The 72,089-nt window shown below is 33.9% G+C and overlaps 3 protein-coding genes across 7 annotated transcripts in view; 2 read left to right on the top strand and 1 right to left on the bottom strand.

Annotated features, from left to right (window-relative positions):
• The window catches only part of LOC106671023 (G-protein coupled receptor moody), a 55,187-nt gene extending 27,221 nt beyond the window's left edge, over positions 1-27,966 (top strand). The window contains exons 2-9 of one of the 3 annotated variants that reach the window (XM_014401771.2): positions 4,926-5,008; positions 21,813-21,953; positions 22,027-22,197; positions 22,374-22,501; positions 22,564-22,717; positions 22,772-22,953; positions 23,011-23,172; positions 25,102-27,966. In XM_014401771.2, the coding sequence (XP_014257257.1) occupies positions 4,932-5,008; positions 21,813-21,953; positions 22,027-22,197; positions 22,374-22,501; positions 22,564-22,717; positions 22,772-22,953; positions 23,011-23,172; positions 25,102-25,205 (1,119 nt within the window). In that variant the 5' untranslated portion in view covers positions 4,926-4,931 and the 3' untranslated portion in view covers positions 25,206-27,966. Of the gene's footprint in view, positions 1-4,925; positions 5,009-12,966; positions 13,077-21,812; positions 21,954-22,026; positions 22,198-22,373; positions 22,502-22,563; positions 22,718-22,771; positions 22,954-23,010; positions 23,202-25,101 lie in introns of those variants that run through there. The other 2 variants (XM_014401774.2, XM_014401772.2) reach the window with 2 other exon arrangements.
• LOC106671024 (pre-mRNA-splicing factor 38B-like) lies at positions 27,330-28,400 on the top strand. Of its 2 annotated transcripts, none has more exons than XM_014401775.2 (2): positions 27,330-28,247; positions 28,345-28,400. In XM_014401775.2, exon 1 carries the CDS (start codon positions 27,453-27,455, stop codon positions 28,212-28,214), a length of 762 nt encoding a protein of 253 aa, XP_014257261.1. In that variant the 5' UTR covers positions 27,330-27,452; the 3' UTR covers positions 28,215-28,247; positions 28,345-28,400. The 2 variants fall into 2 exon arrangements, with proteins under 2 accessions (XP_014257261.1, XP_014257262.1); XM_014401776.2 differs by having other exon boundaries at positions 27,330-28,242; positions 28,340-28,387.
• A 4,757-nt stretch (positions 28,401-33,157) lies between these two features.
• LOC106671030 (interference hedgehog-like) lies at positions 33,158-60,753 on the bottom strand. Of its 2 annotated transcripts, none has more exons than XM_014401781.2 (13): positions 60,563-60,753; positions 41,736-41,953; positions 40,719-40,917; positions 40,438-40,650; positions 40,156-40,374; positions 39,766-40,095; positions 39,582-39,695; positions 35,969-36,194; positions 35,728-35,893; positions 35,428-35,647; positions 34,114-34,305; positions 33,826-34,010; positions 33,158-33,683 (listed from the first exon to the last, which is right to left on the bottom strand). In XM_014401781.2, the coding sequence occupies exons 1-13, from the start codon at positions 60,627-60,629 to the stop codon at positions 33,525-33,527; spliced, it is 2,508 nt and encodes an 835-aa protein (XP_014257267.1). In that variant the 5' UTR covers positions 60,630-60,753; the 3' UTR covers positions 33,158-33,524. The 2 variants fall into 2 exon arrangements, with proteins under 2 accessions (XP_014257267.1, XP_014257268.1); XM_014401782.2 differs by having other exon boundaries at positions 39,582-39,683.
• Positions 60,754-72,089: the final 11,336 nt, after the last annotated feature.

The raw sequence follows: 72,089 nt of genomic DNA, 5'->3' as shown, positions 1-72,089 counted from the left end.
GTTAAAGTTATAATTGTAAATGATCTGTCATATTAATTAATTTCAATTCTATAATAATGAATAATTCGGAAGAAGTATTTCCTAACCGTCTTCGAAAAAAAGACTTGTGACAAGAAAAAAAAATTTTCTCTCTTACTTACATATGTACTTTTCATCAAAATGAAGGCAGTTGTTCAAATTTAAGTTAAATTTTGAAAAAAAAAGAGAGAGAGATATTGCATCTTTTCACTGATAGCCGTTTCCCAGATAAAAACCTACGAAATCTTGGAAGAATTTTACAAACTCACTAAGCTGTGACAAGAATTTTTAGAGAGAGAACTCTTTTAACAAGCTTTCTAATCGTATGCTTGGTAGGATCCGTACATAATATTTTCGAGGGGTACTGTACACGAAATCCAAAAAAAAACATCTTGCGAGAAAATCAGTTTTAAGCGATGGATAAAATTTAATTTCAATTTTTCTATTATATTACGTTTTAGTCATCAATACAAATTGGGCCTAGCGAAATTGACATTGGGACACTTACTTTTGGCAAACGCAGGATGTCATTATAGAAAGCGTGTAGGAATGTCACCCGAAATGGTAATTGTGTTTGAATAGCGACTATTTGGGCCCCATGTTTGTGTACGATACAGGACTTTTTGCTTCGTGTGTATCTCGTTTGTGTGCAGGGAAAAGAAATGTATTTATAAGAGTGTATGTGTGAGAAAGCCGTTGCTGTAATATTGAGTTTTCTACCATACTACATGAGCTACATCTGTCTATCTGTCTATTTATCTACCTATCTCTCTCTCTCTCACTCTCTCTCTCACTCTCTCTCTATCTCTCTCTCTATCTCTCTCTCACTCTATCTCTATCTCAATCTCTCTCTCACTCTCTCTCTCTATCTCTCTCTCATTCTCTCTCTATCTTTCTCTCACTCTCTATCTCTATCTCTCTCTCTCTCTCTCTCACTCTCTCTCACTCTCACTCTCTCTCTCTCACACACTCTCTCTCTCTATCTCTATCTCTATCTCTATCTCTCTCTCTCTCTCTCTCTCTCACTCTCTTTCTATCTCTATCTCTATCTCTCTCACACTCTCTCTCTATCTCTCTCTCACTCTCTCTCTATCTCTCTCACACTCTCTCTCTCTATCTCCCTCACTCTCTCTCTATCTCTCTCTCACTCTCTCTCTCTCTATCTCTCTCTCTCTCTCTCTCTCTCTCTCTCTCTTTCTCCCACTCTCTCTCTCTCTCTTTTTTATTATAAGACCTGATATTTCAAGAAATTTCACTTATGTTTCGTTTTATCTTGTCATCACTTTTAAATTAGACTGAAAATAAGAAAAGGTGTAGTCTGTCCTCAATCGGCTCCAAATTACACAGGCGTGTCTTTCGATTTAGAGTTGAGTTGTTTTGATGACTGATGATTCGGTACTTTACCTGGGCCCGTTAACATTTATTTAGGAGATTGATTAATCACAATACTAACTCGTTATTTTTATATATTAAATTATTAATTTTATTTATATTATTTAATTTATTTATATTTATTCAAACCAGTTAAAGCTCATGATCCTACGCATGCTTTAGTTTTGATTCATAGAGACTTCAGATTAGCCTTAATTGTTTAATTGCTCCTCTCTTACTTCCTAAATGAACCTAACCATTTCAACTTGGCTAATTTTATCTTTATATTATTTACGTGAAAACTAGAAATTCGGAACTCAAAAGTATATAAAAATTTCTCTTTTTCTAATTGAGCAATTACATCTTCTTTAATACACATGTCAGCGATTGTTTGAGTAAATAATTACAAAGTTTTGGATTTTTCGGTTTCTTTGATAATTCTATACCATCTGTTTTTGTTTTGTTTTTAGTTGCTAATATAATTTGTCGCAATCTGGGATGATCAAAGGGCTGACAAATGATCTGAATCTTAACTGTGCGGACAAAATGTGATGTTTTGGAGAAACCAAAATTCAAACAATACGCTCCATTTTTTTTCAATTTCACACCTTATAATTTGCTCAATTTGTCTCTGATAATTTTCAAAGTGTAGAAAAGTTAGTTAAAAGATAAAAGTGGTTAGCATATGATCCCTCGGTTCGCCCGGTCGTGGATTCGATTCCCAATGTTGCCCCGGGCCCTTTTTTTCACGCTGCCTGTACCCACCAAAAAATACATATACGCATAGGCATAATATATATATATANAAACATTTTGTTAAATAAATAATGTGATGACAATGCTAGGATGCAGGTGTTGCTCCTAGAATTGTCATCAGCACTCTCTCCCACTCTAGAGATTTTATAAGGATTTTCATTTAACAAACGTGTTAGTCTTAAGTTACATTTCCCGAAAGTATATCGACGAGATTTGATTTTGATTCATAAAGAAATTTGGTCAATCGGACCACGAAATCTAATGAATATAGAAGATAAAATTTAATATAAAAAAGTCAGTGCCACGAGCGGGATTCGAACGCTCTACCACTTGAGCCAACGTGACTTCAAGCCACTTGAAAAATAGCAAAAAGGAGGTAAAACTCAAAAAGGATGGGATGAGATGAGAAGTTAGTGTCCGAGTGGATCGAAGCGTCGTATTTAGCCGAAGGTCATGGGTTCGAATCCCGCTTGTGGCACTGACTTTTTTATCTCAACCAAAACTTTAACTAATTGAAAAGAATTTATGTCAACGTTGTTAGGTCGGGCTAAGATAGGAATGTGACAGCGGATGTAGGGTTATGGTTAAAATTAGGGTTTGCTGAGGTTGATTAAAAAATTCTGGGACATGTTACTTTCAGGTTGAGAAAAAGGTGTCTGAGTGGATCGAAGTGAGAATAGTTCGAGTGGTAGAGCAGCGCCCTATTTAGCCGAAGGTCGTGGGTTCGAATCCCGCTCGTGATACGTTACATAAAGATATCTTCTATATGTTCATTTTGAAAGAATATTAATTATAATTGTGTAATAAGATACAGATCGACATAAATTTGTTAATGTTCGACTTGAGCCAAAAATGTTGTGCTCACCATTATTATTTCAAAGAAAGGACGACAAAGTGGTCAATATATTTTCAATTCATCTTCATACAAACTTTTTTTTTAGTTCAATAGGATCGCTTGAAGTCACGTTTATTATTGATTTATACGGCTGTTCGACGACAATCGAGGTGTTGAACCTATCACAGCCTGCCATTTTCAATTACAATACCGTCCGTAATAATTTACTCGCAGGTCTATAGCCTGAGTCAGATGAGGGAAACTAATTGACCCCAATTCGGCCCGGCCGACCTCATAATTGGCCGAGGGCTTTGTCTTTGATATTTAAATGTTAAACGGTGGGCAACAGATGCTGGCAAGTGGTTCTGTCTAATTGTATATAACAGGGTGGCTCCGGTAATTGCAATACCCTGTATAATGGCTGCGTAGCTGCTGCACGGCCGAAGACCGGAGGAAGGTTATTTGTAAGAGGAAGTAGGGCCATTGTACTGGTCCACACCTACCCGGTTTGGAAACTATTTTCCCACTTCCGCACCTTTATTGTCCCTTTGACGGATTTCTAAATTGTTTATTAGGATTTATTACTTCGTTAACTGGACCATAAAAAAGCCCGTATGACCGTTTAATTTAATAAATTAGTTTTATTAGATTATTGACCACCAGTGCCTTCCAATTATCTCTGTCCCTATTAACAAACCTGTTGCAGTCTGAAACTGTCCAATCATTTTCGTCTGAACAAAAATTAACAAAATCAAAAGATTTTACTAAATATACGTGCATACATTATTATGAGAAAGAGAATGTATCTGAGTAATAAAGAACGGCTATATTTTAATAACTTTAAAATTGTTGTGTTTTATCTTATGTTTTTATTTTTTGAGAAAGAAAAGAGACAGAGAGAGGGGAGTGAGTGAAAGAGTGAGGAGACAGAAAGAGAGATGGAAAACGAGAGAAAAAGGCGGAGAGGGAATGAGAGATAGTGAAACCAACAAACAGACAAAAAGGCAGAAAGACAGAGCGGACGAAAGAGAGAGAGAGAGAGAGAGAGACCGACAAACAGAGAAACAGAGCGAGAGGGAGGGAGGCTGAGAGATAGAGAGAGGGGGAGAAAGAGCTCGAGAAAGACAAAGAGTGACAGAGAGACAAAGAAGGACAGAGAGAGAAACAGAGAGATAGAGATAGATAGATAGATAGAGAAAGAGAGAGAGAGAGAGAGAGAGAGAGAGAGAGGGTCAGAGAGAGAAAGAGCGAGAGAAAGTCAAAGAGAGACAGAGAGACAAAGAAGGAGAGAGAGAGAAACACAGAGAAAGAGAGAGAGATACAGACAGGCAGTCAGACAGAAAGAGGGAGAGAGGAAGAAGGAGAGAGAGAGAAAGAGAGTAATAACCTATTCTTACAATAAATTTATTTGAACAAGAAATAAATAGTATATTTGTACTTCAACTTTAGTATATAATGATTAATTGGTGTATTTCCTTTTTGTTGTATTATATGCTGTGTAAGTAAATTAATCTGGACCAGGTAACATCAACTTGCTCACCGACATCATTAAGATTCGAGGAAACGGTCATATCGGAAACAAAGGCTACGCCTAATCAATATGCATCGTGAATCATCCGCGAAACCCTTTTCTGATGGACCGTCGGTGTAAAATTGCATGTGGCATGTCCTGGGTTAACAAACTAACCAGACAAAAATAAAAACGGAAGTCCTAATTCAAATCGATGAAAGTTTAAAAATCTCGCGTTGCATAATAGGTCGCCGAGTTAATTGGGGTCGCTGGAGGGGTAGATATTTGGCAGATAAGGTCTTGAGATAATGGCCGCCCTGGTGGCAAAATCGTACCAAATTGCAACTGGCATTAAGGTGATGCGGTCGTCCGTCTAGCATCGCTGTTTTCCTGCTAATTCATAAAATTTTGACGGTTTGTTTTTATGTGTTGCAGCTAGCCATGGAAGAACATTTCGAACTCGACGACGATCATGTATCGTCGCAGCCATTGCCTGGTGAAAATGGGACTTACCCTTAGTAAGTAAACTTTTAATATTTTTTATTGAGTAATTCCATTTATTTTAACTATTCTAATTACAAAAAATAATAAATAATATAGTTTTTGAAGTATGATTTTAACTACTAAATGTTGCTTGTAATATGTACAAAATTAACTTTTCTTTAACTTAATGCTGTCACAATCAAAAACCAAAATTGTAATAACAACTTTTCTTGTTGCGTCAACTTTTAGGCGACAAGGTAGTTTATCCGCTGTAGAGATCGATCGGTGATCTTATTCCCATTGTGACATAAATCTGGTTAACAAAGTTCACTAGCCGTTCAACCGCTGGGGACAATGGGTCCAAAAGGCCGCCAAGGCGAGAACAAAAAATTGGGAATCCGTAGAATTTTCCGCTTTGTGAAAAACAACTTCGACGTACGTTGGCCCTTTACAAATGGAAATTAATCAGCCGTTCGTATATAGGGCTTCCATGATGAACTCGCGGAGTTTAAAGGCTGCCCCGCTACTCGATGTCTAAAAATACAAAAAGAAACTGTTAAAAAAAAAAAATAATTGTAACTACACAAGTGAAAATTGAAAATTTAGATCTATCAAAAAATCAATTTTGCTAAAAAAAAAAAAAAAAATACGAATCCTTTACCCCTGATGAAAATAACTTCAACAAAAATCTTGATAAATAATTTGAATCCTAAATAACTTGTTCAATATAATAGCTACACTGCCCATAAAAAAACCGACCACCTGGTTTTTACACGAAAAAATGGCCAAATTTGGAAACGCATATTTATTTCCTCAGCCTTTAATATACAGCCCTGCGCTAGGTCTCATTTTAAGGAAATTTTACGCTGAACAAGATGGAGTTTTTAAATGTTTTCCTAGCTTCATTCGTTTATCAGTAAATTCAAAAATGTGGGAGCATGTTAATTTTGTCCATTTTACGAAAACTTCAAATTGAGCTGTGGAGCCAGGAAATCGACCTGGAGCGGCGCCCTGTAGCAATCAATAGGAAATTTTAATAAGCTGTCAACTGGTCATCTTCCACTTTGCCCGATTTCTCAGAGGGAGAGAGAGAGAAGAGAGAAAATAAAAAAGTGTGTATGTAAGCGTGTAGAGAGAGAAAGAGAGAGAGAGAGAGAGAGAGAGAGAGAGAGAGAGAGAGAGAGATGATGATGATGATGATGATGATGAACGCTTTATATATCAATCACACAAGATTTGGTCTCAAGTACCATTCTTACATCTAATGTGAAATACAATGGTTTCTAAATTTAACCTACTTCTAATTTATTAAATATTAATTACATCGAATAACTTTATTTTTGTGGTCAATATGTTCCGTCTATTCGTTTTACATTGAACTTTTACTTAAAATTGCTTATTGAAATAAATATCCTAATTTACATAATAACTAAGCAGATAAAAAGCAGATTACTAATAAAATAAAATAATTAAAGTGAACAAAAATAATTTTCAATAAATGCGGTACAAAATAATAATAAATTTTAAATCACCAATATAAATGTACAAATAAAACTTTACTCACTAAATAGTAATATAACTAACCAAAAACGTAAAACTAAAACAAGACAAAACAAGAAAAGAAGTCAAATTTGAGACAACAGTCATAACAAGATAAGAGATGATTTTTAAGACGATTCTGGAAATCTTTGGTATTTTTACATCGTTTTATGTGTGTAGGGATTCTCAAAAATATTATTGCACCTTTTACTGAGAATGACCTATTAAAAGTTTTGGTTTTGTGCTAACTACACGCAGACGGTAGTTTGCAAACCTAGTATCTCTATCATGAATCTGAGACATGTAATTAATTTCACATATAGATATTGAATATGATAATTAAAAGAGAGAGAGATAAATAGATATATAGACGCATATACAGAGAGAGGGAGAGAGACGGATTGAAAGAGAAAAAGAGAGAGAATGTGAGAGCGACAAATAGATAGATAGATGCATATACAGAGAGAGAGAGAGAGAGAGAGAGAGAGAGAGAGAGAGATAGAGAGAGAGAGAGACGGATTGAAAGAGAAAAAGAGAGAGAGTGTGAGAGCGACAAATAGATAGATAGATGCATATACAGAGAGAGAGAGAGAGAGAGAGAGAGAGAGAGAGAGATGATTATTATAGTCGCGATTATTACGGAAAGGAGAGATTAATTACATTATTGAATAAATTTATTGATTTCAGGATTGCTATTAAGATTTTTTGATTTATACTGTTAAAAGCATTACTAAAGTCAACTAAGGTAATGATGGTCATTTTACGTTATCTATGTTTTCCCTTATTTCATCCGACGTCATAATTAAAGCAGTTTCCGTGCTATGTGCTCATCTATAACCAGATTGATATGGATAAATTATATTTTTAGATTCACGATATTGATTAAGTTGTAAAAACACTATTTTATCTAGAATTTTTCCTAACGTACAGGTGATATTTATGAGTCTGTAAGAGGCACAGTCTTTGGGCGGTGATTTTTTCACTAATGGAATAACAAATGACCTTTTCCAAAGGACCATCAAGGGTTGTTCTATGTTAACAATAAAAAATCTGTGCTTTAAATAAATAAATGCACAGCGAGATTAGGCGGATCAGGATGAACTGGGAAAAATTTTTCAACAAATGGTAAAACAAAAAACCCACTGTCGGCGTATAAAGGAAATTGTTTTTCCTGATTCTAAAATGTACATACTTATTTTAATTAAACACGAGTTAGTTGCTATAGAATAACAATAATAAATTAATTTGTGCCAGTACATTGAGGACTAGTAAATCATTATTTGCTTATGATAATTGAATGTTGATCATGTGACTCCAAAAGTTAATTTTTTGGTAATATACTTATTATTGCATAATCCCAGGTTTATGTTGTTACATTTTTTGCCCAATCTCAATAACAAACATATAAAACACAAAACATATAAAACAATCATTACACTCCACAAATCAAACAATTCTAAATAGTCTAAATCTTCAACAAATTATCTCTCCTTTCCGTAATAATGATGACTATAATAATCATCTCTCTCTCTCTCTCTCTCTCTCTCTCTCTCTCTCTCTCTCTCTCTCTCTCTCTCTCTNCTATCTACCTATCTATCTATCTATCTCTCTATCTATCTATCTCTATCTACCTATCTATCTATCTATCTTGTTTCTCCTTCTCACACACGCTTATTTTTTCTTTTTTTGTCTCTCCATCTCGTCTTTTATTATGATCCATTATTTCTTTCTCTCTCTTTTTCTCCTTTCTTCTTATCTGTATCTTATCTCATACACACGCGATACCTGTATGGTTTCTATTGTTGAATACGATATGATTGATATCCCGACTATAATAATCCTGGTTAACCAGGCCCAAACGACAAACAATTATCTTTTTTTTTCCCATTGTCGGTACTTTTCACCTCAAAGAACCCTACTTCCTTCAAAATCGAACATATATAAACAAAAAACATTAATATCTAAACACTAACATCTCAACCCAATACACAGTACTAAGACTTCTACACAGAAAACACTTGAGTGAGTACAAATACTTTGATTAAACCTAAAATTTCTATACTGTGAACATCATTGTATAAATTCATAGTCATATCTTATATGTATTTGTACAATTTAAACAATATTTATTGTATATGTTATTCCCAGGCTGAGAAGATGATATCGATAAAGACTGAAACGTTGGCACGATAACAAAAATTTACATTTTGTGCACGAATAATCATTACTTAACGGTCCGCTAAATATTACGCATTATTAATAACTTATTTTCTAACTAGTTTTTTCAGAGGTATTATCAAACCTTTTTCTTTTTTTCATACGCCATGTTCGACCTTAATTAAATCGGACGGAAAATATTGTTAATAAAACTAAATCCTCGGACCGAACGCGAGAAGCCATAGATACACATTGAAACCAGGGGGAAGGCGCTTGTTCTCCAACTTGGAAAAGAACTGAGAGTGGAAAACGTGACCAAACTTTATATAAAGGCTCTCTAAAGAATGATTCGGAAATCTTCGAATAAAGCTCCAGGGTTATTATTCCAGTCAGTTCGAAAATTAGGTAGATGGACAATCGTTTACTGCAATCGTACCGCCTTCCACCATTCAGCTGTTGAATTTCAACGGCTCTGCGTAAATCAAAAGACGTGAACTTTATTATAAAACGACTGAAAACACATTGTTACGAAAATAAACGTAGACTTTAGTAAAATAGTGTAATTTGTGTTAAAAGATCCTCCGATTTCCTTGATTAACTCTATAAATAACTGGCCTGATTAGAAAATCTTTTAATTTATCTTATAATGATAATTCTCTCTCACTCTCACTCTCTCTCTCTCTCTCTCTTTCTCTCTCTTTCTCTCTCTTTCTCTCTCTTTCTCTCTCTTTCTCTCTTTCTTTCTTTCTCTTTCTCTCTCTCTTTCTCTCTCTCTCTTTCTCTCTCTCTCTTTCTCTCTCTCTCTCTCTCTCTCTCTCTCTCTCTCAATCCCTTTCCCTCCTCACTCTCACACTCTCTCTCTCTGTATATGCATCTATATATTTATCTCTCTTCCTTANCTCTCTCTCTCTCTCTCTCTCTCTCTCTCTCTCTCTCTCTCTCTCTCTCTCTCTCTCTCTCTATTTTCTCTGTCTTTGTCTCTCCATGTCGTCTTTTTTATCTTCCCTTATTTCTTTCTCTCTTTTTTCCTTTCTTCCTAGCTGTAATCCATCTCACACACGCGATATCTGTATGGTTTCTATTGTTCAATACGATATGATTAGTATTGTATTTTTTTAAACGACTTTTATATATATATAAAAAGCAAATAATTAAGCCTGTTGGTTTCAAGATTAGGCCAAAAATGTGGTATTAATTAACCGGCGGTGTAAATTTATAACTAGTCCCTCGTATTCCTAGAAACACATGTTACGCGCCTTGCTCTTCTACTTTTTCACTGGCTGGCAGGAAACAAAAAAAAAACTTGTAAACTCTTGTATAAAGCTAAACTTTCAAAAGCAGTAAAGTAATATCTCCTGTCCAATAGCGGCCGTCGTAAAAATCCCCCCTAATTCTGTAATTTCATGCGTGATGATACAGTTTTGTCCGATGTTTACGTCCCCGGTTGCCTCCACTTAACCATATCGCTTCCGTGTAGGTTGTAAAACATGTGCTTGGAAAGTGAATCTCTTTATGGGCTGGGCCTCCGGTAATTCTTATGCCAATCGACTCAGAAGGGTCAATTCTAAAAAAAAATAGTTAAAATACGTCGCGTATGTCAAAGTTGATGAGCTAATGTTTGCATCAATCGACTCGAGACTCAACCTCATGAGTAGAAACGAGCCAATTGACCAAGAGGAGTTGATTCTATAGAAAAAGAGAAGAAAGACGTAGCTTTAATTTTAAGGTTTACGAGCTAAAGCCCTCAAAGGGAACACTAAAAGTGGAAAAAAATGCTTCCAATCAAAGAAAACCGGGATCTACAGTTTAAACAAAGCATTAAATAATAATTACAATTAACAAAAGAACATGGGCTGAACACACTGACAAAACTTGATCTAACTATTTACAAAAATAAAAATAAATAATTGCTAAATTTAATGACATTTATGTCAATTTATTAGGTTTCGTGATCCGCTTGACCCAATAAATTTTTTTCAATTAATTAAGGTTTTGGTTGAGATAAAAACGTCAATGCCACAAGCGGGATTCGAACCCACGACCTTCGGCTAAATACGCCGCTGCTCTACCACTTGAGCCATCGTGACTTCGAGCCACTTGAAAAATGGCAAAAAGGAGGGAAAACTCAAAAAGGTGGGGTTGAGATGAGAAGTTAGTGTCCGAGTGGATCGAAGTCCATCCGTAACCACCCCTCCTCCAAACGAAAACTGCATCTCGAGGTCGGTTGAAGAAGTGTGATAGACACCCTAAAACATAAAAAAGCTCCCGGGTACGACACAATCAACAACGGAATTGTCCTCAAAAGTGCACAAATAAACCCGTTCCTAACTGAGGTTTTCAATGGATGCCTGAAACTTGGATATTTCCCAAACCTCTGGAAATGAGCACGGGTAAAGATGTTGCTTAAACCTGGAAACAAACCTAAACACGCCAATCCGCTGTTTGACAGTCCTAAGAAAGGTATTGCAAGAACTCATCCTCGCACGGCTTTACCCAATTGTAGACACCAAAATCTTCGACAGGCAATATGGAGCAAGCAGAGGACTATCGACCGAGGATGCAGTGTGTAAAGTCTTCGAATTCGCAAAGGAAAAATATGTCCTAGCAATTTTTTTCGACATTCAAGGAGCTTTCGACTCGATAGAATGGTCTTTTCTCTTAAACGAACTAAAGAAAAAAGGTTCCCCACGAAATCTCTTTAGCCAATTACTTCGAAAACAGAAAGGCGGAAATGGCGACAAAACACACCGCTACAGACAAAACAGTTCTCAAAGGATGCCCTCAGTGCTCAGTAATAGGGCCACTATTTTGGAATGTGGTTTTTAACAGCCTCCTGGAAATTTTAGAAGAACTGGATATATAGTTCATAGCTTTCATCGATGATCTGGTAACCATTATCGAGGCCAACACCAAAAAGGAGCTGGAAGAAAAGTCCGCGATTGTAGTTGGAAAAATAATAGAGTCGTGCAAAAAGGCGAAATTAAAAATAGCGCCAGACAAATGCCACACACTAATGTTAAAGGGCAAACTCGCAAATGGACCAACTGTGAGGATGAAGGGAAAAACAATAAAGCCGAGTGAAAAAGTTAAGAACCTAGGAATAATGTTAGGAGAAAAACTAAATCCTACTCATCATACTATTAAAATCAGAGAAGCTACACGATGCACAATCGCCAAATTGGGTAGAATTTGCAAAATCAACCTGGGGATTGAGACCAAAAGCCCTAGCAACAGTTTACAAGACCGTCTATTGGCCAATTGCTATATTGCAGCTCTGGCGCCAAAGCTCAAAAGCAAAAACAAAAACAAAAACATCCTCGAGCAAAGCCAAAGGATTGCCCTCCTGAGAACAACCAAAGCGTACCGGACGACCAGGTTATAACGTATGCCCAGCCGATCGACATTTTCCTCTGAGGTCGGATTGCTGTCAGACAGATAAAAGAGGGTCACGATCCGGACCTGGAAGGCATAGAGCACCACGAGCGCGTATGGTTAAAGAAGGCACCACCAAAGCAACGTATGGTTTTTATAAAAAAGTGGATGGACTAAATATGGCTGAACAGTTGAGAAAGCAGCACTAAAGGGCGATTGACTTTCGAGTACTTCCTGAAATCGGGGAAAGGGCAAATGCTAAGTGGGTTAAGCTTCTGGGTAACTCAAGTGTTAACAGGGCACGGGCTTAGTTAAGATGGGAAGTTACTGCCTGAGTGGATCCAAGTCACGATAGCTCAAGTGGTAGAGTAGCGCGTATCAAGCCGAAGGTCGTGGGTTCGAATCCCGCGCGTGACATTGACTTTTTTATCTCAACTAAAAACCTTAATTAATAGTGAATAACATTATTCGCTGTTGTTCAAAATTTCTATTTACCTTCGTATTTTGGTTTGAGTACTGAAAAATTTACAAAACGAATTAGAAGTTTTTTAATGTCTTCTTTAGTAGAATATTTTTTGTGTAGAAAAATATTCCTAAACGCTTCTTATTTTAATTTTTTACTATATTTGTTGGGTTTTTAAGTTTAATTTACCATAAATTATCTCCAATCCAGAACAAAGTTCTGCAATATTTAAGAAGTGATAACGATTGTAAAGTACATCTCCGTGAAACGTTGCTGACTGAATTCATTATTTCGCACATCCTAGCAAAAAAAGAAAAAGAAAAAACCTGATTCATGTCGTGATATAACATCATATCGACGAGTTTATAATTATTCTTCGGTGGGGATCTATAAAATTTTCTGGGCAATAGAGGTCAAAGATACAGGGGAATGGTGGGGTTGGTGATGTCAGTTCCTTGATCCTTTAGTTTGTTCTTAATTGACTTGTGCACTCATAGTGTTCTGCACCCGTTATGTGGGGGATTCTCATTTTCGTAAACAACATTTGATACTATGTTCCCACGTTTAGACGGGTGAGTTGTTTTTAATTTTAGAAAAAATTACCATTTATTATTGTCTATATGATTATCCAGATTATATTACGAATATAACAGATAAACTATAATTTTTTGCTAAGAGATTAAAAAGAAAAATACTGTTAAAGTCGTGCAATAATTTTTGAAGAAAAATTGTATTTAAACCATTTCTTACATAACAAAACAAAAATACTCAGATGTATCCATGTATCAAATGAAAGCAGATACTGGTCTCCTGAGTTTTCACTTTCGACCAGATTTACGTCGACTATTTTATCCGGAAAATATCGCTTTATTCCCCAGCAAGAAATGAACCGGAGATAACAGAAACAACGGTAAAGAAAACAGATTTATCTCATAATATCGGACGGCGAGATCAACAGAATTGTCGCCCAGTGACCACTTACAACGTAAGCAGACTAAACAATAGGTACAGTTTTGATGATTAATCATCACCGACAAACAACGTAGCGTATGCGCAAGGTGTAAATTTACAGAGAATTAACAAAAATATTTATAAGAAAATATTCACCCATGATACTCATGGTACTTATTTCTCTGGCAGGCAAATTTCAAAGTAATATTTTTTTATAAACGCAAAAAATGTTTGAAAAATTCTCAAAAACTTGTCTTCTCAGTAGTTTATTTGTGGTCTTTCACGAAAGAAATTTCAAAATATAACAAATTAAAAATAATAAAATATAAATAAAAAAATAAGCTTGTAAGGACGTACAATACTAACAGTATTTTTGAACATGACATTAAAACGAACTCCTTTGCTTTTTTACAAATGCAAATAACAAAATGTAAGATTTAATTTTCTTCTTCAATTATTCCTCGAGTTCGATTTCAATATGAAATTTGTCTAAATTAAGAAAATTGGTGCCGGTGAAAGTACAAACAGGTTCTTGTCTCATTTTTATGAAATTGTTCTAACCTAGAATGAACACCTTTGTGACGTGTGATTTTTATATTCGTGATAATACGAATGTTAAAATAAACTTGTCAGGCTAGAGAAGAAAACACTGGAGGCACAAATTAAGATTTATTTATTAAAATATAAAATTGTTGGATTGTTAAGAAATTATTTTAGTATTAATAATCTCAATTCATTTCTCGATTTATTTGCAAGGTTCAAATTATATCTTATACATCAAATGATCTTAGCTGATAATCATGGCATGTTCATACTAATTTGTTTCTTCACCGTATTGTAAGTAAAATTTCTTCGTCATCCGTGATTGGTGTACTATTTTTGTAAGTCGAATTCCTTTCAAAACATAAAAATCGTCAGATCGTAGAAAACCGTCAGACAGGTAAAACAAAAATGAATTTAATGGCCAGGATGATCCGAGTCGATCAACGGGTTCATCTTCTTTTAGGCATTACCGTACCATTTGACAGTTAAAAACAAAACAAACAAAAAATTACTGTTATCAGAGTAATATAAATATAGACAAACAGAATACACACTTCAACTGCTTCGTGGGAATACATCAAAGAAAGAATACACAGATAAACTATCATACATATCAAATCTATTCTCTTTAAATCTTTAAATCGATAGGTTGAGTTTAAATTTGGTGTTTGTGTGTGTGTGTGTGTGAGTGAGTGTGTGTGCCTAAGAGAGAGATAGAGAGAGAGAGAGAGAAAAGAGAGAAGGGAGATTGAAAGAGAGAAGAGAGTGAGAGAGAGAGAAAGAGAGAACTTACTTCACTTTTGAAGTAACAGAAAATGGAGGACGGATGAAAGAAAGATTGGAAGGCAAAGAAAAAATACTAAAAGTGTTATGTGAGAGAGTGAGATAGTAAAGTGTGACAAAAAACAAAAAATAGGAGTGTTTGTGTGAGAGAGAAACAGGGAGAGGGAGGGACAAAAAAGAGTGTGTTAAAGAGAAAGCGAGAGAGAGAGGGAGTGCGTGGGTGGGTGTGTGTGAAAAGGGACAAAATGGAGGGCAGGTGAAAGAGAGATAGTGTGAGAGAAAAACGATAAATAAAGAGATATGGGAAGACAAAGAAAAAATAATAAGAGTGTTATGTGAGAGAGTGGGAGAGTAAAGAGAGACTAAGATAAAAAAATGAGTGTCTGTGTGTGTGAGAGAGAGAAAATCAGGGGTAGGGAGAAACAAAAAAAGAGTGGGTTAGAGAGAGAGAGAGTGTGAGAGAGAGAGAGAGAAATGGAATGCTGGAAAAAGAAAAGAAAGAAGAGTGTATGTGGTGTTTTATCTAGTTTTTTATATCTTTATGCGTTTAATCTCGATTTTATAGTTTTCCGGCAATTTTATAAGTCCTTATTGCTATTTTGTAATTTTCCATTTACGACAAATATGAACATCTAGTTTCACAATATGATGTTTTTATTGAATTTTGATAACTAATTTTATTATTTTTGAAGCGGAATGTATTTACCCGAGGGAATTTTAAACTTTTTCAAAAATTATGGCAAAAATTAATTTGTTTTATAAAATTAACTGTTTGACGCAATTTTATCTTTAAAACTGGTTTAAAACAATTTATAACAGCATGAAAAGCATAAAAATCAAGCTGACGCGAGTGTTACTCACTTTGAACAAGGGAGTTTTGGTTTTGTAATTGTTGACTGAATGAATTCTTCGTTTCTGACTAGCATCAGCTTAAATTTATCTTTTTCCGTAATTATTTACTTATTCGGGCTTGACAGGTTGATGACGTATGCGCATTGTTCAAAATTGATTTGGAACTATGTCACATTTAAATTAAAACCCGCAGTCTCTCTGTTATTCGCAGGAATAAATATTATTCAGAATTATCTTTAACAATTAACAACAATTAAGAGTTAAGATAACAGTACGGAACTGATACAAAATATTAAGTGATTGTAGAAAAACTAATAGTTAAATTGTGACTCATTCCGCAGAGGGTGAACAAGCTGACTTCCCTATAATCTTTCGATAATTTAAAGTCCAATTATAACAATAAGGTCAATAAATAATCAAAAGATATTTAAAGTAGGGTTAGAAATGAACATCAAATGTATATATATATATATATATATATATATATATATATATATACATATATATATATTTTTTTTTTTTTTCAGAAAGAATATTTATACTATATTTGAAGATAGGAGTGTTTGTGAGAGAGAGAAACAGGACGGAGAGACAAAAAGTGTGAGTTAGAGAAGGAAGAGAGGGAGAGAGATAGAGAGAGAGAGAGAGAAAGAGAGAGAGAGAGGGAGTTCGTGGGTGGGTGTGTGTGTGAAAAGGGAGAAAATGGAGGCAGGATGATAGAGAGATAAAGTGAGAGAAAAACGAGAGAAAAACGAGAGAATAAATAAAGAGAGATGGGAAGACAAAGCAAAAGTAGTAAGAGTGTTGAATTATGCATAAGATATATAATATATCTGCATATTTAATTAATTATTGGACCAAATCCAATTACAAAAATGCTGTAAAGGAACAGTTTTGAGATTCACTTTATTTGCTATTTATCAAAAAATGCACCATTTTATCCTTCAACTTTTGTAATAATTATCTGATGTAAATACGTAAGATAATAGTTATTTACGTTTTAAGAATGGAAATAACATCAGTGACAATAAGTCAAGTATTTGATTGTAAGATAAGTAAGTAGCTTTGTTGATGGCCAATTTATTGAAAATATCAGGTACTTTAAACTAATTTAATTTTTAAAAAGCGAACCATTTTTTTATTCTTCTTTCACTGAATTACTATATAATTCCGGCCTAACAGAAGTCTCTGGTTTTTGAGTGATGAACTCTTCTATTACTTTTCTGCAGTCTTCAGTGGAGTAAAATTATTTTTTCAATTAATTGAGTTTTTTTAGATCCAGGAATAAGGGAAAATCTGCAAGGGTAGTATCAAAGGTTACGTTGGATGTGGTAACACATTGCAGTCTCTAACAATTTCCGTTGCGCCTGCAGTGACATGTGGGAGTGAGGCTGTCATGGTGGACCAGCCAGCCAATACCGGTTATTTTTAGTCGATTTCTATGATCGCTCCAACTTTATGCAGTATACTAGACTACTCATAATAAAACACATCCTTCAAATTATCAAATTCATAAAATCACCTACTTGAGGTGAAATCCTGTTTGGAGTTCTAAGCAGTGGGTCGCTGCATTTTCCCGTAGGGTTATACTTTGTACATGGTTGTAAAGGAACCGCTTTTCATCCCCAGTTATCAATCCTTTCAAAAATGGGTTGTTACTTGGCGTTTTAAGAAGGATTTGCAGATGCGATCCAAAAAATTCTTCTCAATCAACAGAAGGACCTACATATATACCGACAAACATATCCTGCAGCTCTCAGATGCTTTTAATTGTTTGCTCAGATATTTTAATTATTTCTGAAATGTCTCATGCCGTTGAGTGTGAGTTATTTGAGCCAAAAGCTAGAATTTTGACATCTGGATTAAAATACAACCAGGGAGATTTACATCTTCCGAATCCCAATTTCTGAAACCAAAAAAAAAAACCACTTACATACAGTGCTTTCTCTTAAAGATTCATTACCATACATCACAGATTTTCCGGGTATAAGTTTCACATTGAGACAATAAAAACCATCAAATGTCAAAAATTCACTATTTTCTCCTCTACTTTAAATGATCAAAATACCTTGTAAAAATACAAGATTTTGAACGAAGCTGACAGATAATACACACCTGAAATAATCCTTTTTCAAGGTGTGTCAACAGTAATGATTAAATAAACATTGCTTTAAAACACAAAAGGGTTAAAACCGAATTATTATTCAAAGCCGCGTCGGACAGGAACACAGAGGATAACTAACTCGTGAGTGCAGCGGAATTGGGATCAAACCGCTTGACTATACTTTTTTTAAATATTATTTTCGATTTAAATTTGAGAGCTATACCAAATTATACATCAAGAAAAGGCGGACCCAAAAAAATTGTAGTTTCTGGTTTTAAATCGGAGCATATATATTGGGATTTTTAAGGAGAATTTCGTGCCAAAAATATGCCGCTCCGTAAGGTGCATGTTCGCTCTTCCAGCAATAAGCAGAGCTTCACTGCTGAGGTCATTGCAATCAATAAAATCCTTAACTTAATGTTATATAAACTAATCATATTCTTCGGCTGTACTGTTACTTGTTATCCTACCAGCCGAGTCATAGCCCACTAATGTGGAACTACGGCGACAATGGGTGGTACAGTGTGGACAAGAAGGGTGGCGTTTGAAAAGGCGAACCTCGCGTCCTCGTTCACTTCCCTTTTCTCAATCCAGGTTCCTTCTCTCTTCCTTGTGACCTCTCCCAACACTTCGTTACAAGTTGGGTGTCCAGGCACAAAATAATGGTGTAGCCTAGAGGGCGTGGCAACCCCTCTAAAGCACAAGCTGGACTCGTGTCGGCATCCGGGTCGGTAGGGGACGGCGGATGCTTTATCAGAGGCACACGAGGGTTGGGTACCAGATCCTGTCTGCATAGACGGGGGAGGGTGCATAACCATCTGAACTACGGGGTAGCAGAAATGTTTCAAAGTCCAGCCCCTGCTACAATGGGGATGGATTCGTAGTGACTAGGTGAGGCTCCTGGCGAGAACTTGGAGAAGAGGCTGTCTTCTATCTGTGACCTTCGCCCGAACACTTGCGTATGACCTTCATTATAAACTCGGCCTCACGGGATACGAAGGATCGGACCATCGAAGAGCGTTGAGGACGCTCAGACTAAGCTGACGGAGAAGTGACGGCTGGAAATGGATAGTGGTCGGTGGTGCCTACTCGAATGTATGTAATGTACACGAATGGCATCCTTTACTGAAGGCAGTCTCCTCTGGTGGGTGGTTAGCAATTCCACTTTAAACAAAACCGCGGCCGAAGCGGATCCGGAAGTTCTCACGCTGGAAGAGCCCCAATACTCTGGGAGTGGCCTTCTCTATCTAGGGAGTGCGTGGGAGATCAGTCTGATGCATTTCAGCCACTTACGCGCGACATACGGTTCGATGCTGAATGCGAACCCGACCACTCAGAATGGGCAAGCGGGGAGTGAGGTTTGTCTTGGCCCCTCGGGGCTGGGGCGGCTTCTACACCAACGCTAGCGGCTGTAACACACCCGGTCGCGAGGGGAGATGCGTCATCTCTCATCTTGAGAATCAAAACGTCCGGTATGGCCATTATGAGCTAGGTACGGACGTTAAAAAGATTATAATGTCCTTTTTAGGACGACCGAGTATATACGGGAACCTTATGTACTGTTACTTGTACAAAACCATTTTCTCTTAACCCCAGGAAATCATTCTATCCCTAGGGGACCTACGAGCAAAGAATGTCTCGTTCCTACCCATACTGGGACATAGTAACATTTGGGATAATAATGCCTAGTGGCATTTGGATTCATAGAGATCTTGAAGAAGAGATCTTATGGTAGAAGATCTTACGACAAAAATCTGGGAAAATAGGAAAACGAAGTAAAATATCCTCTCCTCTCAAACATCCCGTGAAGACGAAACGTTATTCTCACCTAAGAATAGGACATTGTAGGCAGGGAACCTCTTCCGATGTGCGAAAGCTGTAAAGAATCAGTTAAGTGTATCTGGATTGTTTTCCACTTGCGAGAATGACTCATGTGGTATATCTGGTAGTCTTGGTGAAATCTTGCCTGATATTAGAACAGAACCTTTTTAATATCCTATAGCTAACTTATTTCTTATTTAAAATCTAGAAAACTTAGGTTTCGTAGGTAGAATTCATGTGAGGTGGGTGCTGCGCGCCTGGTGATGTCAAGGATCATTAATTTATTATTCGCCAATAAAAAAAATTTTACTCCTTGCAGTTGATACGTTATACCTTTTTAATTATAAATAAATGTACTTATTTCATTAAAATTGTGACAGATTATGAAGCTTTTTTGTTAAAATGTAATTTCTTTCGTTAGAGACTCGGACCGGATGGATTTATTACGCCAACAAATTACACTAAGTGACTGTTGGGGCAACTAATTTAGATTTCTTTCTCTCTACACGTGTACCGCGTTGTCTGTTTATTTTTTATTTTTCTTCTTGCCTGCGTTTACAAATTGGCTGATAAAAATTAAACTTTTTGGCGGTTTACAAAGTCATCTGAGATTGATGCTGACTCGGTGCGTCGACGATAATGATATATTGATGATACGGGCCTATTTTATTGGCCGTAAAAACAAAAGGTCTTCCGGCCGCGTGAACCGGCGGTTTTATTTTCAAAAGAAACATTCGATAGTAGTCTATTCAACCCGAGTCTTTCGGAAAAAAGTCCTCCCGTTCAAAAAGAAAATAGATGTCACAGTCCTCCGTACAAAAGCATTGCTCTGAAAATTAACCTATTCTCAAGACAGCTTAACTATTTTTGACTTGAATCATTGTTCCTCGCTTAAACTTACATATATTTATTTTTAAGATATTGTGAAGTTCAAAGAAGAAATACCAGATTGCACATTACTTCTGCATATTCTCTTACGTTTTATTGTATTCATTTATTTCTACTATCAAGTTAAACAAATAGTAAGTATAAAAATCATATTTAAAGGAAAAAATTAACAATTCCAGTCAGTCCACTTCTTCAGAGAGAGGTGCACCAACGAATAATCATATATCAGGCCAATACAAGCTGGAGTACCTCAAGGGAGCATTCTTGGTCTTTTGATTTTCCCACACATACCAATACCATGATTACCACTTATGAAGATGAAACTGTAATTCTGTTTTCTAACCCGAACCCCAAGCAACTCCATTATCCGTCAACACATCGAGTTTATCAAAGAATAGTTCAAAAAGTTGGATACATGACTGAATGAGGAAAAATGTACACGGTTTAAACAATGATAAAACAGTTTTGCCCTCCACTGAGCAACCGATTTCCAGTCAATTCAGATATGTTGGACTATTTCTAGACAACAGACTGATGTAGAATCCCCACATGAGACTTAAGAAACAACAACTTAACAAAATACTTGGACAACTAAGAAGAATTTTCAGACCAATATCTGTTTTGAGTGTCCAAACTCAGGTCTAGAAGCCAATTTGGAGATACTTAGTGGAACTGCACAGTTCCACTAAACCATTACTTCCATTCAAAAGTCCTCGGATAAATTTTCAAACATAACAATGAGCTCAACATTTGTTTTGTCAATAAAACTGATCTGACCCGTTTCCAAAAGTACATACATACAATACATCCTACTTCTACTGCCCTAGCCTTATCTATGCTTTTCCTAGATCATGATGAGACCTAATTGCTTTCTTAATCTCTCACATTGTGTCAACATTGGCTGGTTTCACCTAACTTCTCTGGTCTCTGTTCTCTGGGTGCCATTCTTGCCATAGTGTCATGGCTGTGACCAGGAAAAAACAAATATTTGTATCATCAATTTATCTATATTTATATTTACAGCCTACAAATACATTATTTATTTTTAAAAAATAAAAAATCAATTATAACTTTGATTAAAAAGAACACACTTGCCCTTAATTAGTCAATTTCATAATTTGATTGCTCTACCTAAAAATTATGATTGAGTCTAATTAAGTTATCATCCATCTGAGAAAATTTTAATTTGTTCTTGGGGTTAGTCCAATTGCAATTATTAACAGTTACTCTGAAAAGATTACATTAATTAGATAAATGGGGTATTTTAATTAAAAGATTGTCATTTGTAATGAAAAGAACAATAATTAAATGTGTCTCAATTTGTAATTGTTATTAATAATTAAATTTGTTGTATTTTTATTATCAGCTACTCTCAGCCACTGCTCAATTTTGCAGCAGTAACCACAATCTCGATTATGATTGTTGGCCTTCTGGGCAACCTCCTTACAATAGTTGCACTTCTGAGATGCCCCCGAGTCAGGAACGTAGCTGCAGCATTTATCATAAGGTTATTTTTGATTTTTAATTTACATTTTATTAAAATTTTGTGTGATTTGTGCTAATTGACTTTATGTTTGTAGTTTATGCGTGGCGGATTTCTTATTCTGCGCTGTTGTACTTCCCTTTGCAGCGTCAAGGTTCATAACTGATAGTTGGGTTCATGGAGATTTCCTGTGCAGCCTGGTACCACTGGTGCGATATGGAAATGTCGGTGTTTCACTTCTGTGCATAGCGATGATCACAATAAATAGGTGTGTAAGCTGGTCATTGCTTAATATAATGTAAAAATGGATAAATACAAACCGCATCATTTTTTCAACTTTTTCGTCTATATTATTCATACATTTCATAAGTTTTATATGGGAGATATTTATTAAATTACAACAGATAAAATGTGTTTTGCATACATTTTGGATTTTATTTACAGATATATAATGATTGCACATTACGGTTGGTACCCAAAGATTTACAAGCCTATGTGGATAGCTTGTATGATCATTTTCTGTTGGGCATTAAGCTTCGGTATGCAGGTGCCAACCTTGCTCGGCATCTGGGGTGAATATAAATATTTAGTTAAATAATTCATTTAATTAAAAACTAATTTTAAACAATTTTAGGTAAATACTCATACGATCACAACATAAGGACATGCTCAATTACAAAAGACATTTGGGGACGATCATCAAAAACTGCTCTTTTCCTTATAGGATTTGTCATTCCTTGTCTTATAATCGTCTGCTGTTACGCCAGAATCTTTTGGGTCGTGCACAGGTATTAATATTTTACATAAAATAAAAAGACAGTCTCTAATAATAAACATTGCAGTTCTGAGAGCAGGATGAGGAAACATGCTGCAGAAAGCAATGGAAAAGAACACAAAGAATCAAAAACAAAAAGAAACGAATGGAGAATAACAAAAATGGTTTTGGCGATATTTTTATCATTCCTTATGTGCTATCTTCCCATCACTATAATAAAAGTTTATGACCATAGTGTCCAATATCCAGGTAATTGTTTGAAAGATCAATCCAATAAATCAAAATAATCTAACTATTTTTTTCCAGCACTGCATGTCGTGTCTTATCTCCTTCTCTACCTTTCGGCCTGCATAAATCCGATTATATATGTCATTATGAACCACCAGTATAGACAAGCGTACAAGACAATCCTGTTGTGCAAGCGGCCGAGGCTTCTATCTGTCACTCCAGGTGGCTCGAGCTATGGAGGTCAGTTACAGAACAACGCTGTATGACATGTGAGTCGCATGATCGCAATGCATTGTCCATCATTAGAATTCGAGGCAAGGCTAAGGATTTATCATAGTGAATTACTTTGTACATTGCTTCCTACTAAACATAACTATAACGAACATGCAACAATCTGGTCAGTTTAATTTTTGATGAATAATTAAAGCTTTTCCATTTTCACTTTTATTGGCAGATAAATTAATTATAATATATGTACATATATGTACATATATGGAAAATCATCATAATTTTCCAAAATTATTTTAAACAATTCAAGCGCAATTGTCAAACAAAACAATGATTCATCAAAAATTAACCAGATCTGTAAACATTTGAAATTATTTAAAACTTCGTCATAACATTGAACCATTTTGGGCAAAATTAATATAACTAGTTATTAAAAATTATTATTTAATTAATTATTTAATAATTTATTCTTAAAAAATAAATAATTTAATCATTAAGTAGGTGCTAGGAAGCATTAACACCCACCAAACAACCATACAAGCACATATAATTTCTGAAGGTATAATTTTTTAAATTTAATAAATTGATTTTTGATTAAGAAGTATTAATTAATCAAAAACCAATATTTGAATTATCATTTTGCTCATGCATGTATTGTTTCATTTGTAATGAATGAATATGTAGATGAAAGAAATTTGCACACGATTTCCTTTATGTGACATTTTAAATTGGATAGGTCTTCTCCCTCAAGTAAGGACAATTTAACAATGACATGAACAAGTAAACACATCAAGGCAATAAAGATTTCTTTGCCTTTTTGTTCGATGTATAAAGCGAGATAGCACATTTGCATGGTCAAAAAATAAAAGAATAAATTAAGGATTGTAATGATTTTCAAAGTATTTTCATGCAAAGGTGGATGCGAACAATTACAGCATACATCCTAACAAATTTGGAAGCAAATAGGAAATTTGTAAAACCCATTGAAAATTTGATTTTTGTCTTTGCACATGATACCTAGATTTTGAAAAAAAAATTAAGATAATCAACTCATTCAGATTTTCATTCTCAAACAACTAATTGTTCTGTGAAAATCTCCTATCTAAACCACTAAATTATCAGTACTTGTGAAAGTAGTAGTAGTAGTTTGTTATAATTCATTATGTTTATTTTCATTAATTTTTTTGTCTCATTTGAGAGAGAATGAGAGGAGGGGAGATAGAAAAAAGTGAGAGTGAGAGAGATTGAGAGAGAAAAAGTGTGAGAGAAAGAAGAGGGTGAAAGAGAGATCGAGAGAGAAAAGAGCGGTGGGTGTAAGAGAAAAGAGTAAGAGAGCAAGAAAAAGAAGAAAAAGAGCAATAGAGAAAAGTGGGTGAGAGCAAAAAAGAGGGTGAAAGAAAAAAAAGCAGTGGGAGTGAGAGAAAGAGAGAGAGAGTGAGAGCACATTTGTGTTCTGGTATTTTTCTATCAATTCAAATTCCCCAATGTTATTTTCAACAAATTTATTGGCAGTTCAATTTTCCTGTTTTTTCAATTAACCTGTACACTGGTTTTTACTTTATTTTTTTAATTCACTTGTGTGTATCTTGTTCTCTCAATTTATTGCTTATCAGACAAAATTATTAAATACAAGATGGATCGAAGATTTGATTAAAAAATTATCACCCTGGGTTTAACAAAATAATAATAACAATAATAATATACTTAAAAACAGGGGTTTAGAGTCAAATTATGCAAGTTTAACTAAGATAGATGTAAAAAAATTCAATCATGGCATGAACACATACTTAATATTGCACATTATTAAGTATAAATTATCAAATTGTATGGTATTTATAAGCATAATTCATTTTAATTTACTTGATATGCACATTAGCAATAGTTTTAATTTGGAAAGTTGTTTATATTTAAAAAAAAATAAAATCTTCAATCAAATTTTAGGAAAGTCAAAAGAAGATAGTAAAACCATGGTATCGCAAGTTTCCATAGCGCTAACGCCCGTTCGCTGCCAGGAACTTCCTGACATTTCCGACAGGCAACTTTGATCTCAGGTTTTCAATTGGACTACCGACTTGCGCAGGATATTCATACAAACCATCAACAATTTTTTTATAATCATTTTATTCATAATGCTTTTCGCTCTTTTTGCATGTTGTTAAATTTTAAAAAATTGTTTTAGTCACTTTATTTCTTATTTTTGTTATTGTTGTGAAATTTGAGTACCAATGTCATGATGCCAAAGTAAAGGAAAATGCAATTTTCCTCTAGTCTTTAATGGATGTGTACAAGAAACTCAATTGTTCATATATGTAATAAACAGAAAGCACAAAATTTGTATTCTTGTAAAGTATTATTCATTAGAGATATTATTTTTGTAAATAGTCTAAGTTTATCCATTTGTTTTTAATAAAAATTTAATTGAATGTATTTAAAGAAAAATAAGTGTACTTTTAGATGTATAAATTATTTGTGATATTTAAGATAGTAATAAAACACATGTCCACAAATAATGGAAAACATTTTATTTATTTATCTCCAATGTCTACTAATCAACATGCATTAAGACTTTTGCTGGTCCTATTGCAAAAAAATATGAAACTAGTAAATTATTTATAAAATTAAATATATGTAAATTACATTAAATTTTCAGTTACAAGATAAATATTTAATCTAAGTTTTTGCTTTGATTTCCACCCATCACAGAATTGGTACAATGCTGAGTACACCACTCCAGATGGTGTAGTACATGTCACAAAAACCAGCCTTGACTGACACTCTTGCTGCTGAGGGTTTAATAACCAGAATGAAAACCAGGAAACTCATAATTTATTTTATATTTTTCTCTTGGACCTTTGGAAGAAGTAACCCAGAAAACAATTTTGTCACTCGTACTGAAATCATAAATCTCTACATAGATAAATTGGCCAAGGAAGGCTCGGTGAGGACACCTATTGGCCTCGAACCTTTTTGTGGCATTCCAAATGCCAAATATGTGGATCCATCGGACAGTGTATTAAAAAAAAAAAGTCTTCCGTTTAATGAGAAGTTAGCCCAGGATAGAAAGGACCATTGCAGAAACTAATGGCAGAGTTACTAAAAAACTAGAACATGTTGTGTTTCCACTGTGTGAAAATCACCAGCACAACTGTTTAGTGAAACTGGTCTTGTGTTGTGTGTACCTAGTCAGGACTATGAATCTTTGGGTGCAAGGATGTTTTGGGGTGAGGCAACCTGCTGTCAGTTTTTTCTGCACATCAAAGTTTTTTGTGTTGTTTGTTTCTCTCCATTTAAATTGCACTTGTCTCAAGTATTAGAATGAACTGACTCCTAGCCCTGAGGAAATTTCGGTCAAAAAATGCCATTCATATGCATTCCCGGTCATTGTAACATTCGTGGCAACTTCTTGCTGATGCGGCACCCAAATCGGTGGTCACAGAAGGGATCTGGATAAATCGAGTCTCTGGGGAAGACTTTTTCACCCATATCAAGAGAAACCCATTTTGGAAAAAAGTGGCACAACGAATGGTGTGTAATGACCTTTAACAAACTGAGAGAAATTAAGGAAGATGTAAAATGGTCTACACCTCACTCAATCCTCCCATAAGGAAGAAACTGTCCTAGCTTGCTTAAGAATAGATCATTGAAGAATCACGGTTTACTCATGGCGTGAGAACCTCCACCGATCTGCCAAGGTAGTCAGAAACCACTAACAGTCAAACATACTGTTACTTTCTGTTCTTCATTTGATCCGGAAAGGAGCGTATGTGCTATTTCTGGTAGTTTGGGACAGAATTTGTCAGTACAGAGTAGAAAAAACATTTCAATTTCATGAGGAAGGCTGGTCTGCTTTCTAAAATTTAGAAGACAAGGCATGAATGGGGATGGTGGCTGAGGCTGTCAGCGCCTGCGAGCCTGACGGGGCCTCCTTGTTTGTGACATTGTGGCATTTCTGTTTAAAAAAATTATAAATTTAATTTGTAAGATAAATCATTGTAGGTCAGACAGTAATATTACAATAAAATTGCTCAGCATAAGCCTTATATTGTTTGTCTCCATTGTTCCATGCAATTAGACAGTTTTATAATATTCATAATTGTACAATTTGGCATAAATTTAAACAAAGTGACTGATGTTCTAATTAAATAAATGGCATATTAAAAGAAAAATACAAACAAATGAATATGAAACACATGATTCATTCATTCTAATTCATTTTTAGTTATTCACAAAAAAAATCACACAAATTTTTAGTTTGAAAGTTATGAGAACAAAATTAGTGAATATAATTGAACATGGAATCTTTACAAAAACAGTCAGGTGTGATATCCCGGAACAAAATGATGGAAATGATCAGAGCAGGTTTGAAAGATCTGGGAAATGAAGAACAAAAAGTAAGTCCTGCTGATTTGCTTAAATACATTAAGCATAACCACAATTTACCTCTGGCTAGAACTTTGCCTAGATTTGTAGAAGCGTTAGAATTAGCTAAAAAAAGAGGCTTAGTATGGCAGGCAAGTAACAACAAATATATTTTAAGCCCTGAGCCTACCAGCATGTGCAATTCATGTGGTGGTAAGAAAAAGATGAAGAAATCCTCCTGTAGGCCGATGAGAAGCAAACAAACAAAAAAAAGTATTAAAAGAAGGCAGAGTAGAGAGAGAAGAAAGGAATCTCTTTCTCATAGAAGGAAGGCTTTACAGAGCAGAACAAGGTGTAAGTCAAAAAGGGAAAGTCACCGCCACAAATCCCATAAATCCAGCAGGAGAAGTAGGTCGACTGAAAAAAAGAGGATGCATTCAGCAAAAAGATCAAGATCTCAAAGGCACACTAGGTCTCAAAGGGCATCAAAACAAAGACACCAAAGAGGTTCTCGTAGTTCAAGAAGGGAGTGTAGACGCCCAAGATCTTCCAAGAAGTTAAGTAGAAGCAGCAAATCGAAAAGTGCCAAACATCAAACACGTTCCAAGTCAAGGAGGGATCTGTCAAAGGTCAAAATGTGCCCAGAAAATGTAGGCACTGTTGAAACGAGTATGCAAGAAGTGCCTAATGTTTAAAACTGTCACCTGTCTTATCAGTTATGTATTCACTTTCGTTATGCAATACGTAATAAATTACAATGTACTGATTAAATGACACAAGGTTAAGTGATAAAAGAAGTTTGTAAAACATAAGCTTGTAGTTCACTTTCGTTATGCAATAAATGTTGTGTTATGTAAAAATGTACTAACATTGGCATTTTTTTATTCAAAAAGCATGTAAAACAGTTTAATGCTTCAAGCCCAGGGTCAACTCATTTAATAATAACAAAAAGTAAATTAAAGGTGTCTCAACTTCCACTTTCTGTCTAAATCATTAATTAATCCCTTCTCATACTAGAAAAAAGCAGGCCTTCTAGATTAATCTAAATTTATAACATTTCATTTCAATTTTTTTCATGTGATTTCACAATTCCAATTTTTTTCAGTGGCTTTTTCTCAATTGTATTTTTCACTCAAAAATCGCTAGTATGTTTTTCTTGTTTTTTTGCTTGGTCTGAATTTTGAATATTTTAAAAGAACTATCAATCAATAAGATGTCAAAATAACCCTTTTGTGAAGTTCCGTGTCTTCTCCAGTTGACCCTGGGTATTAGAGTGATAATTTTATATTGTTTTATTATCCATCACTTCTTACCAAAATCTGATCTCTTAGATCATAAACAATGTTGTGTGGATACTAATTCATCCTAACATCTTATCTGTTGTCTGAATGTCTCAATTATACCCAAAAACTGCTGAGAATCTTTGGAAGATTTTTAGTAAATCAATTTTTGCCTAAAAGTACTCCATTTGCTTCAAGGTCAAACTACTTTTTAAGATGTAACATCACTACTGTTCATACTGTGGGTCTGAGGTGGCTGAGTGGTTAGGTTATAGAATGGTATGGCATGGTAATAAGGATACTAGGAAGTGGCATTTGTGCTCCCCAGGCTGTGCAGCCTTCTGGCTTATTGTACCTTCCTAGTTGCTTAGTTAAGTGCAATAGACTCTATCCTTCTTAGAAGTATCAGGTCATTGACTGTCACTGCTATAATCTGATTCCCTAAGTTCTTTCCTATGTTAGGTTAAATCTCTATTGAGCTGTTACATCGCATTTGAAGTAGATATGGATGGCTGTTTCCTCCTTCTCATTACCATCAATCATAACCTCATTTTGTTTCTATTATTTATTAATGATATCCATCTTGCTCTCCCTTCTGCTCAGTTTTTATTATTTGCTGATGATCTGAAAATCTATTCCATAAGCACTTCTCCTTCTGATTGCTTACAATTACAAAAATCTATCAGTAATGTGCTAACCTGGTGCTCTAATAACAAACTTGCTCTTAATGTTTCCAAATACTACATTCTCTCATAAGAAACAACCTTTTATTTATCTCTATACTCTCCATGATGCTCTTTTAACGCGAGTTGAGGTCGTAAAGGATCTTGATGTACTTTTTGATCAAAAGCTCAAGTTTAAAGAACATATTTCTTCAATAAAAAATAGATCTATGAAGATGCTAGGTTTCATCATCCGGAACACCTATGAATTTAAAAATCTATATTTTGTCCATCTTTATAAAGCTTTTGTACAACCCATACTAGAATATGCTACACCTGTTTGGAACCCCTTCTATCTAAATTATCAAAACATTCTTCAATCTGTACAAAACAAATTTTTAAAAAAACCTTCCTACAAACTCAATCTTCCTCTGAATTCTGCCTACCCTGGAATCTGCTCTGAATTTAAACTTTTCGAACTGGCACTAAGAAGGGATTACTTTGATATTGTTTTTGTATTTAAATTATTAAACAATCTCATTGATAGTCCTTCTCTAATCTCTCAACTACAGCTACATGTCCCTTCGCACTCTCTTAAAACCTATAAATTATTTTATATTGAATTCCAAAGCTCTAACTACATGCTCTCTTCTCCTCTACACAGAATGATGATCAAGAGTAACAACATCTGCAATAGCATTGACTTCTTCATTAGTTCTGTGCAATCTGTGAAAAACCTTATCCTACAACTTTAGTTGAATGCTTTTATATTTCATACTGTACAAAATTATTACAATTTATTTCATTCACTGGTTCAACTAATTCTCGCACTCTAGTCTTATTATATATTTACAAAGAGCATTATTTTCATTAAATATGTACCTAATTATTGTAGTTTCAATTGTCTTTCAGCTTTATTTTGTTTCCTCTGCCTTATTTGGTTAGTAATTATGTCTTTCATTTTTGTTGTTCAGTTTTTACTTTTTAATTGTATTTTTATATTTATCATTTATATTATTACCATGTATATACGTCCTTATTCTTTTTATATATATTATTTGTATTTTTACATATATTATTTATATTTTTTGTTATTATAAAATGTCTTTTTTTATAGTGGATTTCGATCCGTAAATAAATAAATAATTAATTACATAATCTGGGATCTTCGTTGTATATGCCCATGTTATACAGATGTTTTCTCAGATGCCAGTGACTGGTTAATAGTCCTGCCACTCCTCTGTGTTTAGCCCTCTTCAATCGCAGCAGTTATTTTTGGTGAAGGTTGTTTCATCACAAGTTTACTGCGTCTAGCATTGCTCCATTCTGTGATGGAGGATTCTATATTTGTTTCTGTTATCCCAAGTATAGGTTCAGGGCCTATGTATGGTCTTGCAGATCCTCCTCTTGCCAGACTGTCTCATTACACAAAATTTCCCTGTGCCCTGGAGCCTAAGATATCAGGTTGTTGTGTTTCCCAGGTTTTGAAGATTTTGGATGCATTCACCGACTAATTTTGATGTTATTATTTTACATGCTAATGCTTTAATGGCTGCTTGGCTATCAGATCTTATGAGGATTTTTTTGCCAGTGTAACCTCTTTTAAAATTTTCCAGGGCACAAGCATTGATGGCATTTATTTCTGCTTGAAAGACCAAAGTGTACTTCACTAATGAGTTTGATTGATCATGTTTTGGGCTTGTACACAAAATGCCCGATTCGGTTCCTTCATTTGTTTTGGAGCCATCTGTATACCATATCATTATATCTGATGCTGTGTGTTCTTCCTCTCCTTTATAGTCCGTTGAGACTTTGTAGGAAGTTGTAAATAATGTTTTCGGGATCATATAGTCAGTCCCCATTTCTAAGAATGGGTGTCTGATTTTATTGATTATGGTTGTATGCCCGAATTGTTTAGTTTCTATCCAACTTGATTGTTTTCTGGAGCCATAAATGACTTACTAAATACTTAATAGGCTTTTTTTCAAAAACACCGGCACCCCGAGGGTTGATATGACCTCTGCTGTTGCAAAAAAAAAAAAATAAAATAAAAAATAAATGAGCTTTTCCTAGTCTTTCCTTGTATAAATATTTCCAGTGGAGGTAGGTTAAGCAGTTTTTAATTCGGTAACATAGATAAGATGTAACATCACTACTGTTCATAGTGGGGAGTCTGTGGTGGCTGAGTGGTTACGGTATTTGCCACATTAGCATTTCTGTGTTCAGATGTTTTTTATTTTTTATATTGAATGGTATGAAAAATTTATTATTAAGTGGTTTGACCCCTTCATCTGTGATACCCAATGGGGTATTTAACTTTATTGTTCATAGTGAAAAATATTTATTTAGAAATCTTGAGATGCGGTCTGGTGTGATATCTGGTCTATATCATAACATTACATTCCACACATCAAATATTTTTCACATAGTCTAATTGTCCAACAATTTAGCTTTCCTTTTCCTATTTATCCCTTTCTATATAATCCTGAAAGGATAATCTGGCCGAACTATTACCAACGTTTTTTCCTTTCTTCGGCTCTTTTCACCTCAAAGAAGCCGACGCCTTATACAAAAATGACTTTTCTATACCGACTTCCTTCCCCACCTCTTCAAAATCCAACGTATATAAACAAAAAACAGCAAAATCTCACTGGCACTCTCGACACGACACGCAAGAATGGCACAATTACACAGAAGACAAACACTTTGAGTGAGTAGAAATACTTTGATTGAATATATAAAAAATATATTTTGCATTGTATAAATTCGCTTTTTCACATCCTAAATGTATTTGTTAAATGTAAACAATGTTTGTAAATCCCAGGCCCTGAAGATGATCTCAATAAAGATCGAAATGTTGGCACGATAAAGAAAACGTTTTTATGAAACCTACATCTCACGATTTCTAAATAAATGTCGATTAACAGTCACTAAGCACCACACTTAGTGAAAAATGATAAAACAACAATAAAACCCTTTCTTCCAACTACTTTCAGAGGGTTAATATTTTAGCAAAATAACTAGTTTTTCAGAGTCAGGTATGATTAAATGAACACAAATTTCATCATTAAAATAACAGTTTTATTACAGTTCCAGTAAAGAATATAGGGCAAATATGCATAACTTATGGCAAGAAGTACAAAAACTAGTCAACAGTTTTTTTTTAATTCCATAATAATTTTTTTAAAATTCTCATAAAAACTAAAATTTTTAAATGGAATTAAATTTTATACAGTTAGTAAACATTAGAGAATAGAATTGCACTAGTAATTTTGTTTCAAATTTATCTGCTTGAATAATTTTTTTATCTGTACAGATATGTATAAAAAAAATTTGATCACAATTTACAATTTTCCACTTTCTCACAAAAAAAGTATAATTACAGATTTTTTAAAAAATAAATTCTAATATATTTACAAATAAATTACAACCATAGTCAATACAGAATCAACTGCCTAGGCACGAATTTCATCTAAATTTTCAGTCATTTTGTTCCATTTAAATAGTGTCTTTTGCAGTTCGTGAGTATCTTAAAAATGGTTTTTACTGTTTGAGATTTCTTTTATGGAAAATATAAAAAAATCTGATGTTGCAATAAACCATTTTTAAGTTTTAAAAATCTTTCACCAACTCTATTTATATATAAAAATATACACATAATTACAAAATTTATACAAAATATCATTTTTGATGTGATACAATTAATTTAATTAATATATATATGTATAAAAAGAAATCTTTTTTTACATTAATTTCCTGGTAAAATAGTTATATCTGATTACATGCAGTCTTCAGCATAAATAAAAATTTCACTCTGTATTATTGTGCTTATAAATTAATTAATTTTACAAATTACAATCATTCACAGCTTAAACACAACTTTTATACACTATTCTACACAGCATAAGCAAAACAGTTTGTTTTTTTAAATCACAATATATTAAGATCACATTAGTTCTTTATTAAAACTTATGAGAAAATAAATAGACGATAGGAATCAAATAGTTTCTGTCGAAAAGACAAATTGTCAATGCGTTAATACTCATATTTCTGGTTGGAACAATTATACGTAGTTTTCTCCAGATCTTGGGACTCGTGTGCTTCGCCAACTCCCTCGCCTTTTCCCGCAATCTAGATCCAAATCATCTTCTCTGTCACTCCTCCCCTCTGAAGAAGTACAATTATTATTCTGACTTGTCATATAAGTCAGTTCCATTACATTCTGAAATTTTAAAAAATTATTTAAAATTCACAAAAAAATTAATTTCAGCGGCGTCAAAAAAAGAAAACCGAATATTACTCTCCTGCGTGTCCAGAAATGACTTTGATTATATGTTTAACAAGAAAATGCTAATAATACTGACCTTATTTTGCTCAGAGTCGGCGAGTGGATTGTTTGTGATGTTCATGGACCTCGGGAGAAATCCATTCCCGACTCGACCGTTTACTTTTCCATTGTGGACAAAACCGTTGATAGTCACCGGCTCTAATGGCTGTATAGTGATACCTGGATCGACTCCTCCACTCTTATCACAACTCTCTACACCATCTTTCCAGGGGAAAATATGAAACAATAAAGATTAATATGAAGTTTAAAAAAGACCCAAAAACCCAAGTTTGTCCCTCATGTTTACATTATAAGAAATAATTACCATGATCATCGCTGTTGATTGAACGTCTATAGCAAATGCATATAGCGACTGCGAGAGTCAAGAGGAGAGTGAGCCCTGCGATGACAGTGCCCAGCACCAAGTACAATTGCCCATGACTAGTTTTTTCAGTTGAGCTTATACCACTTATGCCGATCACATCTGGCACAGGTGCCTCCGTTGCATTTGCCTCTCCTGTAAATATCATGAAATAAACAGTTAATGAGTGATTTTATGGTTGATTTTTTTCTTGGTTGATCAAAAAATTGATATGAGTTTGTCTTATGCATAAAAATGTTTTATTACCATTTTATTAATAGCAGTGTAAATTAATTCAGAGCCCATGATATTATTGGTACATTAATATTGTCTCATTTAATAATAATTTGTTTTCATTAAGTTCAACAAACATTAATAAGAATAAATCTAAATTTATTTATGATGATTATATGATGATGATATGAAAATAGTTAAAAAATATTGAAGAATGCTACTATAGCAAGATTTGCCACAGCTGCTGTAGTGTACGATGCTATACAGTTCATTGCATTTGTATTCTGGGGGAGACGGCACATTAGTTATTAATTAATCATCAAAAATATTGAACTTTAAAAAATGAGGTTTTTGATTTTGTAAATAAATTGTATAAAGCTTTATTTTTTCCTCTTTAATGAATTCTTTCTATATTGCATCATGGTGTACAATATGAATGGAAAATATCATATAAATTTACAGGAAAGTTGAAGCCAAATATTTATAGTAAAATCGCAATTTGTCTTTAAGAAAATTAATTAAAATTAAATTTTTGTTTAACTAAAGGATGCTAAGGGTAGGAAAAGCTGTTCTCATGTTAACACTTTGAAATCGATCAACTTTTTCATGAATTTCTGCTTATTAAACAAATTTTTTATATTTGTTTATGTAATAAATTATGTATTGATTATTTTTGCTTTTTGTGAGTCATGATTTTATATAAGTAATTTTGTATTTTTTGAGAGTTTTAGTTTACAAGTAACAAGGATGATAATATCAAAATGAAATAACATAAGCCAAGTGTTAGTTTTTCCAAAATTATTAATTATTTATTTATATATAGATTAGCCACAATATATGAGTACAAATGAAGTCGTCATGCACAACAAAAATACAAATGAGGACAGGGCATTTTAATTTATTAAATCATGATTTTTGTGCTACATTCTAACGATCTAATTTAAATACAAAAGGTAAAAAAAATTCTATACAAAAAAATTTTGATTTGGATGTTAACATATTAAAATTAATTTTACACTATGTAGTAAAAAATGTACTGCTTACTCAAGGTTTTGTGTGTCAGTATCGCACTAAAATCTGAAGCAGCCCCTACAGTAAAGCTTTGAAGCTTGATGTCATAAGCTGTGTCCGGGGCGAGATGCGTAATGACAAAGTTCCTCGTATTTTCTCCTTCGACTGTCGCTTTTATGTAATCCCCTGCGCTCGTTGTCGCCCGGTAATAGACGTAAAAACCATCGACAGGAGCCAGAACGGAATTGAGATACTGCATTCAAAAAAACATTCTTATTACCCTTGTATTTTTATTTTTATTTTAGTTTTAAATAGATGTATTTATAAACATACCTCCCAGTGTATTCGGATTTCCGTTGGGCTAATTGCCTCAGTGTGAGTCAGTGTTGGAGGATAAAGAGGAGTCCGATTGCTCGGTGATCCCTTTTGTAAATGAAACTTGGCAGAATTTCGTCCCAGTTTATTGTCATTGTTTGAATAAACTGCAGCTATTCTGAACCTGAAAAATTAAAACGTAAGCATTAAAACATTTACATAGAACATTGAAAATTGTTTTAAATAGTTGGAATATTACTTATAATGGTGGTCTGTTGTGAGATTATCGACCTCGTAGCTTCTTATATGCGGGGGTATGTCTTCGTTGCTAGTCATCCAGCTTGAAGGCCTGTTGTCCAAGTCTTGAAACTGTACTTTGAAAAACTGAATAGGGAGTCCAGCGTTGTTCGGTACGGACCACCTGACCATTACAGATTTATCCGATAATCTTGTTATGTTTGGCCTTGTGGGTGGTATCATCACAGCTAAAAGGACAATACAAAATAAAATAACTTAGTTAATTTAAAAATTGAGAGTTTAACCAATGCAAAAATAAATGGTTCACACAGTTTCAAAATAATTCTACATTATTATGCAAGGTATGGTTGAGTTGAAAATTCTTCATTTTAATTCATTAATTTCACTAATTTCGTGGCCCGCCTGACCAATTAATACATTACAATTAATTAAGGTTTTTAGTTGAGATGAAAAAAAGTCAATGGCACGAGCGGGATTCGAACCCATGATCTTCAGCTAGATACGCCGCTGCTCTACCACTTGAGCTATCATGACCTCGATCCACTCGGACATCAACTACTCATCTCAACCCCACCTTATGAGTTTTCCCTCCTTTCTGCCATTTTCCAAATGTCGTGTAATCGGATTGGATTCTCGACGACAAATGAAATGGCCACGGAGAGAGCTTTAGTAAAGTGTACTTCATTTTAATCAATTAAATTCACTATTTTTCGTGGTCCGCTTGACCAATTTTTTTCATCTCAACTAAAAACCTTAATTAATTGTAATGTATTAATTGGTCAAGCGGACCACGAAATTAATGAAATTAATGAAATTAATGAATTAAAATGAAGTACACTTCACTAAAGCTCTCCGTCGCCATTTCATTTGTCGTCGAGAATCCAACCCGATTACACAACATTTGAAAAATGGCAAAAAGGAGGGAAAATTCAAAAGGTGTGGCTGAGATGGGAAGTTGGTGTCCGAGTGGATCGAGGTCACGATAGCTCAAGTGGTAGAGCAGCGGCGTATCAAGTTGAAGATCGTGGGTTCGAATCCTGCTCATGCCATTGACTTTTTTCATCTCAATTAAAAACCTTAATTAATTGTATTATAAATGAGCCAAACACCTTCTAAAAGTGTCAGAATTTGCCTTAACTGATCCATTTTCAGAGTATGTAAAAAATAATGACTAAATAAACATTATTTCAAAAGATAAAAGGGATAAAATCGAATTACAGTAACCCCTCAACATTTGCGAGTTTATTTGTGAGGAAAAATTTCACATTCGCTCCCCTTGGATTTAATTATTTGCAAACAAAAAAAAGTTCAAGCTTTTGAATAGCTTTTTCAGATGTATTGGGTTGTCCGGAAAATAATGCAGGATTTTAAGTTTTCATTAAAAAAAATCTATATAAAATATTCTGTTTACGTTTACAGGATTACTCATTTGTATGAATGTCAACACTTATTAATCCTCTTCCAAATGATATTGTTTGTTTACCTCTGTAGCATTCCGCTACTTGGAAATAATTGAGTCATCCTTATAATGTCAAAGCGAGAATTTCGTATGATTTTCTTTTACGAGTTTAAACTCGGCCGAAGCGGAGCCCAAACGGCTAGAAACATTAACCAAGTCTGGGGCGAGGGTTGTGTTAATGAGTGCACTGTGCAAAGGTGGTTTAAAAAATTTCGGGAGGGAGATTTCAGCCTTGAAGATGAAGAAGGTCGTGGAAGGCCTTCCTCTCTTAATGATGATGTTCTGCGATCAGTGGTGGAAGAAAACCCCAAAACAACTGTTGGAGAACTTGCAGAGCAACTCAAAGTCAGTAAAACGACCGTCGCTGACCACCTCAAGGCGATTGGAAAAGTGAAAAAACTCGAAAATTGGGTTCCACACTCGTTAAACGATCGCCAAAAAAATCAGCGTTTTGATGTTTGTGCATCACTTCTTTGTCGAAACAAAAATGACCCATTTCTGGCCAGAATTGTTACATGTGACGAAAAGTGGATTCTGGACAGTGGCTCGACAAAGGAGAAGCTCCAATACATTTTCCAAAGCCCCCAACTCATCAAAAAAAGGTAATGGTTACGGTATGGTGGGCTTCATTTGGTTTAATACACTACAGCTTCTTAAATCCTGGCGAAACCATCAATGCTGAATCATACTGTAACCAAATTAATACCATGCATCAGAAATTGGCAGTAATGAAGCCCTCTTTGCTCAATCGGAAAGGGCCCATTTTGTTGCATGACAACGCTCGACCACATGTGTCACGTGTAACGTCACAAAAATTATTGGAGCTTGGCTATGAAACTTTGCCTCACCCACCCTACTCTCCGGACCTCTCGCCTACTGACTACCATTTTTTTAGACATCTGGACCACTACTTACAACACATAATATTCAAAAATCAAACGGAACTGGAAAATGCATTTATTGACTTTATCAATTCTAAAAATTCTGAATTCTACTCAGACGGAATTAATAAGTTACCAACACGTTGGGAGAAATGTATTGAGAGTATGGGAAATTATTTTGATTAAAGAACATTGCTTTAAAGTAACTAGTTTCTTTTTTTTTGTTTAATACCAAAATCCTGCATTATTTTCCGGACAACCCAATATAAACATTCTCAAAAATCCCTCATTTGTTCTGTAAGTCTAATGAAAATTTGTTAAAGAAAAATCAATATAATTATGATTCGATGTTTCGCTGCCTGGTCTCTTATTATTGTTTCCTTCTTTTATTGCATATTGTTCATCTGTTGGCAACTTGGAATATAAATTATATTATGGCATCTTTACCATCTTTAGTGAAATGGGGGAGGCGAAGAAAAAAAATAAATATATAAAATTAAAGTTTTAGATAAATTTGCGAGTCAGTGAAAGTGCAACTGCTGTTGGGAGATTCTTCAACATCAACAAGTCGGCATTGGGGAAAATAATAATAGTTAAATACCTTGAAGAGACAGGAAATGCTTTGAGCATTTGATTGGAGGATATGTCTCAGAAGGGTGTTCCGATTAGTTCTGCACTGATAAGAGCCAAAGTTAAAAAATTATTTGATGAAATTAACATCATGGCTAGAAAAGGTTGGGTCAAAAATTTCAAACAAAGGCATAATTTTCATATGAAATTGTCTGGAGAATTGGCATCTTCTGACCATGAAGCAGAAAAAAAGTTCCCAGAGAACTTAAAAATCGAGCCAAATTAAATTGTATGGATGGAAATTTTGAAAATGTTAATTTATAATAGAAATAAATCACACGTTTTTGTTCCTCTATCTACCATTAGGGAATGGCACCCCCTATTTGCACAGCAATATAGACTCAACATTCGCAGATTCAACAATCACATAGTTTTTCTGGAACGTAATACTCGCAAATGTTAAGGGATTACTGTATTGAAAAATGCTTACACTTATTTTACAACCCAATAGTTTGGTCTAATCAGGCATTGAAACCACAAAAAAAGACCATTTGGATAACACTTACTTTTGTATAGAAGAAAATTTGTATTGACTTTTTTTTCAAATTTATAAAGCTTTTTTTTAGAAAAATAGACTTCTTCAAATAAGTTAAATGTTTTAATTCAGCTTTAAAATTGTTTAAATCAATAGATTATTAATTTACCTTTGTGCTTTTTATCTTTTCTTCTTCCTTTACCTTTTCTATGGTCTTTTTTGTGGTTTCTTCCTGGTGCCACCGATGCAGCAGAACTCCCTTCTGAAGATTCTATGAATGAAACTAATGTGTTTTTATTATTCAGTGGTTAAAAACAAAACAAAAACAAATAACACAAATAGAAATTAATTACCTTCAAATTCTGGATCTTCATTATCGGGAGAGTACTCAGCGCCCACTTGCGTCACCTGTGTAGGTGATACTTGTATCATGGCAGAGCCATATGTCGTACCGACTGGGTTTGAAGCAAAACACTGGTAGATACCAGCGTGCCTCTTTTGAATCTTTTTTATCATAAGCTTTCCACTGATGGGAATTATGTGAGAATCGTTGTTTACCGATTCACCGTTTAGCAGCCAAGTGATGTTCGGCGAAGGTGCTCCGGTGACTTCGCAGACTAATTCAGTATCACTGTCTTCTTCTATCACGGCATTGGCCGGTCCTTTTGTGACAACTGGAGGAACTGAAAAAAATAAAATAATTTTATAGGCGTTGACATTTTTAACAAGATTTGTTGTTTTACCTTGAACTTGTAAGCTGACAAGATGGGCCTGCATAGGGGGCACACCGTTGCTAAGTTCACACACATACTGGCCCTGATCAGAAGGCTGCACGTTTGTTAATGTGAGTGCACCGTAACTTAAATCTATCCTATCATTTGGAAGGACTCCGTTTACCCTCCTCCAAGTTGCCTTGGGTGGTGGTTGTCCGACACCACTGCATTCCAATGTCACATTTTGTTCTAGAAAAAATTAAATGTAGTTTAATAAAATTCTAATATATTTAAGAATATTATAATGCTTACTTGATTGGATGACATATTTAGATTGTGGTGTATAAAGGAACCTCGGTGGTGATGGTTCTTTAGGCTGTTCAACAGTCAGTGTGATTTTTAATGGAGAATCAATAATTAGACCTGTAATATAATTGGTAGCAAAACACGAGTAGACTCCTGAGTCTTTTTCACTAACATTGCTTAACAATAGAGACCCTGTTGTTGGCAAAATAATGGAATTATCTGAAATAAAAACATAAATGAATTTTAAAAAAACTGTTTTGTGCAAATTTTAATGATAAAAAATTTACCTGGCACTAAATTTTTATTGTGTTGATACTGTATGATTGCTGCAGGCTTGCTGACTGGTGGCGGGCAGTTTATTACTACACTGTTCCCTGCAGTTACTGTATACTGCCGATGTGGTTGGTAAAGAAACGGCTGAAGTTGGGCCGTCGTAAGCCTGGCTGGAGTACTTGCCAAAGCTGATGCACCAAACCATGCTACACACTAAAACGTAAAAATGAAACGTTTGAAATAATTCCCTACTTTTCGTGGTCCGCTTGACCAATTAATAGAATTCAATTGATTAAGGTTTTAAGTTGAGATAAAAAAGGCAGTTTCATGAGCGGGATTCGAACCCACGACCTTCGGCTTGATACGCCGTTACTCTACCACTTGACCTATCGTGACTTTGATCCACCCGGGCACTAACTTCCCATCTCAACCCCACCTTCAAATTTTCCCTCCTTTTTGCCATTTTTCAAGTGTCATGTAATCGATTTGATTCTCGGTGACAAATAAAATGGCCACAGTGAAGTATACTTCATTTTAATCCATTAAATTCACTATTTTTCATGGTCCGCTTGACCAATTAATACAATTCAATTAATTAAAGTTTTAAGTTGAGATAAAAATTGAAAAATTATTAGATTTTTTTTTCTTTAGAAAGGAAGTTATATGATAGCTCAAGTGGTAGAGTAGCGGCGTATCAAGCCGAAGGTCGTGGGTTCGAATCCCGCTCGTGACACTGACTTTATTATCTCAACTTAAAACCTTAATTAATTGAATTAGTTTGAAATAATATAATTTTGAGATTTCTCTATGGGATCTAAGAGGTGTTGTTTTAACTTTTCTGATAATTTTGGTCTGCCTTTCTTTGATAGTTTTATATGTAAGACATGTTCCAACATGTCACCATCTTACAGACCAAGCAACAAGCCACAATTTGTCTGGCAGACCAAACCAATAAATATAAGCAGACCTAATTGTTTGGAAATGACCAAAATGAAAGTCAGAGTAGTATAGAATTTTCTCTATTAGCCTACCTGGTAATCGCCCTCTTGCTTTTCATCGTTGAATTTGACAAGGAGCCGACTTGTGGCAGATGGCCTCATAGCTGTAGGGTGTTCGTGCTCAATGGCCACACCGTTATGCCTCCACCGTACAGCCTCTGAAGGTACATTGAGAGAACATTCAAATACGACATCATCTCCAATTGGAGCCACTATCGGCTCTGGAGATCTAATAAATGATAATCCAAGATCTGAAACAAAAATATCAAAAACTTTAATTTAAATACATACAATTTAAACAAAACTTCTTTTGATTCAAACACCCATCCACTTATAAAAAAATTTATCTTGATTATCATAACATTTTAGAATTTTACCAACTGTCCTACTATTGAATACAATTGGACATGAATAATTTTTAAGGTTTGATAATATTCCTTTCCCTTCAGAAATACTGCTTTTACCGTATTTTTCCGCTATGAAAATTATGTTTTTCATCTATTAATGTTTGTGAAAATGAAAATTATTGATAAGTTTTTATTAAGAAAGAGTTGGAAAGTTCTAAATATTATTTTTTGTGTCAACTGAATTGTAAGAACATTACATAAAATTATTCCATCATTACTTAAATATGATCTAAGACTTAGGCTGACATCAGTATAGCAGGCGTTGAAGCATAAGCACAAAAAGAAAACACTAATAACATTCTAGGAAATGTTATGCTGTATGGCCAAACTTTAAATCGAGCCGTGAACCTGCAATAGTTTTAAAATGAGATGGTCTAAAGTTACAATTGCTTATGGTTTAGCCTTAAATGGATCATTATTGACTTGAGTAAGCTAGAAAAATCAGTGTTCGATGATTTAGTTTGATTAATCAAATGATTTCAACAGGTTGAGTACTGAGGAAAAGTTTTACACAATCGTCATTACTAAACCAAACCTTTGAAACTAAACTGTTGGACTAGCATTTATTCAAGGATTTTTATCAGTGTGGACAAAATTTCTATAAATAATGAGCTAAAAAAATAAATTTAACTGAGTAATATTTTGTAAACAAAACATAACAAGCTTGGACTTTAGGAGAAAAAAATGATTATTCTTTAAAAAATTCCATGACAAAACAATGATTTTTATTAAGAAAATAATTTTCAGTTGTATTAATACTGGTTGTATATCAAGCCGAAGATCGAGGGTTCGAATCCCGCTCGTGCCATTGACTTTTTTATCTCAACTGAAAACCTTAATTAATTGTATTAAGGACAAAATTTAAAAAAAATCATTAAACAATGTTCTAAAAATAATATATGTGTGTGAATGTTTTGTAAATTAAGTGTAACAAAACTCTCGACTTTAGGAGAATAAAATGATTTTTCACAATAAAATTCCATTTTGTTGAAATGATAATGGTTGGATACTAATATTAGTATATAATTCTGATATGTGTCAGACAATATTGGCCAGTGAGGACCAAATGGCAAAATAATAATAATAGGGAACAAAATAAATTTAATCTGAATTCTGATATGTTTAGTTAACTAAACGTAAAAAACTGCTGGACGTTAGTAGTACAAAATAATTATTCTTAATAAAATTCCATTCTGTTGAAATGATAATGGTTGGATACTAACTGACATTGGTAGATAATTCTGTTATTTGACCATTAAAGACAAAATTTCAATATTAAAAATTGGCAAAACAAATATTCAACATGATTTGTGATATGCTAAGTAAAATAAGTGTAAAAAAACTGTTGCACAAATGTAAAAAAAAAAAAATAATGGACTAAAAAATAAATTTAATATGAGTTCTGTTATGTTTTGTAAACTTAATGTGAAAAAACTGTTGGCTTTAGCAGAACAAAATAATTTTTTCTAAGAAAATGAAAGAAAAAGAAATGCATTCTGTTGAATTGATAATGGCTGCATACTAACATTGTTAGATAATTCTGTTATTTGGCCAATAGGACCAAATTTCAAAATACAATGGGATAACATGAGTAATTTATTCTAAGATGGAGTGAGTATAATAATTATTTGGATGAAAACAAGGAGTCTACTTAATTTTTTTTTTTTTTTTTGAGTTATCTGTATTTGGAGCTCTCAAATATTCATTATCAGATAATGAAATTGAGAGCTTAAAGGCCAGATAGCTGCAAAAAACAGCTTTAGAGTAGAATAGAACATTTTCATTCAATGAGTTTTGATATGTTTCATAAACTAGTGTAAAAAATTTTTGATCATGAGTAGAAAAAACTTTTTTTTTCTTAAGAAAATATGTTACTGCATCGTTAATAATGGTTGTATACTAATATTGGTCGATTATTTTAATATTTGTTGGGAAATTGGACCAGTAAAGACAAAATTTCATTTAACAATGGGCGCAAACATTTTGATATATTTTGTAAAAACCACGTGTTAATTTAAAAATCTATCAAATATTTTATTTGTTGTATAAATACATATATGTAGGAAAATTGGATAAGTTAGTGGCTATTGAAATTGTACTCGAAATGACTTATGAATTTTATTGATTACAAGCAACAAAAATAAAACTTAAAGACACAATTTGAACAAAATAAAATGATTTCGACACAGCGCACATGATAAACGTCTATCCTTTTTAACGGCCAAATCTCAACTAAACTCGTTCTACCCACCTGCCGCTTGGCGCACCTCAGAAGACCACCTCTGACACAAATTTAAAATTATAATTGTTTAAATATTTAAATGATCAGAGTGGAAATCCTATTTCAGTGGTTAAAACAATGACAGATTGTAAGCTAAAACAGAACAATGCATCCGACCATAGTGTTTACAAGCATTTCCAAAACTCACAAACTCCTTCAATATTTCATTATAATATTATCTTCCTCACATTTTGTGCATATGTTAATCCATTTTGGAAAAAAATTCAAAAGGTATCATTTTAGAAAGCAATCCACATAACCTCTGAAAATTTCATAAAAATCCCTTTAATGATTTTGGAGATTAGTCATTTACAAGGAGTTGACGGCAGACAGACATGAAACCAAATTTGTTTAGAAAGGTCTGAAACGCAAAATGTCATTGGAAATTTAATTTTGGAGGACAAATTTATTTGTGACTTCCTGCATTAATTTATGTACAAGGCTTTGGAGGCAATATTGGTATTTATCAATATCAAAAATACATTATACTTAATTTCATAATAGTCTGACATTTTTGAAAACAATAAATTAGTAGAATTAGTGTTTTACTGTTGTCCTTCGTTTTGCCTCTTTCATTGTTTTTTGACTATGTAACAGACTAAGAATAGAGATAAGATATGAATCAAACAAATACAAAAAGTTTTTTCCCTCAACACTATCTCTACACCAACTTTGCTGTTGCAAACGACAAAGCTCTGAACATCACATGTCCAGAAAGTAGCAGGTTAGTTGTATGTTCTGACTCCTTATCTGCCCTCCAGGCCTTGGAAGACCTTTTTCCTACTGCCCCATCATACAAGATATCCTTACCATTGAAACCTCTCCTTCAACGAAACCTAAAATTCTTGTTTTGGTTCCTGGGCATTCAGACATAATGAAAATGAATTAGGTTAGAAATCAGTGAAACACCCAGAGATGATACGATTCCCCTTTTAAGTAGTGTAGTATGACATGCATCTGGTCCAAAGTTCTGAGGAAAACAAAGCTCCACAAAGTAAAGCCACCTTGACTGCTGGGATGACAACATTTAGGGCAAACTGAACCAGTTTTGACCAGGCTTAGAATCGGACATTACAATCACCAAGGGTCATTTGATTGCACACGAACGCTTATATGCACAGTGTGTAATGAAGGGGTTGCAATAAAACATATTTTGACAACCTGCAAAATGTTCCATAAGCTTAGAAATGCCCATTCCCTACCCTTACTCTTCAAGATATACTCTCTAATAAAGAAGATTATGTCATAAAAGTTTTTGAATCGTAAATCTGTGAAGTTGTTTGACAAAATATGACATAATAGCCATCTGAACACTACAAACACGTAACTGAGAATTATATGTATGTCAGGGAGGGCTGTTGGTTGGTTGGCCATGGTTCTCACAGGATGAGAACCCAGACATGATGGATGTGGATGTTGGTGCATACATTCACATCCTTCTAAGTCTGTACAGGAAAAAGAAGATGTCAGAACATCGGCTGTTACCGCTCTGGTTCTTCGCCCTGCCTGGTTTGCCTGCGCTTGGCTCCTGTAAAAAGGCCTAGGCTTGTAACAGTCTTAAGCTCAGACATGCGGGATTTGCCAAATGCCAAGCAAAGGTTCACCGAATCCCGACTAGTGGGGGATGGATACTCGGTTATTCACCAAGCAACAATATTCGGCACTCTTGCTAGGCTAATTGTTGATTTTCTTGTCCACTTCAAAGCACATGATTATACGTGAAGTAGCCAAACTCAAAGCATCCCCACTTTTGGGAATCAACTGTACTGTACGTAAATCAACTGTAATCATCCATCAACAGTTATTATTTTGCTGCTTTTTTTTTTTTTTTTTTTTATATAATAAACGATTCCTAACTAGTATATAATGAAAGAACAACAGCGTTATTTCTATTGACCCAACTTTAGTCTTCAAGTTCCTCGATCAGAAGCCAAAAATTTATATTTCTTCGCTTCTCTTCCAAATTACAAAAATCAGAACGAGGTTTTTGATGCATGGAAACGGATCGAAAGTGAAATGGGGAAACAGTACTCTGTAACTGAGTTTGTAGCCACTTCACAAACCAATAGCCGCAACTTCACTGTTGGCCATCATGATTGGTAGTAAGTTGATGAATCGCTTGACACTTAGCGCTTATTTGCTGCATCTGCACAAACTGGGTGCTTGTACAAACCCTGCAATCGGCATTCTGAAAATGCAGCATGTCTTGAGCCACCTTTAGGGCAACCATGACTGATGGTTGTACTCCTATAAGCTGACCCAAGTACTGAGCAACCAAGGAATATCTCTACATGCTTAAACTGATTAATAATGAATTATGTGACTGCAGGACAAGAGGAGCTTGGGAGCATGTCACACTGCACTGCGAACTGCATGAATCTTCGAGAACATAGCTCATGAGATAAATAATACCTCAAGGAGGAACCTGGCCTACAATTCAGGAATTATTTAAAGAGCACAATAAAAAATTTTGTACATTTATTAAGTTTTTGAAAAAATTCACTAAGGTAGGAAAAAAGTAATAATAATAAAATAAATGAATAGATAAAATTTAAAAATAATTGCTACCTAAGTGACCAAAGTGAAGTGAAAAAAATTGTACAGTGTTGTAATTATAATTTAAAAATCATATTATAGTATTAATAATTGTAAAAGTGTGTTGTTTGCGCCGTTTACGCATTTTTTTTTTTTTTTTTTTTTTTTTTGTGTGCCCTTAAAATCTTATTTGCTCCGTCCTAAGCAATTTTTAGTACCATTTTTGCCTAAAGCATTGTCCGTTTTTCCTTCCGAATGCTTCCAATAAATACCATTTTTGCCTCCGTGCGAAAATCATTATTAGAATTACTTCCAACTTTCTTCCAACATAAAAGTATCATTTTTGCCTCTGCACAGGAAGCAGTGTTCGTTTTGCTTCCAAATTGCTTCCAAGAGAGAGCTCATTTTCCCTCCGATAGCACTAACAAGGTCTGGGAGATGATCCCCTGAAGATGATCTCAATAAAGATCGAAACGTTGTCACCATAAAAAAATGTTTTTCTAAAACCTAAGTCACACCAGACCGCATCTCACGGTCTCTAAATAATTATTACTATTAGTTTTTAAATTTTATTTATTCATTCTACTTTTTTTTTTAATTATTAATTTTTCTCGAAGTTCGCCGAGGACCACAGTTTGGCCGCTCTAGCTTAGTGGACAAGGATAAAAGAGGCGGACACAAGGCCTTCTGCACTTCAACCTGAATAGATCTATTGTGCTGTTCTGTTTTTTTATAACTCACTGGCCAGCTTCAGGTTGTTAATCAGCCTCCATAGCTTAGCCAGCGGCTCCTTAGTGTAGGATCTTGCTTGCGGTTTTTCCTTTCCTAGTTGCAAGAACCTGCACCTACTTAGAACATCACAGATAGACCTTCTCCCCGCTCAAGCTGATTAGGCGTTAAATGTTACGTATCAAAACATTCGCCGAATTGCCTCCATTTATCTGTCCAATATCATGAACTTAAATCCCTTGACCACTTCAAAAGTAAATGATCTTCGACAGTTTATTAAGACAATTTATTATTATTAAAGAAAAAGAAAAAAAAAACATCTCTCTTGGTGGTTGTTGCCTTTAAGTTTGATAGAAAATAAAGACCTTTTCCACAATAGGCATTTAGTAAGTCGATTTATTTCCTACCCATCATCTTATTCACGAACACTCTGGATCGAGATATGTTTCTGAAGAAGAAAGCAAATTCAGTTGGTACCGCCAAGTTTTTGACCTATTTTAAAGTCATCATCAGGGCAAAACTATCTTAAATATGTCTTCAGATTGACATATTTAAGTTTTTTAGAAGCGATCTCAAATTTCTTTCAAGACCGACTCAGTCCCAACTTGGCAAAGGGTTAAGTGACACTTGTAACTGGTGGCTTTCTTCTTGAAGACCATACCTTGATCCAGAGTGTCCCTGAGTGAAAAAGTGGTCGATATTTCTAATATGGAAACCGAAATATTTTCTTGTTATGGAGTTCCACGCCATCAAAAAATTATGTATATCTATTAAAACTAGAAAGTTTGTTATTTTTTTATTTTTTTTAACTGGACACATCATTTATTTTTATGGCTTATATTTTTTAATTCATAATGAATTTCAGGGCACGTCCCTCTTCAGAGCCTCGCTATTTAGCTAAATTGAACTCACCAATTAGAGATATATAAATAAAGTATAAAAATTTTTTATAAAGCAGATGAAAAGTTTTTTAATTAGTCAATTAATTATTAAATAATGGATCAAATATTGAATAATATGAAGGAAAGTATTTGCATATGAACATTATCAACTCCACTAATTAATTAATGTAATAAAATGTGCTTATGCCTAATAATCATTATTTTAATATGGACGATGCAATCGCTCAATATTGTAAATAATAAAGAACAGTTTTCCACTCATCGGTACAAATGAATTATCCTTCTGTAACCCACAGTTCACCTCGGATTAAAAACAGATTCAACGCAAAACCGGACACAATTTTATTTTACGCTTTTGAAATAAATGGGAAAGCCTCGATCGGTAAAAATTGAGTTTTATGGTGTAAATCACTTGTGGAAATATTTTCGGCGAGAATAAACGCCTGGCATACCCCTTTCTCGGCCGTCTACGACCTTTTTTCCTCCTCCACTTCTTCTTCTTCTTGTTCTTCTATCTCAGTCCCTCTTCTTTTCTGTAGGGATCAGTTCTCTCCTGTCTTGATTGCCAAGGTTAACTCTCTTGTTGAAAAACCTTGTAACGCGTATCATCGAAGCGGGTTAAAATTACATATTGACCTTATTCCATTATTCAGTTTCTTCTTTTTTTCTTCAAACAATAAATTTATATATTTTTTATTTAATACCAAAAATACAAAAATCTATCGTTTTTTAATGCTGGTATTAGAGGTTTTTTTTTAAAAATTTTATTATTATTATTATTATTTTTTTTTTAAGCAGGTTTAAATATCTTTGTGATAACGTCTATCATACATAAGATGAAAGTTTGTTAAGAAGAATTGCCCCATTAAGATAAAACCAATCGATTTATAAATTAAATATATTATATAAAAAACTAATCACTAACCCACACATGTTTATAATAACAGTCATCGCGTACATTTTAAATAAGAAGATTATCTCTATTATATTTCGTGGTCGGATTGCCCAAATAACTTCTTTCAATTAATTAATCTTGGTTGAAATGAAAAAGTCTAATTACTACTTGAGCCACCGTACTACGACTTCACGAAGCACAAGTGGTTGGAGCAGCGGCGTATTGAGCCGAAGGTCGTGGGTTCGAATCCCGCTCGTGGCACTAACTTTTTCATATCAACCAATACCTTACATAAAGATTAATAAGAAGATTAACGTCGACCTTCCTCCCACATCTAGGAACGATGTTTCGTAGGCACTTTTCTACGGGAAAATTGACAAATTTCATGGAATTTCTCCTGAAAGGTACAAAATTCTTTTTAGTTTAAAACTAGTTTTGTTTATCGACAACTTTGCTCAAGTTTTTGAAAGGTTGTCTTTGAATATTAGAGCAGTAATGTGCAAAAAGAGCGAATAACCAGATGTTAGGCGACGAATGGCGAAATAATGTGTATCTCATACATAATATATTTATTTTTATATTTATAAGTGCGCTAGTTGATATCGTAAACCCAACAAATGCATGTAAGATTTTTTTTAATCATATGTAACAACAGTGCTAGAGTGCTACTAGCAACTTTATTATCTTTATGAATTTGAAATTGAAATCGCAGAGGAAAAATTGGCCCTTTAGACGTATTGAAGTGTTTGGAATGAAGGGTATTGGATCATCCAATTCTAGAAGATTAGGATGAGGGTCCTGGTTGTTTTCGGAGGTGTCTGCATCGACTTCTTGCTTTTTCATGGACAAATGGGATTTGAAAGTCTGTGTGGATAATGCTGGATGGTAGGGGGCTTTGGCAATGGTCCGATGTACTTTGGACTAAAGCGACATGATTCTTTGGCATTTGGAACACTTAAAACCACACTGTTAAATTCCGTACGTCCATAATGGTTGTAGTAACGAGATAATAAATATAAATGAGGCATTTATTTTGCAGTGAGAGTTTCGATCTGTTGTCAACTCTTTTGAGTATTTTATATCATATATTCTATTATTTTGACAGTATGTCGGTACAAACTAGGCCTGAAAGGTGAATCCTCCATTTCTTGAACCATTCTGTATTCCAGACAGGCGAGATGATCCTGGAGGCCGCTAATCATTCTGATTGTGCTGACAGGATGTTTAAATTTGGGTGTCTAAAATATGTGTTAATATTTTTTAAAAGCCAACATTGTAAAATATTTAATGATATTTACAAATTTTCTACAAAGATAATGTTAGAATGTTATATTTCGTCGCGTGGTATAGGGCGATAAACTTATTGTTTGATAATTACCTATCATGTTTGCCTGCCTATCCTCGCTGATTTTTGTTTATTAAGACGAGTTTCGGGATTCCTGTCGAGAAATCAATGAAACACTGATTATGGTGAAATGCCGAAACGAGTCAGAATTAACAAAACTCAGAGAGGATAGGGAGACCAGGATGACAGGTAACTATCAAACAAAAGATAGTGTTGTTACACAAAAAACTTAAATTTTAAACAGTTTTTTCCCCTCAGCAATATGAACTAATATTTGAACTAGCTACTTATAAAATGAAAACAACATATTTATAATTATAGCGAGATGTTGTCAAAACAAGCAAATTGGCGTTGTGTCAAATAATACGAGTCATTGAATAACATCAGATGTTCTGGGTGGTCCGACGTCGCCAAATGTTGATTTTTTAAGACGAAAATGATGAATTGAAAATTATATGGTTAATTTATCCATTACAGTCGAACTTCTTCAAAAGTACACATAAGCTAACATCCCTCATGACCCCGACAGTTTTATTTTCTTCGGCATTATTCTATCGTAGTTACTTTACTGAGAAAACTATTTGTAAAAACCGGACATTTTTAGTAAATAGACATACGGACACTACGTTTTTTAGATTTTTCAGTCTCTTATTAGCAGACAGTAGAAATAAATACGACACTCAACCTACTTGCAGAAATTCTCTATCTCTCCTGCAGAACTTTTTTGAACGCCTTTGGTCAGAATGCGATTGTGACAACCCGATTCGAAAATGAGTGCGAATAAAAACGATTTTTTCTGTCAGAGAAAATGTCAAAGTCATGCAATTACGTGAGAAACAGAAAAATGTCTTTGTACATATGCCTGCACATTTTTTACTTTCACTTAATGACCCTAATAATTTTTTCTATATGTGCCGGTCCTATAAGAGGTTAAAATACCATTAACGGGTGGTGTCCGCTAATAGGAAGTTTGACTGTATCTCAAAACAGAATGGACAATTCTCCAAGAATACTTAGATTTTTTTATTATATAAAATAAATTTTATGCATTGTTTATGAATTTTTTTTATAATTTGCGTTACAATATGAAAGAAATTTTGTGCAAAACACTTAACTTTTAAATTCCACACTGCAATATTTCTACTTTATTTTACGATATATATATAAAAATTTTTTTGCTGTGCCAGAGCTTAATAGTGATTGTTGTTGGGTCATAATAATAGTCTATAAATTTAATCGTTTTTTATTCTTTATATTTTGTTAAAATCCTCCTACAAGAGAAAATGAAAATGCAAAAATTCTAAGGATTTAAAAATTTGTAGGCAACTTAATCATTTTTCTTTGGTTATTTTCATTCTACGTTAATAACAGATTTTTATTTTTGTTTGCATGTTCTTTTCATTCATTGTTTAAATTATAAAATAAAGAACTTGGGCATCGATTTGTAAACATAACGATTGAAATGTTGTGCATTTTTGTTTTATATATTATTACATATTGTTACCTTTTTGAACAATATTTATATGCAATAGAAACCAAAAAGTCAAAATGCCTGAAGCAAAGGTCAAATTACTTTTTTTTTTTAAGATTTAGAACGTTCCTAACTGCCAACTTTTGAAAAAAAATCAAAATCACCCCCTGGACCGAATATTTTTTTATTTTCAAATTCCTAGACTGTTATCTAGAAAAAATTAAGTTATTATTTTTCGGCAATAACTAAGCATGTCCGATTATGTTTCTTTTTCTCCTCTCTTCTACGTAATTATGAGGGTGTTTTTTTCTTCGTGCATTTTTCAAGTAGAGATTACTTGTTACAAGATAATTCGCATAATAATTAACTAACAATTTAAAACCGCTTTACTCCGCATCGTCGAAATGAATTTATAAAAGTACAACGGATTTTTCAACGTAATTGTCTAGTCCAGGGGAAAACGCAGAATTCTTAAGATTAAGAAATTTATAGTAAACATCGTTGATTTCAATAAAACGAGTTTCAAATTTTACCGTATTCATAGAGAAAAAAAATTTCACAAGATGCGATAAAAAAAACCAACAATTACTTTTTTATGACTGTGCGTAGTCAACATTTTTCATTTTGATTGATAACTTCAGGGTCTGCTTGTTATCACTGGGTGCCAGATTTCCAGCAATCTGTGCAACATTAAAAAAATTCCAATTAATTATTCTTTTTATCTAAGGTTTTTCATCTCAACCAAAAACCTTGGATTAAAATAATAATTAATTGGAATAATTAATAAGGTCAATTAGGACCACATCAAATATGAATTAATTTAATAATTTAAAAAATGTCACCCACGAAAAACAATTAAAATAGCGATTCAGAGAAAATATGACAGATCTACTAAAAAAATAATTCAATCAATTAATTACAGGAGTAATAAGACAACCGATAACAAAACCAAAAAGGACAGATGTTCGAAATATCCAAAAATAAAATCTTGCTAATACTTTATAAATACATTAACCTTTCAAGTTATAAGGTTAAAGCTTTGGAAAAAATGTTTAACCATCGGCAAAAGTTCAAAGCACATTCAGAAGGCAATGACGACTCTATATGGACGACCTGCATTTGCATGACAAATAGGAAATTCCTGAGATTCTTTCCAGTCTATTAGAAGGACCGAGAGAGATTCTGGATTTTTAAAATTTTTCAACATTTATAAAAATGTCTTATCTGCTTATCTGCATCAATTGAATAGTCGTAAAAATTATTGTAAAAATATCATTACGAAAATAGAAGTTTTGTTGAATATGTGCTAAATAAATTAATTTTAAAAAAACCAAAACAACAGTCAGGAATTTACTTTTGAACTTTAGCAATGTAAAAGTTTTTATTAAGGAATTGTAAATTGTACTTGCTTAAAAGTTCTCTATTGGTTTATTTGATAAAACATTAAATTATAATGATAAATTATTTCGTGCATTTTAATGATATTATTGGGGGCGTCGGTGGCCGCAACTGTTTGGGCGTTGACACGGCGCTCATCACTGTAAGGTAAAGGACCCGGGTTCGAATCCAGTGGCCCTGCATTCGAACCCAATGTACTTACAAATGGTCTTTTTTACAAAAACACCGGCACCCCGACGGTTGATATAACCTCTGATGTTGCGAACCCTCGTAAAAAAATAATAATAATATTGTTATAAAGGTTTATATCGTGAACTATGTCAAAACAAAAGTATGCAAGAAAAAAATTATATCTTAAATTACAGCCCTTTTAATATTCGATTAAACTTGAAATTAATTATACTCACTGCAACATTGAGCTGTTAAGTGCTAGAAAACTGTATTTTAATTTTTTTGTAAATGAATATCCGCAAGTATAAATAGATAAAGTCTTTAACAACCGAGGAAGTTTTGATTAAAAAAAGTTCTAATATAAGACAAATACTTTCATGAATTCTATGCTGACGTTTATTAAATCAATAAAAAAATAATTAACTGAATTATTTATAGTTTTCTGATACTGCTTAGAAAATTTGTTTTATTAACTTATGGTTTAATTTCCAATTTTTACTGTTATCTGGGCAAAAGGTCTAAAAGTAATATTGTGGGGTGTTAAGTTTTTATTCTTTTTCTTTTTCACATCCTACATGTATTTGTAAAATTTAAACAATGTTTATAAATCCCAGGCCGTGAAGATGATCTCAATAAAGATCGAAACGTTGGCACGATAAAGAAAATGTTTTTCACACCAGACCGCACCTCACAATCTCGAAATAATAATAAATAATTAAAGTTATAAGGTTATTTCATTAATTAGTGTCTGTTATGAAAAATAAATCCCCAGTGTTATTGACCTTGGTAATGTTGGGGCTGAGACGGCCATAAAAGAAATTGAAAATCATCTTAAAAACTTAATTATGCCAATTTGTAGATACCTTTTGTTCAGCACTGATTACCTTAAAATAGGTCGAAAGCTTGGCAGACAACTGAATTTCTGTTTTCATATAGAACATATCGAGATTCAGATTATTCATGAAGGAAAAGAAAGTAATTGAAAACGATTATTATTTACCAAAAAGAATCTGCTTACTTTCCTTGATAAATTTAAAAATGTAAAACACACACACACACGCGCGCGTGCGTAAAAAAACTGAAGATAACAAGAAAATTGTGTGAAATAATTCAATAAAAATATCATTGAACTCATAATTAACAATAATATCAATAATTTATAAGTAAAATAAAGTAAGACGGTTTGTTTAAAAATTAATTTGATAATTTTAAGCTGAAAGAAGTATTAAAAAATCCTGTCGGTTGAACCTAGCCGATAACTTAATCGTTCGTTTATGTTTGTTTTCTATTACGTTTGGATGATTTTGATAAAAGATTAAGTTGGATAATAAATGTTTTCGCTACTGCTAATCAAATTGTTCAATTCTGAAGTATTGGACATAAGAATTATCATTATCTTGAGTGTAATGCTAATATGTGTCGTACAAATTCTTTCTATGCCAGTTATTCATACATTACGATGGATTACAAGGAGTTTTGGATATCTCCGATGTTAGAATTAATTATTAAAAATAATGGCTGATGGTGAGATAATTTTGAAATTTAACGGTTATTTATTCAAATGCATTTCAAAGTTGTAGACATAAAGGAAATATTCCTACTGTTGTATTTCGGATAAAGAAATATTGGAGGTACAAATAATTGTAAGGATATGTGATAAATAAACCGCCGAATAGTTTGTAAAATTTGGTTATTTTAGGTTTCGCCAATAAAATTTTTAAAAAATGTTTTGTTTTTCACGATTGTTGGATAAGTCATTTGAACAATGTTTAAATAAAAAGTTTATAAAAAAAATATTTATATGCGTGGCATTTAAAAGAGCTGACTCGTTTTGAAATATTAAAAAGTTAACTTTTTATGACATGTTTATTGGAGACGCAGAATAATACAGATTTGAATGCACCGAAAGAGCTAAAGAAAAATGCACAAACTAATAACTCGACGATATAACAAATTAATTTTGGTTTATGCAAAAATGTGTGGTGATTAGTGACCGTTAATCAATAATTATTCAGAAATTGTGAGATGTGGTCTGGTGTGAAAGTTTCAGAAAAACATTTTCTTTATCGAGCCAACGTTTCGATCTTTTGAGATCATCTTCAGGGCCTGGGATTTACAAACAATGTTTACATTTAACAAATACATTTAGGATGTGGAAACGTGAATTTATACAATGCAAAATATATTTTTTATGTTCAATCAAAGTATTTCTACTCACTCAAAGTGTTTGTCTTCTGTGTAATTGTGCCATTCTTGCGTGTCGTGTTGAGAGTGCCAGTGAGATTTTGCTGTTTTATGTTTATATATGTTGAATTTTGAAGGGGTGGAGAAGTAGGTCGGTATAGAAAAGACATTTTTGTATAAGGCGTCGACTTCTTTGAGGTGAAAAGAGCCGACGAAGGGAAACAATGTGTTGGTAATGGTTCGGCCAGATTATTCTTTCAGGATTATATAGAAAGGGATAAAATAGGAAAAGGAAAGCTAAATTGTTGGAAAATTAGACTATGTGAAAAATATTTGATAGTGGAATGTAATGTAACGATATATGTATGTTCTCTATATTGAATTTGATTAATGACATTGGCGTAGCTGCGACTGAGTTTACATGTATCTGTTCTGTAATTGATGCTGTGTTTTTCTCTGTTGATATAAACCATTTCTAAGAAATTACGTTTATGTTTGTTTTGTGTGGTGTTCAAAATGGTGGGTAGCGAGTGCTGTAGGATTTTGCTTGGGTTTTTTGCAATCATTTTGTTAATGAAATGAAATTAATCATTTACATTATATGTGTTATCTGTGATGTTGTTGAGTAGATTGGTTAGGTATTTTGTCATGTTATATGTGGGTGAGTTTACAAATGAAATTATGGGTCTTAGAGGGTGTTCGGGTTTATGTGTTTTTACAGATCCATATAGTTTCGGAGGTTTTGGTGAGTTGTTTTGAAGTGATTTGTAGGTGTATGTGTCAATTTCTTTTCGTTTAAGTGTTTCTTGGAGAATTTTGTTTGTTTGTTTGATGAGAGAAGGAGTAGGGTCTGATTTGATTATGCTGTATGTGTTTGTGTCTGTGATAATTTTGTCAATTTTTTCTTTGTACTATTTTTTGCTGATTGCTACTGTTTGTTTGGTCTTATCAGCAGAAAAAAAAAATATTTTGCATTGTATAAATTCACTTTTCCACATCCTAAATGTATATGTTAAATGTAAACAATGTTTGTAAATCCCAGGCCCTGAAGATGATCTCAATAAAGATCGAAACGTTGGCACGATAAAGAAAATGTTTTTCTGAAACTATTACACCAGACCGCATCTCACGATTCCTGAATAATTTGTACAAAACGTGGACTAAACGTAAAAATGGCGTAATAAGCGTAATATTGTTTATTATTGTTCAAAATAAACATAAATAAAAGTTTAAGAGTTCTTATGTTACGCGTATGAAAAATACATATATTGGAAGATAAGATACATTTTTAAACGCATAGTGATGTGTTGTTTGAAAAATTACAAGCCAAACAAACGGGTTTTAATTCTAGAAAGTTGGCTAACGTTATAGAGTATTTATTGAGAAAAATATAGGCCAATTTATGCTGTTATCATTTACAAATATGAAAATAACAAAGCCTCCTAAAGTCTAAACGAATTCCTTATAGTTGAAGCTATTATTTTTTAATATTGTAAATTAATTTTTATAATTAGAACTAGCTCCCAAAAAGTTCAGATGAAGGAGATAAATTTCTTGACTGACAATTTTTCTTTCTTTTAAGATCGCCTAATTGCTGATATAATAACTATAGATGTAAATATCCATTAAGGAATAGTTATATTCATTGATGTTTAATAATGTTTGCCGGTCATAAGGAAGTTTAATTTGAAGGAATTTGCAGTATCGATGGTAAGTTGTTAAAGTCCTACTAAACCTAGATCGACATGTTATCTTGCTGTTATATTTAAATATTTGTGAAGTGTTCATTTACGAATACGAAAATAGCTAAAGTTAAAAATATTTGCAATCGTTCTATCGAATTTCTTGATTTTAGTACTGTTTGACGGTACTTAACGAAGTTTAAGTCAAAGGAGTAGAATCGATGGTAAATTGATAAAAGTACTTACTACTAGATTCGGTATTCGGTAAATATTTAAGTCTTTAAGATTTAAGAGATGATGACTTGGTAACAAATTTGTAATTGTTTAATCGAATTTCTTGATGTTTCATGTTTGATGATTCCTAAACAAAATTTGCCTTATTTCCAAAAAACGTTATTTTGTTGTTAAATATTTAAAAAAAACATATGAAATTCACTAGCAGTTGAACTAAACAATTTTTGTAATTTTTCTAAGGAATTCCTTGGCGTTTAGCAATGTTTTACGACTCCTGAGAACGTTCACCAAAGAATTTTGTAGAAAACTAAGATAAATTAACCAAATTGCCACTAGTGTTTAATCAAAATTTTATTTTGTGGGTAAATATAAAATAGTTATAAGGCTATTATTCATGAAATGAAATTCTAATACGTTTAAAAATTGTTCTTTAGAATTATTTGACTTTTAGTAATATTTGACGGTTACTAAGGAATTTAAGATATGGAAGTACTACTAGATCTAGATGAAAATGTTATCTATCTTTTTATGTTACAATATTTACGATCTTTTCATTTACGTATATGAAAATAACAACAGTTAAAGTAAAACTTAAGGTAGCATACTTTAAAGAATTACATATGAAATTAAAAACAATTAATAAAATTAACAATAGCCCTAAATAAAAGTTTTTCCTTCGAATCATCAAACATTATGAAACATCAAGAAATTCGATTAAATAATTACAAATTTTTTACTGAGTCATCTCTTAAATGTTAAAGACATAAAGAAAATCAAATAAAATACTTATGCGCTGTTCATTTACGAGATGAAATTCTAAAACGTACAAAAAAAAAATTAACCGTTGTTAAAATAAAAGCCTTTCGATGAGTTCATTCACGAGATGAAATTCTAAAACATATTAAGAAAATTAACCAAATTGACATTAGCCCTAAATAATAGCTTTTGGTTGTTAAAATAATATAATTAAGACGCGTTCATTCAACAGATGGAATTCTCAAACATTTGTAAATTTTTCATCGAATTCCTTGATGTTGAATATTGGTTGACATTTACTAAAGAAGTATACTTTACGGAATTACGTATAAAACTAAGAAAAATTAACCCAATTGCCCTAAGCCCTAAATAGTAGTTTTATGTTGTTAAAATAAAATACTTATGACCTGGTCATTCACGAGATGAAATTCTCAAACATTTACTAAGGAAGTATAATTTAAGGAATTAGTATAAAACTAAGAAAAAATAATTAAATTGACATTAGCCCTAGTAGTTTTTGATTGTTAAAATAAAATAATTACGACGCGTTCATTCAAGAGATGGAATTCAAAAACATTTGTAAATTTTTCATCGAATTCCTTGATGTTTAATATTGGTTGACAGTTACTAAAGATGGATACTTGAAGGAGTTACGTATAAAACTAAGAAAAATTAACCAAACTCCCATTAGCCCTAAATAATAATATTTTGTTGTTAAAATGACGTGTTCATTTATGAGATGATATTCTAAAACTAAATTGTTTTATAGAATTATTTGATGTTTAATATTGGTTGACAGGTTCCTGAGGAATATTACGTTGAAGGATAACGTAGAAAACTTAAATAAATAAATTAGATTGCTACTAGTCCTAAAAGGAAATGTTATTTTTGCATTAAATGTAAGTATTTATGATAGTGTCATTTAACGTATGAAAACAGCCAAAAGTTAAGTGTTTGTAATTTTTCTATCGAATTCTTTGAAGTTTAGAGATGTTTAATGGTTCCCACGGAAAATTCACCTTCGAGAATTATTTAGAAAAAATGTAACTTAATTAAATGTCTACTATTCCTGACAGAATACGTAATTTTGTGTTTAAATTGTAATATTTGCTTTAGTTTTAATGCAGTTTTACTTTATATTGCATTACTCGTCTTAATTGTTTTGTATAAGGGTGTGAAAAGTACGGCGCCTCGGTTATACTAAATATTGCACAACTCATTTGTCAATAAATTTACTCTAAACGGAAAAACGTAACGTGCCGTCAAAAGGATCCGATTCTAATTTAGTGGACGATTCAACAGCTGTAGGATATATTTATAATTTATTTTTGTAATAGGGCGCCCACGAATGTCTCGGAACGAGGAGCGGGATCTGTTTTCAAACAATGCAAGAAAAGGATTTCCTGCCAAGACGTCGTTATTAACGGAAATTCCGCCGCTCCAAATCATCCGGATCCGGCTGCACATTCCTCCAAAGGTTGAGAACGGCGGTACCACCCGTACGCTTTCCCTCGTGTACAGTTTGAAAATGTTTTAAAAGACTTACGGTCCGTAGAATAACGAAATGTAAGAATTGAGTTGGAAGTCACTTTGGAGAATTTTAGACCCTGGTGCATCGCCTTCGGCCACAATTAATTCCACCTCCGAACTAGTCTTGACCTCGAAAACACCTGTGGCTCCGGTTCCTTCGAATTTTCCCCCGTATAATCCTCGTTCACGAAACGATAATTTTCATTCGCTTCACTTGATTCCACTTCACCTCTCACTTTGATCACACTTTCAGGTAGATTTGCGGTGCATTTGTAATAAAACGCGCTTCCACTTGGTTCTTCTTTGAAGGGGTGACTTTTTTGGAGGGGCAATAGCTTACCTGCACGGACGGTAGCGACGAGTAGGAGGACTGGTACGGCAGGCAGGTTTTGCAGTATGCTGGCCATCTCCGCTCCTTTGGGTTCATTCCTGAAACAGGCGACGGTTTTTATGAGACGTCCTCTCCGGCATGTTCAGCGCCTAGAACTAGCAGGTAGACTGACTCCGCTCGTCCTCCCCCTCCAACGTCAAGTGAGTCAACAAAGGGTAGGGCTCGATCCCCTCCTTTGGGATTTTAGGGTGAATGCACTTCTATCCCCCTCCGGATACCCATCCCTTCCACCTTTTTATGGATAAATATTGTTACCTCGCAGCAATACATCTTTTAACATCCGTAACCGGGTCGTAAACAATGTCTTCAATGGCTTAAGAAGAGAGGACGTCTACGATTCGGTCTTCAAAGCCAAATGCGACCTCAAACCCGTCTTGGGCTTTGACCCAAATGAAAAGGTGCTTCCACCGGCCGCTCTCACAATTTCTCTCTCCAAACTGATAAATTTCTTTTATTCCTGCTGTTGGTTGTTCATACCCAGTTTATTGAAAACGATAAAGTTCAATTAAATTCAAACCACTGCCCCTTTTAATCGAATCCCAATTCACCTAACATCACGATGAGTGAAGATTGAAGCCCAGTCATTAAAAAACTGGACAGGTCTCGTGATGAACAAAAGAACAAGAAGAATTACAGAAAACACTAGAATGTATGAAAACATCAAGATTAAAAAACGTTTGTTCAATCTTGAGCAAAATATTTTTTCGCAACTAAAATTAAAGTTCATTATTTCAATCATTTTTAAACTTGTTGTCGTACCATAATATGTAATGCCAAATATATCAAACATGTCTGGATTTCAATTTTTCTGGAATATGGACAGTTATGCCGAAAGCATTAGCGCCTGAATACTTGCCGTGCTTCATTTTGCTAACTAAACATTTTTTAACGATGTATTATCAAAATAATTTAAAGAAATTACAAATATATAATCTAATATATCCCTTTCTCACTTTTGTATTCGAATTTGCAAGATAAAATTTATGAACACATCCTACGCTTCTTCGCAACCTTGAGGCTCACCAATCACAAGAGAGAATCTCAGTGAAAACTTATTACTTTTCTCTGGTTATATCGGATCTTTTCGCTTGTTTGAAGATCAGAATCTAGTAGGTGTAAGATGGGATGAAATTGTACACCTTATATTCCTCATCTTCGCTGATGATGTCGTACATCAATCTATCTAGCTCTCTATCTATTTATCTACCTATCTTTCTATCTATCTCTCGTTAATTGTCTGAGAGGTAGTTCGCGAGATTTTTTGAAATAAAACGATATTCCTTCATTTATTCTCACTTTCTCCATTCCACTCACAAACGTTTTCCATAGGCGATAACAATATCGTAATAACTTTGGCAATATAATTAGTTCCATTATATTTAGTGGTCTATTGGTCAAATTACTTCTTTCAATTAATTAATCATTTTATGTAAGGTTTTGGTTGAAATGAAAAAGTTAGCGTCACGAGCGGGATTCGAACCCACGACCTTCGCGGCTCAATAAGCTGATCTATCGTGACTAAATATAATCAGTGTACAACAAACCAGAAAATTATCAATTGACATAACAAGCCGCCGAAAATATAAAACGAAGTCCTGACTGTTCCAATGAGGCTATCGGACGAGTTAAAAAGATATCAGGATCAGCATGATTACTAGCGCCAAAAGTACAATATAGTGATTAACTATAAAGGAATTTATTGTAAACCTATAAAAGATTATCAACACAATCATGCGCTGTGACGTGGTTTGTTATTAATTAATAACTATATAGTTTGAACATATTACTAGGCCTCTCAAAATTTGTGGACAGATACTAGCAATTTGTTAAACAAGGTTTAACATTAAATTAAATATTAGAACGATCTTACGTTTTATTATAAAGATTATTTATATGCTTTCTTAAATTTTAAATAAACCTCTCTTATAATTAACGAATTAACGAGAAACAGCTTAGTGGTATGCGTGTGTGTGTGTGAGAAAGACAGAGAGAGAGGAGAGAGAGACAGACAGAAAAGAGAGCGTGAGAGGAGGGTGAAATAAGAAGAACGGGGGAGAGCCGTACAGAGAAAAAAAATGAGTGGTGAAGGTAAAGATATATAGATAAATAGATAGAAAAAAGAACAAAGAAAAAGAGAGAGTGAGTGTGAGTGAGAGGAGGGGGAGAAAGAGGAAGTGAAAGAGAAGGGAGATAAAGATATACATGCAGATAGATAAGTAGATAGACAGATACGAAGGTAAAAAGATGGAAAGGGAAAGAAAGTTGGAGGGAGGGGAGAGAGAGTGAGAGAGAGAGAGAGAGAGAAAGAGAGAGAGAGAGACAGACAGACAGACAAAGAGAAAGAGAGAGTGAGAGAAAGTGAGTGTTGTTTTTAAAATTAATATTATTTTGTGTCGAGTTGAAATTATTAATAAAAATAATGAATCGTTGATATATTTTGTTTTAGCTGTGATTTTTTCAACTATTAGCTTTTTATTCCCAGAGAATCATACATTTTTTCAGTTTTCTTAAGCAATTTATAAGCAATACCTAAGCATACAACTAGCAGCAAATCACTTATTGAACATAAAACCCAATTCAGATAAGGCAAGCAATCGAAAATTTTACATAAGAATCGTTGGCAAAAATACAAAAAATAAAGTTAAAATAAAATCATTCGCCACGAATTGCTAGCCGTATGCGCATGTATGATCTAATCTCTTTGCGTGCGAACAAGGATTCACGTCAGAGCGGTGGTGCTTACACGCAAAATATCATATTTCTGTTTAGCTTTCGTTAATCTACACCACAACACACCTGAGCGCACACGCCCACAAGTATTAAAACACGTATACTCATTCCGGTGTGTCTTGTTCGAAATCTATCAAGACGTGTTACGAAATGAAAGCCCCTCGTTGTTTTTCCTACATCGTGATTAGAATTTTTAAGATAGGAGAAGGCGATGAAAGAAGACTGTAACGAATTAAAAAGGAAATTGTACACAGCAAATTTGGAAATATTATTTGAAGGAACTGTGAATACACAAATGTCAACAAAAGGATCAAGTACCTAACGTATTTATTGAACTCATTAAAAAAAAAATATATATATATACACCCCCTTTTTGAATAGTTAATTAAAACAAGAAAAAAACCCTTTCCTTCTTCTAGTCTCACCTTCCACTATGGTAAGGCTAGGAGAAGACTTTAAAGTAAATTTAAACTTCCTTAATTCATTAATTATTGTGGTCCGCCAGTAAGGGCTCTCCCTTTGGTACGGCGGGGTGGTGGAGGGGTCTGTGACATAAAAGGCTGAGAAAACGTGCATTTCAAAAGTTACCCACTTTTGACTGAAAAACCAGGATGTATATATACATATATATATATATATATATATATATAAGACCCATCCACTACCCCGCCGTACCACAGGGAGACCCCATACCGGCGGACCACGAACATGAAATCTAGTCAATAATTAATGATTTTAAGAAGTTTAAATTTAATATAACGTCTTCCGCTAGCCTTACAATGGTGGAAGGTGAGACCAGGGGAAGGAAAGAGGTTTTTCTTTTTTTTGTTTTAATTAATTATTCAAAAAGGGGGTTCCCTTTGCTGTTTACTTCTTTACACTTTCGTTCAATGATATTTACATATGATAAATTTTACAAGCTAGTTCAATAGAAGTAAACAGTCCGAAATTTACCACCTATTTGAGTATACATTTATTGCTTGAAAATACACTACAAATGGACAACTTTGGAAATGCATATTTTCTCAGCTTTTTAAGTCACAGACCTGCGCTAGGTCTTATTTTGTAGCAAATTTTACGCTGAACAAGACGGCTTTTTTTTAGATGTTTTCATAGCTTCAGTCATTCATCAGTAAATTCACAAATTCGGGAACATGTTAATTTTTGCACTTTTTACAAAACAATTTTTTTCAAATTCAATATAGATAACATACATATATCATTACATTACATTCCACATATCAAATATTTTTCATAGTCTAATTGTCCAATAATTTAGCTTTCCTTTTCATATTTATCCCTTTCTATATAATCCTGAAAGGATAATCTGGCCGAACCATTACCAACACATTGTTTCCCTTCGACGGCTCTTTTCACCTCAAAGAAGTCGACGCCTTATTCAAAAATGTCTTTTCTATACCGACCTACTTCCCCACCCTTCAAAATCCAACATATATAAACATAAAACAGCAAAATCTCACTGGTATCCTCAACACGACACGCAAGACTGGCACTATTACACAGAAGACAAACATTTTGAGTGAGTAGAAATACTTTGATTGAATATTAAAAAAATATTTTGCATTGTATAAATTCACTTTTCCACATGTATTTGTTAAATGTAAACAATGTTTGTAAATCCCAGGCCTTGAAGATGATCTCAATAAAGATCGAAACGTTGGCACGATAAAGAAAACGTTTTTCTGAAACCTACATCACACCAGACCGCATCTCACGATTTCTGAATATTTATCAATTAACGGTCACTAATCACACACATTTTTACAAAACCTCAAATTGAGCTGTGGGGGCCAGGAAATCGTCCTGGAGCGGTGCCCTATAGCAATCGATAGAAAAATTTTATAAGCTTTCAATTGGTCACCTTCCACTTTGCCCGATTTCTCAACCGTTTTCGAGTTATTCGCGATTTTTGGGCATAAACGTAGTGTTTTACGTGCTCATAGAAAAAACCGATCACTCTCTCTCCCGATTTTCAAGAATGCATACATTTTGAACCGTCATATTTTCGCAAATTTTACGCTCTACAACTTTTGTTCCGAGGTCTTTTTCAAAAACTGAACAAGGACGTGACAATTCTTACTTTTTCCTACTTTGACATTTTGAGATGCGGAACTCATCACGGAAATTCATCTTTTCCTTCCCATTTCATAGGTGTTGTGGCAGTTTGGCTTGGAATGAGTACTGAAACAATATGTTTATAAGTGGTAAAATCGGGAGAGAGTGGTTTTTCCTATGAGTACGTTAAAAACCAGGTTTTTTTACCCAAAAATCGGCAATAATTAGAAAACTTTTGAGCAATCGAGCAGAGAGGATAAGACCAATTGAAAGCTTATTAAATTATTATTTAATTTTATTTCCTATCGGTTACTAAAGGCATCGCTCCGGGACGATTACTGACTCCACAGCTCAATTTAAAGTTTTTGTAAAAAGTGTAAAAATTAATTAATCTTTATATAAAGTATTCGTTGAAATAAAAAAGCCAGTGTCACGAGCGGGATTCGAACTCACGACTTCGGCTAAAGACGCACGTTGCTCTACCACTTGAGCTATTGAAGTCATAGTAGTAGAGCAGCGGCGTATTTAGCCGAAGGTCGTGAGTTCGAATCCCGCTCGTGACACTGGCTTTTTTATTTCAACCAATACCTTACATAAAGATTAATTAATTGAAAGAAGTTATTTGGTCAATCAGACCACGAACTGTAATGGATATACAAGCAATGTCTATAGTGTCAATCAGATGTAAAAATTAATTATAAACTGTCCCCGATTTTTGAATTTATTGATGAATGACTGAAGCTAGGAAAACATCTAAAAAAGCCATCTTGTTCGGCGTAAAATTTGCTCAAAATGAGACCTAGTGCAGGTCTGTGACTTAAAAAGCTGAGAAAGTATGCATTTCCAAAGTTGTCCATTTGAAGTGTGTATTTAAGGACTTTTCAAGCAATAAAAGTATTTGTGACAGTGTTTTTAGTCCAATTTGTCGAAAATGCTGTTCTTTATTTCAAACTAGTTAGCTAAACATTTTTCAAAGTGGAGTATTTTGAATAGAGGTGAGTTCAGCAATAAAAAAAACTTTCCTTTTAAATCGAATGTTTAGATGTTAAAAATTTCTAAGGCGGAAAAAAAAGTCTATTGTAATATTAACTAGGAAGAACAGACGGCTACATTAACTCCATAAAACGAGAACAATAAGACAATGATCGTACCTATATGACAAAATTCGACACCGCAACCATTCTGTAAACGATTTCAATTAATATCTAGAAAAATATTATATAAAAATACAGGCATCAAATGATAAATGGCCTGTGGTCAATTTGAAAAAGGGTTGCGTAAGGATTTTCGTTGTGGCTTTCCATTCGCGACCCTGACGGCGAGGAATGCCGATTTCGGGCTTCCTTTGTCATCCGATCCCTTTTGTCACAGCCGGAATCGGGACCGCAAGCTCCGGCAAGCCGTGAATCCAAAAGCAAGAGAAATATTAAGTTACGGAATTTCACGGGGTGCTTTTTATTTGGTCAGCGTGTTTTCCCGTCGGCGCTCACGTGGGGCCAGGTCTCCCTACCTGTCGGACAAAGGCGAACACGCACTTTCCACCCCATTCATTTAAAACCAGGTAGCACAGAAAAAGGTTTCTGGACCGGATTTGTTAACAAATCATCACGTCCTGGAGAGACGTTGAAATTCTTTTGTATCCTTTAAACTCGCAAGGATATTGAAAACGGATTTAGGGTGGATTTTACGCATTTCTCTTAATAGCCGGTAATTTTCTTAATCGTTATTTGTTGGCTCCATGCTGCAAGCTTTAGAACGATTACACACTTACAAAACACATTCAAGAAACCAAATTACTGATAGAATACGCCCCACATTATACTTCTTTGACTAATGACATTTTCATACGTACACAATCTTTCATTTTTGTTATTTTTTAAATATTTTTTCTCAAATAAACCACGTTTCCACATTCTGTAGTGTTTTGAAGTACATAGTTTATTTCTTCAAAAATTATTTTAATTTAACCAACCCATACCATATTTAGGGTTATGTTAAAAATCCGGGAGAGGGCCTGTACAAAAAAAAAAGGTTCTATTTACGAACTTTTAAAGAATAAAATATCAACTCCATTATCTGGATTTGAATCTATAATAATACATTAACAAAATATAAACGGCTATTTACAATATTGAAGCCTCAAATTAAAAACACAAAGGTAGAAAAACAGACTGCCCAAGAGAAAGAATTACTAACAAAGTCAGAAAAGGCAAAGCAAAGAACAAAGAGATTCACACAGAAAGACAGAGAAAAATAAAGATAAATAGTGACAAAGAGAGAGATTGTAAGATCAATTTTAAAGAGAGAGAGAGAGAGAGAGAGAGAGAGAGAGAGAGAGAGAGAGAGACCGATTTGCATAAAAACATAAATCGCAAAAAGATTGTTAAGAAGGGAGAAAGAGAGAGAGGGGGGACGAAAGATCGAGATAGAATATAATTTAGGAAGAAAAAGAGGAGATAAATAAGTTTAAAGAAGGAAAGATAGGTGAAAAGTAGTGATACATAGATAGAGATAGATAGATATGTAGAGAGAGAAAGAGATACAGTGTGAAAGGAGAGAAAGAGAGAGTGAGTGAGAGGGAGAGTGAAATAGAAATAAGACAGAACTAGGGAGAGAGTGACGAGAGAGAGAGAGAGAGAGAGAGAGAGAGAGAGAGAGAGAGAGAGAGAGACAGAGTGAGAAAGAGAGAGAAAGCGTGAGCGTGAGGGTAGATATATGAATATTCATATATAAATAGACGGATATATAGATATATAATATATATATTTTATATATATTATATAAAATATATATAATATATCAAAAGAGAAAGAGAGTGAGAGAGAGAGAGAGAGAGAAAAAGAAAGAGAGAGAAAAAGTTGATAGAGAGAGACCCTCTGAAATAGAACTAGAAATAGGCAAAAAAACTGTTGTAGAAAGAGAGATAAAAGAAGAAAGAGAACGAGATAGATAGATAGATAGATAGATAGATAGATAGATAGATACATAGATAGATAGATAGATAGATAGATACATAGATAGATAGATAGATAGATAGAGAGAGAGATAGAGAGAGAGAGAGAGCGAGAGAGAGAGAGAGAAAGGAGAGTGATCAGCTAGAGAATCCATAATGTGTGTGTGTGTGTGTGTGTGTGTGCGAAATACATGTAAATATTTAAATTGTCTACCGAAATATTTATGTGATAACTTCTTATTACAAATCGTTGAACAATTCGTTAAATCTCTTATTAAGTTTAATGAAATGAACTATTGATATTTGTTTTCCAGTTACAAAACTGAAAATTTAATAGGGTTGTTAATTGAAATGTTCATATTTTTTCTATTTCATTTCAACCTAATAGAGCATATTAAGTCTTTTTATGCAATCTTGGCCAGTCAAACTAGACATAATCCATCAGTGAAGATGGCGAGAAGCTGAAACGCACATGACAGATTAAAACAGCGAAGATTAGTCAGACCGAAAATGATTGCGAACGCCAAACCAGTGAGTTGCATGAGTCCAGCATTGCGCGACAGTTCTATAATGCAACTTACAATAGACAATTTAACGATTTTTATTTTCATTTTTAAAATTATTTTTTCTTTTTACTTCATCATTTTTAAATTTTAGTTTTTATACACTTATTCTATTATAATGCGTTAAAAATTGAAACATGTCTTCTCCCAAGGTTTATGATGTAGGGTTCATAAGTCGGATTATATGTGCCGACGCATTGTTGATTGGGATTCATTTTCAGAACGATTGATTGATCATGCGTTCTCCGCATCCCATGGTACAATAGGACAATTGTTCTTGTTGTTCCTGGGCGGATCCCTCGCAGTGACAAATCGTTTAAATTCGTTGTCTACCAGGCCACATACGGTGCTGGACTACGTCAAAATTAACCTTTTGTTTATACCACGGCTCGTCTTAATAGCCCAGATACAAGGGGAGGATTACTAATTGAAAATAATGAGGTGGAAAGAAACCAGGGGTCGGGGTATCATGAGGGCACGGGTCGACCCCTCGTCGAACCGGGGAGTCCGGATGCGGTTCCCCTTTCTTGACAGGCCCTTTAAAAATCAGTTTCCGGAATTCGGTATCGATTACAGAAAAGGGGGCGGAACTGATTTGTAAATTTCCGTAGGAGGCCTTGTCCTTTTGAGTAGGTCCATATCGGAAACGCACGGCGCGGCGTGTGGCGTCAGGCCACCCGCAAAGATGCTTTGCCCACAGAAAAACAACGGGGTCGGACTTGATCATGATGATCGGGCTTTTTGACATCTGGCTAATTCGAGAGAATAGCGATAACCGGGATGATATAAACACTGTTATTTCCAGCACGTGGGGAACTAAAGCATTCTCGAGGATGTGGCTTGAGAAAGTGACTGAAAGCGTGTTAAATGTTTAAACCCTGTTAAATGATACACTACTCACTAGTACTGGAATAGTGGAGATTTATTGTTTATGTGAAAGTTGTAAAAAACAAAAGCCGGCATAATATTATACATTTTATCTTTATTGGTGTCAGTATCTTAAACATTGCTTTTTTGTTTAAAGTTTCCGAAAAAATCGTTGAAAACTAAAAATGTATGTATATATTTTTCCTCTTGACCACCCAGCCATGCCTAAAGGAGACCCCATACCGGGATGTATGTATGTATTTATGAATTTTATTGCACATAATTTTTGATTTACAGTATTTTTACTTAGTTATGTTCAGGTGGCTCTATAGCATTATTGCACCTTGTTCACTTAGTCTACATTAAATATAAGAAGCATTTTATTTTAAATTATACATTAAACATAAACTCATTTAGAGGAAAAATCATTCAAAAAACCCAGGTACTGACAAAACAATACATTAAATACAACATTATATGTACGTATCATAGTCAAGAATTAAATAACAATACATTTTATTTTTATTGGTCTCAGTATCTTAAACATTGCTGTATTGTTTAAAGTCTCAAAAAAAAAAAGAAATCGTTGAAAATTAAAAATGTATGTATGTACATATTTTTCCCCTTCTCCACTCAATCCTGCCTAAGGTAGACCCCATATGTATGTATATATTTATGAATTTTATTGCACGTAATTTTTGAATTACACTATGTTTGCATAGTTAAATTCAGGTGGCATTATTGCACCTTTTGCACCTTTCCTGCATTAAATATAAGAAGCATTTTATCTTAAATTATGCACGAACCATAAAATCGTTTACGGGAATGCATTAAAAAAATCCCAAGCATTAACGAAACAATAAAGGTATTAAATACAACAAGTGGATCAAAGTCACGATGGCTCAAGTGTTAGAGCAGCGGCGTGTTGAGCCGAAGGTCGTGGGTTCGAATCCAGCTCGAGACACCATCTTTTTCATTTCAGCCAATACCTTACATAAAAAGATTAATGAATTGAAAGAAATTATTTGGTCAATCGGACCACGAAATATAACGGATTAAATACAACATTAGATGCAGGTACTTGAATTCAATAAATAAATAAGACAATAAGAAATTCATGTACATACTTTACACAACAAATCAACTAACAAACAAAAACTTAACATCTATTAAATTCTCTAATTTCGTGGTCCGCTTGACCAATTAATATATTAAAATTAATTAAGGTTTTTTTTAGTTGAGATAAAAAGTCAATGGCTCGAGCGGGATTCGAACCCACGATCTTCGGCTAGATACGCCGCTGCTCTACCACTTGAGCTATCGTGACCTCGATCCACTCGGACACTAACTTCCCATCTCAACCCCACCTTTTGAATTTTCCCTCCTTTTTGCCATTTTTCAAATGTCGTGTAATCGGATTGGATTCTCGACGACAAATGAAATGGCCACGGAGAGCATTAGTGAAGTGTACTTCATATTAATTCTTTAAATTCACTAATTTCGTGGTCCGCTTGACCAATTAATATATTACAATTAATTAAGGTTTTTTCTATTATCTATTATTCATTTATTAACTTAACATCTATTTACACATCATTGATCACAGCATTTGTTTAAACCAAGTACATTGGCAGACACACATTTGCTTTTAACACATTTTCAAACAGTATGTGCTTAATTCTTTTATGCTGGTATTTACGGTAGTTCAAGTCTTCCCTATTCAATTCATTATTTTTAAATGTAAAAATGGGCTAATTTTGTATGTATTATAAAAGTTACAGTTGTCCTATAGATTTGGGTTGTATGCTTGTAGTTTGTCGAAGACCAATGTGGAAACCCGCTAATAATTCTTAGTACACAGTTTAGACAAGCTGGAGCTTAGCAAAATTGGATTTATACATATTTCTCCAATTGTGAGCACTAAGTTATTAATGGAAGGTATGTATTGTCTAACCTTTTATTTTTACCATCCATACATGATCTCTTAATAAAGACCTGGTCCATCCTCTGAACATTTTTTCTTAAACAAAATGTAAGTCTGGAATTCAGATACGTTTGAAGGTATTTAACATTCTTAGCCCATGGTATTGACGAGTTATTTATTATTATGATTGAGAATTTGTGGTCTGCTTCGGTATTGCCGCGTTCTTGCAACAAATAGGGACTGATTTTCCACTTTTCGAAATATTTAGAACACCTTTCTATAGGAACTGTACAGATAGAATCATAGGTTGTTATAAAGGCCGTCATCAGCAAAAAGTGCCAGTTCAGCGGTTGACAAACTAAA

The sequence above is a fragment of the Cimex lectularius genome, unplaced genomic scaffold, assembly GCF_000648675.2.
Source record: "Cimex lectularius strain Harlan isolate CLEC.00 unplaced genomic scaffold, Clec_2.1 scaffold261, whole genome shotgun sequence".
NCBI lineage: Eukaryota > Metazoa > Arthropoda > Insecta > Hemiptera > Cimicidae > Cimex > Cimex lectularius.
Note: the sequence above shows the minus strand (reverse complement) of the source record. Positions and strands in the feature narration are given on the sequence as shown.

Bases quoted from the DNA above. Each gene is read 5' to 3' on its own strand.
- LOC106671030 (XM_014401781.2), bottom strand. From the start codon at position 60,629: ATGGCCAGCATACTGCAAAACCTGCCTGCCGTACCAGTCCTCCTACTC. The intron at 40,375-40,437 runs GTAAGCATTATA...AATTTTTTCTAG, and splicing joins TAAATATGTCATCCAATCAA to AACAAAATGTGACATTGGAA. The intron at 36,195-39,581 runs GTAAATTAATAA...TTGTCCTTTTAG, and splicing joins AAAAGATAAAAAGCACAAAG to CTGTGATGATACCACCCACA.
- LOC106671024 (XM_014401775.2), top strand. From the start codon at position 27,453: ATGGAATCTTTACAAAAACAGTCAGGTGTGATATCCCGGAACAAAATG.